The 72,089-nt window shown below is 41.0% G+C and overlaps 1 protein-coding gene and 1 long non-coding RNA gene across 3 annotated transcripts; both read left to right on the top strand.

Annotated features, from left to right (window-relative positions):
* The first annotated feature begins 938 nt into the window (after window positions 1-938).
* LOC133951924 (uncharacterized) lies at window positions 939-3,794 on the top strand. Its single transcript, XR_009920502.1, has 3 exons — window positions 939-1,080; window positions 1,747-1,800; window positions 2,249-3,794. It is a non-coding gene; the product is annotated as an uncharacterized LOC133951924 (long non-coding RNA).
* Window positions 3,795-22,061: 18,267 nt separating this feature from the next.
* nlrx1 (NLR family member X1) lies at window positions 22,062-69,637 on the top strand. 2 transcript variants are annotated; one of them, XM_062386652.1, is made up of 13 exons: window positions 23,852-27,171; window positions 27,485-27,769; window positions 40,296-40,345; window positions 42,513-42,625; window positions 48,083-48,473; window positions 51,063-51,294; window positions 53,640-54,795; window positions 55,285-55,468; window positions 57,070-57,165; window positions 60,289-60,375; window positions 62,410-62,661; window positions 63,635-63,842; window positions 67,578-69,637. In XM_062386652.1, the coding sequence occupies exons 1-13, from the start codon at window positions 27,052-27,054 to the stop codon at window positions 67,725-67,727; spliced, it is 3,324 nt and encodes a 1,107-aa protein (XP_062242636.1). In that variant the 5' UTR covers window positions 23,852-27,051; the 3' UTR covers window positions 67,728-69,637. The 2 variants fall into 2 exon arrangements, with proteins under 2 accessions (XP_062242637.1, XP_062242636.1); XM_062386653.1 differs by lacking the exons at window positions 23,852-27,171; window positions 27,485-27,769 and adding an exon at window positions 22,062-22,185.
* The last annotated feature ends 2,452 nt before the right edge of the window (window positions 69,638-72,089 follow it).

Raw genomic sequence — 72,089 nt, 5'->3', positions numbered from 1 at the left:
AAAAATTTACACGAGTGTCATCACAACAAGATGAAGATCTAAAGTTATCAAAGAATTCACTTTCAGACACACCGTCTGACCGTGGCGTGGCATCAAAGTGTGAAAAAAAAAAACACGAGCTTCTATATCTCAGACATATTTGGTCCCATGGACTCCAAACTACACATGTAAGACAAGAGTCCCGACCTGAAGACAACAACACGGCAGTCGTGACTTAAAATCACAGCGCCCCTACTCGGAGAGCTTTCATCAGATCAACTTAAAAATTAGATGAGACTCTACAAAACAAGATGAAGATCTAAAGTTATCAAAATGTAAACTTTTTATCGTACCGTGTGACCGTGGTATGGTCTCAAAGTTCGACTAAACGCCAACAAAAGCGAGCTTCTGTAACTTGGACATATTTTGTCCAATCGACTCCAAACTACACATATAAGACAAGAGTCGCGACCGGAAGACATCTACCTAGAAATCATGACTTAAAACGACAGCACCCCCTGGGGGCATTAGGAAATGTCTTGTTTTGGTAGGTGTTACTCTTTGATGTATTTCTCCCCAGCCACTTTGCTAAACCATGTCAAACTTTGTCACATGGGTCTCAAGATATTGATAATGTAGGCATAACATTACTGTGATTTTTCATCAAGCAGATTCTTAATGACGTGGCATGAAAGTTCATCATCTCAACGTGACAAACGAAATCCATTTTAACGGAGTTACCATGAACGCATCATGAGACCATGAAAAAAGTTACAAAACGACAAGCTTTTCCTCAGCCACTTTGCGAAACCATGTCAAACTGTGTGAAATGGGTCTCAAGATATTGATAATGTAGGCATAAGATTGCTGTGACTTTTCATAATGATGATTAATGGCTTGGCAGCAGAGTTCATCATCTCGACATGAAATACGAAACGCAATTTAACACAGCTGCAAGTGAACGCATCATGAGAATCTTTCAGTTAATACAAGCTGAGTCTGTGGTGAAAGTTTACTCACACATGGATCAGTAGCACAGTTTGATGTTCTGCTTGTTCATCTGATGGACACGTTAACGGCGACTGCGCTCCCGTTTCTGTGGTAAGTGAAGTTAACTATTTTATTCCGATGTGTTAGAAGTGATTAGCAAATTGTTAGCAAAGCTGAGCTAGCCCCGAGGCTAAACAATATCTTCGCATGGGTGCAGTAACTGTCCTTCGATTCGATTGGGGTTATTACCGACAAACACCGACATTAAACAACATGAGCGGGTCCACCAAGCAGATATAAGCATTATTTTATGAGGATGACTCTGAGACAGGAGATTGTGTGTCGGCCTGTAAGTTAGCTTCGCTAGCGGCCTAGCTAAGCTAACTGAAACCTGAGTGTTTAAAGTCACATCTGCATTGCAAGAGCAGCTGTTCAAAGGAGCATTACGTGTCCTAAAGCTCTTTCTTCAGAGTAGTGTTGTAACGTGTTACAGTGAAAAGTAACCGTGTCTGCCACCTTCACTCTTTAAATCGTTAATCTCAGACAGACTTCACTGAATTTTTTTGTTAAATATGAGTAAATCACAGCCTTGTAACTTTAATAGAACAGACCGTGTCATACAGAATTGTAGGCTAATATGCACTACCTATTTCCTAGCTGAAATGATTTAACTTTGAAGTAATATTTTATTTTTACCATGTAAAAGTCTGTTAAGCAGTTGACCTGGCACACGTATGACTTTACATATCTGTGTATTTGTGTTCAATGTTCCTCTAGCATGTCCAGCCTGAGACACAACTTGAATCCAACCAGACTGAACACTGACTCCAGGTACAGACCTGTTTTCATTACTTACAAACAATCAAAGTATTGCACATAATACATAATGTATTAAATTATAATGCAATACTTTTAATGTGAAATAACTCCATACTGTACATTTATTGTCATGCTAGTGCACGTTTTAATCCAAAAGCATATTCAAATACATAGTTGAAGGGGGGCGCCCTTAGCTCAGTTGGTAGGGCGTCCCCCCCCATGGGCCTAGGCCAGCAGCGGACCCGGGTTCGATTCCAGCCCGCGGTCGTTTCTGCATGTCACTCCCCTCTCTGCCCCATTTCAACTCTGTTTCTCTCTGCACTATCAATAAAGCATAAAAAAAAAAAATGCCAAATACATAGTTGAATATCCATATAAAAAAATTAGAATACACACTTGTTCAAAAGTAACACTTCCTGTACAATAATTATATATTTTATGGTTCCTATCATTTTATTAGGGACAGACGAGCCTGAAGGACACAGCTGTGATGACCTTGTTCTGTCTCTTATGGCAAAGCAGAAATATTAAACACTGGGTTGACCAGCATGAAGCTGCAGATCTCCACCATGTTGCTGCTGAGGACATCAAGTGCTGCAGTTCTTCATCTATGAAGAGAAAAAACGCACTGTTAAAGAAGGTTTTGTGTTGTGTATGAAGCACAACAGATTTCAGATAGAACCGTTGTACTGTGGTCTTGGTTTGTATCCTCATGGTTAAATGTACATATTTTAAGTCCCTTCTGATAAAAGTACTGAAAGAAATACAACATTGTACAAATAGATAAAATGTCTTTCTACCTCATCTGTAATATTCAAGGTGATAATCTCCCACAGAGCTATTGATAACAGTCCACATCAAGTCTCTCCACTTCCCTCAGTGTGAAAACATAATTATATAATTAATTTGAGAACTGTTTACAACACTGATGTGTGGAGATTATAATCATATCTAAACTGTCTAATTCACTGTAAAACTCCATGACAGGCTAAATAAACGAGGTGGGAATAGTAATGGTGGATATACCAGCCTGTAACAGAATAATGGTGAAACATAGTTACTATCACATGCAACTTACACGTTTAGCATCTTGATATTAACGTATTAAAATAAAAAATAACGTCACAACCAAACACACAACTCTGTAGCTAACTTGATTCAATCTGTGTATTAGATGTGTTAAATAAACTGTAACTTTTATAACAATTTTATATTAAAAAAGCCTTGAGCCATGTAAGCATATGATGATATGCATATGATAGGTCTCGCGAGACCCCAGCGTCCAGAGGTTGGTCGGGCTGCCTTTGTCGACCGGGGTCAAGCAGGCTGTACCGGTCATGATCCCTCCGCAGGTTCACCATCAGGAACCCTGTTACGAGTTTGACTTCCTCTAGAGTCCAGTTTGATAGTCTTCTTGGCGCTTCGACTCTGGCGAAGCCGATCGAGGACCTCACTAAACCATCCAATGAGGAATAGCGATGTGTGTACAAAGAGGAGGGACTTAATCAACACCAGCACATTCCCCATCCATTTATTCCCTTGATAATGATCCAGGTTCTCCTGCAGGAGCTCGGTTCAGTTTTTATTATTCGGTCTGAAATTTGGCAGCAAAACAAGATTGTGTCCAGTGAGTTTTTCTTATTTGTACTAGCAAAGTGCAGCTGTTAACAAAAGACAAACTATCTTAATTTGTGTGCCTAGAACTTGTTTCCGGTTACTGAGTTATCAGAAGGGGCATTGTGTATCACTCCTTCTACTGGTGAAAGGTCCAGGTTTTGTGATATTTACACAATGTTTTAGTTGTTATACTGTGGTTTATTAATGTTCTTAGGCAGACACAAGAGGCACTTGTTTATTCTGTTGTGTTGATTCTTTGTTGTCTCTAGAAGTTCAGATGCACTGGTCCATAACTATTTGAACCTCAGTATCTAGGGTTCAAAATTTGTAAAATTATAGATTATATGCATATTGTTATAATTTTTCAGTCAGTTGAAATAAATCTTGAGGAGAAACATTTTTGGTAGTTTTCTGTCTGTATAGGCTATAAAAAGCACTTTAGATTTTTAATTTTGGTACTTGTACTTTTACTTTTGATACTTAAGTAAATTTCAACACCAGATACTTTTAAAACTTAAGTACATTTAATATGAGCTAAATTAAGACTTTTACTCAAGTCATTTTCTGACGGGTGACTTTTACTTTTACCGAAGTCACTTTCAAGTAAGATATTTGTACTTTTACTCAAGTATGGCTTTCAAGAACTTTATGCATCACTGGTTTCAAGGTTACCTACCTCTAGTTCATAGAGCCACCTGCTGACTACAGGAATTGAAGCGATAATCCTTGCCACAGTGCACAAACACAGGCAACGTGGAGACGAGCGCTTGGTCATCGAACGTTCTCTCTTCCCCGACCGCAACAGACTTGGAATTGCCTGTGCTCGGGCCCGTTAGTGCTACAACGTAGCCCTAGTTTTTATTATTTTTGCTTAATTATAGAGCGATGATGAAAATAGTTTATGGCAGAGACGGTCTTTGGAATCTTTGTCACTCGAAACCACGGTGCAGGGCCCAGTGAGGACCCAGAGGATGTCGAAATTATTCTTGAGGATATAAAGGTTTTGGATGAGTTTAGGAATGTGCCATTTGCTGTGGCAATTTGCCTGCGCTCATGTATGCTCTAACCCTGAGCTACCCCAGAGAGCTAAAATAGACAAATTTAAGCTCTGCAGAAGATCATTCTGAAACTAGATGGAAGCAACCTTTCGGCAAAAGTGCAAGCTCTCAAAACATTGCTTTCATGTTAATAACCATACAAGGTACATGACTGAGCTCATCCTCACCTAAGGAAAAACAACTTGTGATTCCTCTAAATAGGTGACTAACAATCAGTTAAAATATTATATGTTATATGGTTTCCAATGATTCTCTAAAGTAAAAAAAAAATCTTCATCAATGTTTCAGATTGCCCACTGTTGGCTTATATGGCAAAATGTCCCTAGCGGAATTTTATTTTTGGGGATTTACACTTTGTTGGCACTTTAACACTTGCAATGTTTTTTTCAATTTCTCAAAAAAGTTAAGTATATTTTTTATATTAACAAGCACCTGAAAGTGTTAACATTGTCTTTCTGGTTGCACTTTGAATAAAAAGGGAAGCAATGTTTTGATTTTAAGAGAAAATGTTTTACGTTGTTTTTGTTTACAAGCCCCTGAAAGTATTACATTTTTTGTTTTTGAAGAAATACAATTTGATTGCCTTATCCACAGATTGGTCCATCCTTTTAAAACATTTAATTTTGTTTTGTTAATGTTCACATTGTTTTCACAGCTATTGTTCGAATGTATTTAATTAGATCATGGAGAGTATTTCCATTTGATGTAATGGCTTTCTTTTAGCATTAAGCAATTCTGTTGGACCAACTACATTTTTGGGGTATAGATTAACTCCCTTTAATAGCTCACCGAATGGTGAGAGGCCCTATTGAAATTGTAATGTAGTGAATGGGCTTTTTGAGGGCTTCAACGTGCATAAAAATATTTTAAAGTTTGCAGTAATTTAGAGAGAGAGAATTAAGTGGTGAAAATGTACGTATTCACCTGGAACGCAGTCCCAAGGTTTCCACATGACCGAACTTCACAGAAATCGTAACACAGGTGTATGTGACAATTCATACAAAAAGCCTCAGAGAGCAAGGATTAGGGTTAGGGTTTTTACTTTGATGTACTGGTAGAGCTTTCATCAGATCAGATCTTAAATTTAGTTGAGTGTCATCACAAAAAGATGGAGATCTAAACTTATTCAAAGATCGATTTTTCGTCACACCGTGTGACCGTGGCTAGGCTTCAAAGATTGATTACACGCCATCAAAACATGAGCTTCTGTATCTTGGACATATTTGGTCCAATCGAGTCCAAACTAGACATGTGAGACAATAGTTGCAACCTGAAGACATCTATACAGAAATTGTGACTTAAAATCACAGCGCCCCCTAGTCACAGCAGGAAATGTCTTGTTTTTGGTAGGTCTTACAATTGGATGTATTTCTCCTCATCCACTTTGCAAAACCATGTCAAACTGTGTCAAATGGGTCTCAAGACATTGATAATGTAAGTGTAAGATTACTGTGACTTTTCATAATGCGGATTATTAATGGCGTGGCATCAAAGTTCATTAACTCACCCTGACACCCGAAATCGCTGTAACTTCCGTGTTCCTGGGTTCAGCTCCCTCAAACTACCTGTGTGTATCAACAGCCCACCCCTGAAGACATTCAGATGGTTATAAGGAATGGGCGTGGCAAAATAATTGACTAGCGCCCCCTAAAGGGCAGCCCAGGCACTACAATTGGCCTACACTACAAAGATTGACAGGGATAGGTGTCTTCTACATTACAAAGAAATGAGTCTCTTGGATACATATGCTAGACCAAACAGGAAGCCCACCATTTCGGATTTGATGGCCATTTTGGCCATTTTGCTAAATTTTACTCTGATGAACTTGTTGTAGGGCTTTCATCAGCTCAACTTCAACTTCTGGAAATGTCAACTAAACAAGATGAAGATATAAATTGACTGTGTATATTCGATTTCATCACATGGTGTGACCTTGGCCTGGCATCAAAGTTTGATTACGCACCATCAAAACACCAGCTTCTTTATCTCAGGAATATTTGGTCCAATCAAATCAAAACTAGACATGTAAGACAAGACTCGCGACCTGATCACATCTACAAAGAAATCATGACTTAAAATCACAGCGGCACCTGCTGGCTACAGGAAGTTAAGCGTTTATCCGAGCCGCAGAGCGCAAAATGCAACGGTGACGTGCGCTTGGTCATCAATTGCTCTCTCTTCACCGATCGCAACAGACTTGAAATTGCCTGTGCTCGGGCCGGTTAGTGCTACAACGTAGCCCTAGTTAGGGCCCTAGCACCGAAATCGGTGGGAAAGCCTCAAGAAGCATTATGAAAAACGCATTTTGGCCATATTCCCCATTTTTACTTTGACATACTTGTCATAGGGCTTTCATCAGATCAACTTAAAATTTAAATGATTGTCCGCACAACAAGATGGAGATCTAAACTTTCTGGAATTTTTACTTTTCGTCATACCGTGTGACCGTTGTGTGGCGTCAATGTTTGATGAGTCAAATCAAGAGGATTGAGCTGCACGTTCGTTCGTTCACACATTTTTAATGTGTAGGAAACTAAATTATTCTAACAGATGTTTTACAATGAATGTTGAGAGATAACTTAAGTTCATGAATGAGAGTAAAAGGAGAATTTTTAACATCTACATTACATGGTGTGACCGTAGTGTGGCTTCACATTTTGATGATTCGCAAAAAAAGAGGGATTTATTATAACTCCAGTGTGCATTGTCCTATCACAACCAAACTGCTGTCTATGATCACAGCCCAAGCATGAACAGCTGTATGTGTCAATATTTCCTCAACGTCATAGCGCCACGTACTGATTCGCCATGATCAGGGCCGGTCTTTCCTACAGGCGACACAGGCGGTTGCCTAGGGCGCCACTCAGAGGGGGGCGCCAAAAACTGCGCCCCCTTCTATATGTGGTATGGCCAAAAATATTGTATTTAATTACTTTAACAGTAATTTAAGTAGTTCCATTAGAGAAATAAGTGAATGACAGCAGCACTCAGGTGGAACGTTTGGCACCGGAGCAGTTGCACCCGTCCTGTCTCTTTGGCCAGGTGCAGTCTGGATGAGGAAGTGAATGCTCCATGTCTTTACTGCTGCTGCATTCATCCTGTCTTCTACAGGTCAGTAGTGGGTGAGAGTCACCTACGTTAGCTCCTAAAGCTTCGCTTGATCACCACAAGTGTCATTGAGACATGTTGATGTTGTTTTGATTATCTACTTAGAGTGGTAAAACTTAGAAACTCCGCTGGGCAGTGAGGGGAGACGCTCGCGCACTAGGTGGGCGGGGCTACATTCGCCTGTATAGGTGTTTATTTTACCCGCAAGTCGTCTTGCAGGTGGGTCGCGATAGTATATTGTTTACTTTACAGGGTGTAGTTCAGCTCCGACACACACAGTATCTGTAATTCATGTATTGTTATTGTGCCTTATAAAGACCAGTTATAAGCTAAACTTCAATAGGTCTATATTGTAAATGTTTATATTTCTTTATGAGTGATAATGTATATTAAGATGTTCGGAGGAAAGAGACACCATCATAATTGAATGTATGTTTTATGCACTTTAAAATGCAGTTACACTCAAAGAAATGCTTCTACTTGAAATTTTTTTAATTTGAATAAGATGCAGTCTGGATGTGGAACTGAAGGCTCTGTGTCCTTATTGCTGCTGCGTTCATGCTGTATTCTACAGATATACTTTGTTGCTGTGGTATCAGTTTTGGGACCCATAACATATATCTCAAACCAATACTTTGACATAAAAAAAATTAATCTAACATTAGGGTAAAATGAGGCAAAAATTGAGGTACAAATCTCCCTGGTGTTGTCAGAACATGCTAGCACATTGAGGCTTATGGTTAGAGTGTGCGTGTCCAAGCAACTTCGACGAAGAAATAAATCATTTTATAATACGTTTTTCGTGGGGGGGGGGGGGGGGGGGCGCCAGGAGTGAAGCTTGCCTAGAGTGCCAAATGTGCTAGGGCCGGCCCTGGCCATGATACAGGAAGTACTTTGTAAATCGACTCTGCCATATCCAACCGGCCCCAAACTACTACCCTATTATCACAATCCTGACCTGAACAACTATTAATATTAGTTAATGGTTCATTGCGCCACCTGCTGATCTGTGTGAAAATTAAGTTATTGTAACGTTGTCCAATTGACCACAAATTGCTCATGCTACATCAGAGCCCCTACTTGAATAGTTATATTAGTCTGTATCTAATAATAGTGATGGTGCCACCTACTGGCAAAAGGAAGTAACCTTTGTTTTACAAATATCATTCGATTTACATAACATTTTCACAGTGTGATGTGCTATTTGATAGCGTGGACCATAATGAGTAAATCTATTACAGCTTTTATAGAGAAACTCGAATAAATTAACCTCAATCAGGCAAAATATGAACCAACAAAAATAAAGGCAAAACTCTTGACGAGCTTTTTCTTATGCCTCTTTAGCTGCTTTTAATCAAAATTTTAACACAGAGGAGCTGGTCTCCCTTTTTAATCACACCTGCTAGATGGTCCTGGTCTTCGTAGCCCCCTACAGTGACAAAACAAAATCCAAGATTGCACCCCAGCCCTGGCTAAATGAACCAACCTTGAAAAGAGACTGTAGCAGAAAGGAAAAAAATAAAAAAAATAATGGTTTACGCGTATCATATGACATCTGGAAAGCTGCACTGAGAATATTATGTTATAGTTTTATGTTAAATCCCAGAGCAGAGACACACCGCTGACCACCACACAGTTCTTATTGTGTAAGGGTTTTGTTTTCCAATAAAAGGCTGGGTTTTGATGGATGGGTGAAGGATTCGCTCAGGATTCGCTCAGCGATTTCGCCAGCACACACCACACCAAATTGCACAATCATGCCACCCCTCAACTGTAGTGACTGAAGTCCGTCAGGTCCCTGTCCCTATCTGATTGGATCCACATCAAATATAGGTAACCTTGTTCTTGTTCTGGACTTGGACCAAACATAGATAGATCTAATATACCAATAATAATCACTGCTTGCTGCCAAAGGGACTTTGAAATAAAACAATCTGCCGTCTGTCACAAAAATCGCAACCTGCTCACTCCCCTCAGCTCATAGCCAAGGAGGGTAGGCAGGTGAACCCCTCAAGTTGAATCCTGAGGGCAAAAGGAGTGACACGGTAAGTGAAATAAACTAATTACACTAAGAATAAACTCTGAATATACTACACAGAGCAGCTGACAATTGTTGAGATATCTATGTTTCTCTGTATCTTGTGATTATATTTTACCTATATCCTGTGAACAAATATTAGCTGTATAATCCATATAATCAATAATGCTACAACAGTTTCTTTTAATTAGAATGATGTATAATCTTTTTGACTCAGACGCAGGGTCAGGCCCAGAGCACGACCACAGAAAGAGCAGGTGTCAACCTGAATGTCAATCTGACCCAAAATATAATTCGGAGAAAAGTGTGTGATGGAAGTTCATCTTGAGATTTGAAATAATGAAAGCACGGATGCTCAGAAAAGAGAGAGGACGTGCCAGAACTAATACAATGAGGTGCTTCATGAAACATGGAGAGAAAAAGATATGAAATCCTCCTGAAATGTCTAATCTGCTGGGTCTCTCCACTCTAGCAAGCTCCCTGTTTGCCAAGGCCACAGTGGTGGGACACCTGGTCAGTTGAAAGTGATGTGCTTTCAAAAAACTGCATTTTGAGGAAACAGTATTCATCTGGCCAATAACTGAATTCCCTCAAAGAAAAAGAACTGCCTCTGTGCCCACCCTGTGTCTGATTATATATACTGTGGATTTAGGATTGAACGAGGCTTCTTCTCGACATGATCCAGTGAACCTGGTGACGTGTCCGGCAGAACCCCAGAGACTCTCTGTAAGTATTGTTCTTACACAATAAACTTGTTACTGTAAAACTTTTGAACATTGAATTTGTCTAATCATTGCCTTTCCCATCTGAACCTCGTATCAACGAACATAACGCTGTCCGGTCCGGACGGGACCGGGCTCGACACAATGAGAAACTATCACTTTAGTGTTGAAAACGATCTGAAGATGACTGGGAGTAAGACCAGGGTAGATACTGTATACTGCCGGTGACGAAGAATGAGCTGCAGATGAGGTGGATAGCTGTTCCTTACGGTGGCCCTGAGAGCTCAACAAACAGCAACTTAATAAAACACATGCAAGTTGACAAAACACATGCAAGTTGACAAAACACAAGCAAAGTAAGAAAACATCATCAGTTTCACAACACAACACAACACATTACAGAAACGCGCTGCAAATAGACAAACGCGCTGCAAATAGACACACGCGCTGCAAATAGACACACGCGCTGCAAATAGACACATGCGCTGCAAATAGACAAACGCGCTGTAAAATAGACACGCGCTGCAAATAGACACGCGCTGCAAATAGAGGCGACAAAACAACGGAAGTGTTTCCAGAGGACAGCTAAAAGGGATGGTCTCGCAATATTTGCATCTTTGTGTGAGGAAATGGGAGCGGAGCATAAAGTCTTCTTGCTCCACACGGAGGTACGGTGGATGTCGGCTGGCAAAGTGCTGGCCCGTGTGTATGAGCTGCCAGAGGAACTTAAAGAATTTCTGACAAATGAGAGGTTCAATTGCTCAAAGCTGCTTGCAACTGATGAGTGGTGTGCAAAGCTGGCCTACCTGGCTGATATTTTTCATCATCTGAATGAACTGAACAAACGGATGCAAGGCCGAAATGAAAACCTGCTGACAAGCACTGATAAAATAAATGGATTCCGTTTAAAGGTGCAGCTCATGTACAGTGTGGCAACCTTGAGATATTCCCACTCAAGGAGAAACTGCATGATGTCAACACTGCTGCAATGTGCGAGGTGATAGGCACACATTTGAAAACTTTTGAGAAGAAGTTTTCATTTTATTTCTCTTGAGCCTTAAAGAATGCCTTGACTGGGTTAGGGACCCATACAGCTCAGCGACAGTTGCTGGAAAGAACATGACTTTACAGGAGCAAGAGGAACTCATTGAACTGAAACAAGATTGTGGTTTAAAGCTAAACTTTTCTGATCTCCCTTTGGACAGTTTTTGGTTATCTGCTGCCAAGGAGTTCCCCATTCTGGCAAACAAAGCTATTTTGACATACCACAACATATCTTTGTGAGCTGAGCTTTTCAAGCTTGACTGCGATAACAACTAAAATCTATCGGTTTCACACTGAGTTAGTATAAATACATTTAGAAACGATATTACTAACTATATTTATTATATGTTCTCAATGCCGTTTAGGAGCGCTGTTGTGCAAAGCTCAATACATCTGTACTTTGTGGAACAATATATTTTATTTTATATGCAAAGTAGCTTGAATGTGTGTGTGAATAAACTTGACTCACAAGCATTATAGTCTTGTTTTGGAGTCATTTGATTCGTGTTTGTTTCTGTCTGTGTGCTTGCTCTGTGAAACGCTTCTCTCTTGCAGTCTGCCTCTGCTCTGGGGCAACGGCCCAGGCTTAAGACCGTTGCCATGGAAACACCAATGAGCATGAAACCACACAGGCTGAAGTTAACATTGGGAGAGTGGGCGGAGTTGGGGCACATCTGAAAGTGCCCCGACTCCGCCCACCAAATCTGCCTAGCAACTCGACTCGAATAATGTGAAACGCGACTCCAGCTCCCACCCTGTTGTCTGCTCGGCTTCATCGGAGCTAACAGGCTTACAGGCTATCTCCCGTCAGTCTGTGGAGAGGTTTCACTCAAAGATTGGATGAATAATACAGTTTGATCTTTGGTTTGTTCTCCTGACTGAGAAGCTAGAGACGTCTGCACCTCCGTTTCTTTGGTAAGTCAAGTTTAGTATTGTATTTCGGTCATTAGTAGTGATGAGCAGGTACCTGTACATGGCTTGTCAGTTTAGCTCTGCTAGCCTGCAGGCGATGCTAACGGGACCGTACAGAGTTATTGACCTGACATGAACCGACATGATGCGGTCCATCCAGCGGGGGAAAGCGTTAGAGTTGATGGAGTTGAGCATGAGTGTGTTTGGAGAATAAGCTCCACCACGTAAGATATCTAATGACTTGACTACGTTACACAGATTATTATTCTGCAGAAACAGATTTACTGTGATCAACTGAGGCGTGAGTATTTAGAGTCACATCTGCATTTTAAGAGCAGCTGTTTAAAGTAGCATTACGTCTCCTAAAGCTCTTTATTCAGAGTATTGATGTTGACGTTGATGTGAAGCTATGTGTCTGTCTAATCATTTTACTTTGTTGCAATCATTTTACTTTAATGCTGTATTATAGGCAATATCTTTGTGTCGTGCTGAGCCCCAAAGGATATGAAATGTATTTGAAATAGGATTTCTGCACCCTGCTGGCACTCAAAATGCAGCCCATAGTATATCTTACTGGTCTATATAGGCCTACTGCTTATATAGACGGTAAGCGTGCTGCGTCATTTCCTGTTTTCTTGCTGCTGGCGGTGGTCGTTCTCTGTATTAGCTCCTCCGCTAAACACAGCGGTTTTTCTGTAGCACTACGGCTGAAATCACCGGTCTGTAGTTAAACACCCTCACATAACAACCCATACTCTATCTTGCTTAGTGATTCTGTGTTCTGTCTAAGCTCACCCTCGTAGCTCTATAGCAGCGATGTCTTCTCTCTCTCCCTGTTGCTCTACTGCTCTCTCTTGCTCCGAGTGTCTAATGTTTACTTACTCCTCTGCCTCCCTTAACAGTAGAGGTACATGTAATAAATGTAGTGTGTTGATAGCGATGGAGGCGAGGCTTAGCGACTTAGAAGCTCTGCTCCGCAGCCTAGAAACTCCGTTAGCTGTAGTTAGCCGGCTCCCGCTAGCCGCGGAGTCATGTTGTTTAGCACGTAGCTTAGCCTTAACGAGCAGTCCCCTGACTAGTCCCGTGCAGCAGGGAGCCCGGGGCAGCTGGTTGACGACCCAGAGGGGGCATAGTGCTAGACTTAAAAAGCCCACGATTAAAGAGCCACCAGCTCACGTTTCAAATAGATTCGCTCCACTCAGCGAGGCACCCGCTGATAAACAAACTCTGATTATTGGCGACTCGGTTGTGAGACACGTCAGGTTAGCGAGACCAGCGACCATAGTTAATTGTATCAAAGGGGCCAGAGCCGGCGACATCGCATCTTAACTAAAGCTGCTGGCTAAAACTAAACATAGATACAATAAAATCGTAATTCACGTCAGCAGCATCCAGCTCTATCAGACCATAATTTAATAACCTTCGATTTTTCAATAACTGAATATATGCCAATAATAAAAAACTCATTTTCTAGATGTCTACCTGATAGTGCTGTAGCTAAATTTAAGGAAATAATTCCAATATCATTTAAACCCGTATTATCCGTAGATATAAAGAACAAATTCTTTAAAAACCCGAGCTCCATTGAGATCGACCACCTCGTCGATAGCTCTGCAGACTCATTACGATTATCATTAGAGTCAATAGCCCCTCTAAAAAAGAAAAATGTCAAACATAGTAAATTAGCTCCGTGGTATAATTCCCAGACAAATGAGTTAAAACAATTATCAAGAAAACAAGAAAGGAAGTGGCGCTCCAGTAACCATGTTGAAAGCCTCATAGACTGGAAGAATAGTGTTAAAGAATATAAAAAGGCTCTTCAAACTAATAGAAGAGAATAAAAACAACCCCAGGTTTCTCTTCAGCACAGTAGCCAGGCTGACAGAGATCACACCTCCACCGAACCCAGTATTCCTCCATCCGTAAATAGCAATATCTTTATGACCAGGGCTCTGTGCTCGGCCCAATTTTATTCTCATTATATATGTTTCCACTAGGAAACATTATCAGGACACACTCTGTAAATTTCCACTGCTATGAAGATGACACCCAGTTATACTTATTAATAAAACCCAGAACAAAGTAATCAATTAACTAAACTTCGAGCATATCTCAAGGACATAAAAACCTGGATGACCCGCAATTTTCTCTAATTAAACTCAGACAAAACAGAGGTTATAATACTTGGCCCCAAGCACCTTAGAGATACATTATCTGATGATATAGCTGCGCTAGACGACATTGCCCTTGCTTCCAACAAAATAGTCAGGAACTTGATCCTGATTTATCCTTTAATAGTCACTTAAAACAAATTTCTAGAGCTACCTTTTTCCACTTGCGTCATATCTCAAAAATCAGACATGTCCTTTCGCAAAAAAGATGCAGAAAAACTAGTCCACGCCTTTGTTACATCGAGACTGGACTATTGTAATTCATTATTATCAGGCTCCAGCAGTAAGTCGTTAAAGACTCTACAGATTGTCCAAAATGCCGCAGCACGTGTCCTGATGAGAACAAAGAAAAGAGGGCACATTTCTCTTGTGTTAGCATCGCTACACTGGCTTCCAGTTAAATCCAGAATAGAATTTCAAATTCTCCTCCTCACCTTCAAGGCCCTTAATAATATGGCGCCATTTTACCTTAAAGAGCTGTTAGTACCTTATAAACCCACTAGAGCACTCCGCTCCCAGAATTCAAGCCTACTTGTTGTCCCTAAAGTGGAAAAAAAATTCCACTTTCAGTTCGGGAGGCAGACACCATCTGTTCATTTAAGAGTAAACTCAAAACCTTCCTCTTTTAATAAAGCTTATAGTTAGAGCTAATTAGTGCGGCAGAACGTTACTTGTTCTATTTTATGACACACGGAGCTTCTTTTTCCAGCTTCTCCTTCCTCTTCTCCATCCCTATCCCCCTTCCCCGGGATCCCTTTGCTTTATCACCCGCAGATCCAGGGCCTCTGTGGCCGCACCATGGATTGCGGTTTGTTGATCGCGCACAGGGGGTCGCAGTGGTGGATCCAGTGTGGCGGATTCTGTGTCGTGTGGGCTGATCGCGGTGGTGGTGGTGGACCCTGTGTGGCGGATTCTGTGTCGTGTGGGCTGATCGTGGTGGTGGTGGCGGACCTTGTGTCGCGTTGGCATCGGGTACGGGCATTGGACCAGGACCACGGCGGTGGCTCGTGGTGGGTGGCGGTGGACGGTGACTGAGGACTGGAGTGGCGTTCTGGTCTGGATGGTGGATCGTGGTCCTGCTGGTTGCTGACCATGGACTGTGATTGCAGCGGGACTGCTTGGCATGTCATGTTGGGGTAGTCCTTCGGGATGCTTACCCTCATCAAATGCTGCTAGAGACTTTAATCTCTAATCTTGAAGACTTTAATCTTGATGATGTTTTCCTGCACGTGGCATCTATTGCTCTTCTGTCCGTCCTGGGAGCGGGATCCCTCACATGTGGTTCTCTCTGAGGTTTCTATGTATTTTTACCCTGTAAAAAGGGTTTTTAGTAGTTTTTCCTTACTCTTGCTGAGGGTTAAGGACAGAGGATGTCACACCCTGCTAAAGCCCTATGAGATGAATTGTAATTTGTGAATATGGGCTATACAAATAAAATTTGATTGATTGATTTATTGATAATAATCGGCTACCTCTATTTTTGTGACGGTGACATGACGTCATACAAAATTGCCCCACCAGTAAATTTCAGGCTAAAATCGCCACTGTATGTACTGGCTTAGGCCATAGAGTGTCATTTTGGTTGGTGGTGTGACCCAGGATTTTGTAAATGTAAAAAATGTGCCGCGGCTCAAAAAGTTTGAAAATCACTGGTGTAAACACTCTTTCGTTCGTGGTCAGCCTCCATTTTTAAACTTACTCACTTACCACACACACACACACACAGACAAACACAAATGCATACTCACATACACATCTGCACATCAACATGAGTGTTTTTCTTTAACACCAAGATGGCGGGGGTGTGCAAAGCGAGGCTCAGCGTCTCCCCAGATTTAGCAAAATAGTTATTATCTGCCTACTCGTTTCAAGTCTGTTCACTCAGAACAGTCTTGCGAATACTGTCTACAGCCGACAGGATCTTTTAGACATCAGATCCTGTTCTTCTACCCACTTATTCGATGGTCCAAGGCTCATTCCCGAGATCGTCAGAGCTACCGAGGCTACCAACCCGGCTGCGCGGACCGGAAGTGCTCACAGGCGGTGTCGAGATCGTAAACAAAGATGGGGAAAGAGAGGTGGGCTAAGGGCTAAGCTAAAGCTAACGCCTCACCGGCTATCTCTACCAAGCCTTTTCCTCGCCAATGTTCGGTCTCTGGCGAACAAAATGGATGAGCTGCGGCTGCAGATCACCACACACAAATGGATTATAGACTGCAACATCATGATTTTCACAGAAACATGGCTCAACAGCAGCGTCCCCGATAGCACCGTCGAGCTAACGCGGCGCTACCTCCTCCGGGCGGACAGAACAGCTGATGACTCCGTAAGACCAGAGGTGGGGGACTGTGCATCTATGTGAACAAAGCTTGGTGCATGGACACTGTCATCATTGAGAGTCACTGCTCTCCTAACCTGGAATATCTCATGGTTAAGTGCAAACCATTCTATCTGCCCAGAGAGTTTACATCTACTGTTGTAACTGCAGCCTATATCCCCCCGGATGCTAATGCTAAGCTGGCAATGAAAGAACTGCATGCTGTCATTAGCAAACTACAGACTTCACATCCGGAGGCAGCCTTCATTGTTGCGGGTGACTTCAACCACTCCAGCCTGAAGACTGTACTCCCCAAATTCCACCAACATGTCTCCTGTGCAACGAGAGGAGTCAAGACTTTGGACCATGTTTACACCAGCATGGCTGGTGCTTACAAAGCCGTCCCCCTCCCACATCTAGGACAGTCTGACCACCTCTCCTTGTTTCTACTCCCCAAATACACACCACTCATCAAACGTGTGAAGCCCACAGTGAGGACAGTTAATGTGTGGCCAGAGGGAGCAGACACTGAACTCCAGCTCCGGTTCAAACACACAGACTGGAGGGTGTTTGCTGTTCAGGCCACACTGGACTCCCACACTGACATCAACTCTTATGCCTCTTCTGTTCTTGACTTCATCAACACCAACATCAACAGTGTCACCACCCTCAAACGTATCACTACATTCCCTAACCAGAAGCCATGGATGAACAAAGAGGTCCGTCAACTGCTGAAGGCACGAGACATCGCTTTCAGATCAGGTGATGCTCAGGCCTACAGTTCATCAAGGGCTGACCTGTAGAGGGGCATCAAGAAGGCCCAGCACTGCCACATGCTAAGGATTGAGGAGCACTTCAAAAACAACTCCGACCCCAGACGTATGTGGCAAGGCATCCAGGCTTTAACTGACTACAAACCCACCAACAGCTCCCCCCAAAACAGTGATGCCTCCTTCCCTGACGAGCTCAACAGCTTTTATGCTCGCTTTGACAGGGAAAACCAGGAGGCGGCTATCAAGGCTGTGCTCACTTCAGACCACCAGCCCCTCACACTCTCCTCCATCGACGTGTGTGCTGCACTTAGCAGGATCAACGCACGTAAGGCTGCTGGCCCTGATGGCATCCCCGGACGGGTGCTCAGGGCCTAGGCAGCTAGCTGAGGTCTTGACTGACATATTCAATCTTTCACTGGCCCAAGCAGCTGTCCTCATGTGCTTTAAAACCACCTCCATTGTGCCGATGCCCAAACACTCAACTACAGCGAGCCTCAACGACTTCCGCCCTGTTGCACTCACCCCAACCATTATGAAGTGCTTCGAGAGGATGGTCCTGGCTCACCTCAAAACCTGTTTACCTCCCACACTGGACCCCTACCAATTCGCCTACCGCCAGAACAGGAGAACGGAGGATGCCATTTCCATGGCACTTCACTCCGCACTTTCTCACCTGGACAATAACAACTCCTATGTAAGGATGCTGTTCATAGACTTCAGTTCAGCTTTCAACACCATCATCCCCTCCAAACATATCACAAAACTCAGCGATTTAGGCATCAACCCTTCCCTCTGCAACTGGATACTGGACTTCCTATCCAACAGACCCCAGTCTGTTAGGTTGGAGAACCACACCTCCACAACCCTGATCCTGAACAGCGGCGTGCCTCAAGGCTTTGTGCTAAGTCCTCTCCTCTACACACTATTCACGTATGACTGCATTCCTGTACATGTAACTAATACTTTTGTCAAGTTTGCAGACGATACTACGGTGATTGGCCTCATCAGCAACAACGATGAGTCGGCCTACAGAGAAGAGGTCCAGCACCTGGCGGCGTGGTGCAGCGACAACAATCTGGCTCTCAACACCAAGAAGACCAAAGTGCTCATTGTGGACTTCAGGAAGAGAGGCAGCACACACACCCCCATCCATATCAATGGGACGGAGGTCGAGCGTGTCACCAGCTTCAAGTTCCTGGGTGTCCACATCTCTGAGGACCTCTCTTGGACCCTCAACACCTCAACCCTGGTCAAGAAAGCTCTTCTTCCTGAGGAGACTCATCTGTCTCATCTGTCTCCTCAGATTCTGGTGAAGTTCTACCGCTGCACCATCGAGAGCATCCTCACCAACTGCATCTCAGTATGGTATGGCAGCTGCTCTGTTGCGGACCGGAAGTCACTGCAGAAGGTGGTTTAAACTGCCCAACGCATCACCAGTTCCTCACTCCCCACCACTGCAGCTGTCCAGGGCAAGAGATGTCTGCGGAGAGCGCGAAGCATTGTCAAGGACAGCTCTCACCCCAGCCACAGACTGTTTGCCCTCCTCCCTTCTGGGAGGCGCTACAGGGTCCTCCGTTCCCGGACTAGCAGGTTCAGGAACAGCTTCATCCCTGCAGCTGTCATCCTGCTGAACTCTTCACCGCAGTGATAGCAGCAGCCCCCATGGCCACACACCCTCCTCCAACCACTGAACATTTGAACACTTGCACTACACTGTCACTTTTCTTTACTACTGTATTATCCTGCCTATAGTATATTCATATCTATATATTTTTATATATTTATCTTGCTTAAAGTTATTATATCATACAATACCTGTTAATACTGTACTCCTTCAAATATATTACTTCTTGCTCATAGTTCTTATATCATACAAAAGATGTTAATACTGTACCATTTCCTTTATTTACTGCTCATAGTTCTTATATCATACAATACCTGTCAATACTGTATTATTCCATACACATTTGCTACTGTACATATCTTATTTATTTACATTTCATATACGCACAATACTCTGCACTTTAACTCCTTTTTTTGCACTTCTGGTTAGACGCTAAACTGCATTTCATTGTATAAGTACTTGTACTGTGCAATGACAATAAAGTTGAAACTAAAAATTAATGTTGCTTACATGTGGATTCTGCCAACCTCTACGATGTCAGGAACTCCTTCAACATTGCTAGCTATTGATGGTATAGATTGATTTTGGTTAAATATATTTGTGGTTAGTACTTTCAGTAGACTTTATCCCTAAATTGTCTATCTTTTCCCCTTCCTTTGATTGGTGGTGCCCCGATGATTCTTTAATTTCAAATAAATATATTATTTATTATTAATAATTTTCCAATTAATAAATAATTTTCCAGTGAAAACTGGAAAGCTGCACACCATTGGGGAAAATTCCATCTGGCCTGCCGCCAAAGAGATGGCTAGAGTGGTGATTTGTCAGAAAGCAGCTAAACAACTGAACAGGATTACCCGGTTGGATCAAACAGCAAAGCGCAGCATTGATGAAGTGGCTGAAGATGTGTTGAAGCAGCTTGTGAGCAGAATACGAGCAAGCAACTTTTATGCTCTCCAGCTCGACGAGTCTGCCAACATTGCAAGTTTGTCAAACAAAATATGGCTTTGCTGGTAACTGCGGTCCACTGCTGTATCCACTGAGAGGCACTGGCCACAAAAAATATGTTTGTGGATTTAAAGAGCGTCTTGGATGAACTTATTAAGTCCATCAAAAGTCGCCCTCTGCAGTTACGTCTGTTTGCCGTATTATGCGCAGAGATGGGGAGCGACCACAGGCAGCTTCTCCTGCACACCAAAGTGCGGTGGCTGTTGCGAGTTAAGGTGCTCACTCGGCTTTTTGAACTGAGTGACGAGGTCTGGACATTTCTTGTGGCCTCCCGGTTTGAGCTGTCAGATCGATTCTGAGACTTTGATTGGCTGTGTAATTAGGCGTACTTGGCCAACATGTTTAGATACTTAAATGGCCTCAATTTATCCATCCAAGAAAAAGCCTTTCCCATGTTTCATGTCCACAGAGCGATAGAGGCCACAATAAGGATGCTTGAGGTATGGGACAAGGAGTAAAAAGCACGAGTCCTTATACAACCTGTGTGAGTTTCTCAACAAAGAGAAGTGGCAGATCCCGACTTCCGTGGCAGGTGACATGAAGGAGCACCTGGGGATCCTGAAGACGCAGCTCCGGAGATATTTCTCTGGACTCAGTGAGCAGAATAGCTGGATGCAGAACCCATTAGCCTCTCATGACGAGGATGTTATCGCAGGCTGCAGGGAGCAGGACCGACTTGTGGATTTATCTTGTGATACTGCTTTGAAGCTGATCTTTTCACGGAGGCACCTGACACATTTCTGGATGCATGTGTACTCTGAATATACTTATCTGTCTACGAAGAAGTTGATATTTCTCATGCCTGTTGCCACAACTTTTCTGTCTGAGATTTTTTCTTCGCTTTATTTGTGCCGTTATTGGATTTGAAATTCATATGCCAATGTTCATATGCAATTATTCTTTATAATGAAATAAATAGTATGTATGGAAAAAGTTGATTCTAGTCCTGTGTATGGATCATATAGTGATTAAAAGTACATTTTTCATTTTTTAAATTGAGACGTCAGTTTGAGAATGGCTGGTCTATAGTATAGAAATAAGGCTTTAGTAGAAGAAAAGCTGAATATGTTGAAAGAGCTTTGCCACATTTATTAATAAATAACTATACGATGAACAGTCATAGAATATATAGATCATAGAGTTGGAAATGGTGTGTATATGCCACATGCACAAAAACCTTTTGAATAGAGAACCAAATTACTAGTTCTCTTCAATGTAGGGCTGAACAATTAATCGAAATATTAGCAAAAGTACAACTTGGCCAGGTGGCAGTATAAAAATTGCATGATTTTATTAGTTTTTCCAGTAAAAACATTTATTTGAATGCAAATATTATCTGTACCGCTAATATTGAATCATATTGCAGTTGCATTATCTGTCAAGTTAATATTTTTTTTTTTTCATATTGTAGAATTTAATGGAAACCATCTTTCAGCATATCCCTCAAATCTTTCATTGATTTAGTGACATTTTCCGTTGGTCAAGTTATAGTGGTTAGGGAAGGATAATATTTTTGACTTTTTCACTACAGCCATAGAGACTTCCTAATGAAGGGGTAATGTGCCAAGGAACGAATAATTTTCATTTCCGCGCACATGTTAACAGATGTGGAAGCCCACACCAGCTGGGGTTAAAACACTTCCTGTCGCCTACCCATTTCAGATTAAAAGAAATAATCCGATGTGAGCGCACAGCAGGAGTGTATGGTGGGGGGTGATGACGCCTCTAACACAGGACAGACACAAAAATTAAACAACAAGATAACAAACATCGTCAGATGAAAGGCGATGTCACACACATAGGAGACACTGTCAGGACAGGTCTGAAAACGATTTTATTCTGAAAGCTCCGCCCGTGAGCTTCCTTCCTCTGAACCAGCGAAAAAAATAGAAGAGAGGGCTGTGTATTGCACACTGCGCTCACAGTGGGTTCACAAACAACTTTAGGAGCTGTAGTGCAGGTAGCACACAGTGCGTTTACCTGACTGAGCCGTGGTCATAGCACGGTAAGACCTTTTCACATTGTTTACACTGACACTGTTACATGCTGCATGGACAAACGAGTCATGGTTTGTTAGAACCTTGGCCAGAACTGCATCAAACCAGCCGTCGTTTGATTCTCTGCAGTCAAGCCAGCAGCCTCTGAATTTCGAGTGCCCCCGTATTCAGACCTTTATGGTATACGCGGCTTAGAGCAGTTGACAAGAGCGACTTTAAAGGTCATTTGTCACACCCTTTAAAGACAAGTGTTCCAGTATCCGATACCTCCCTTATGTTCCCCGATCCCCGAAATTTCAATGAACTATAAGTCGGATTTAGAGAGAGAATAAGAAAAGGACTACTTCCGGTTGATGCAAAATGTAGCTTATGAAAAAAGATTGGATTGTTTTCGCAGAGAAAAATTCATAAAATGTCATGAATAGAATTCCCACTAAAACTTTGAGGAGTCTGTTATTATCTACTCGGTGGGTAACCTTCTTCCATAAGTAGTTTATTAACTTACTTGTATACAAAAAGCATGAAAATCGCTGTCATCAAAGAAGCTTGATCTTAAACTACTTATACAAACACAACGAAGTGCTTAAACTGTGAATATTCAACTGCCCAAAACAAAAATCAATCTTCATTTTCTAACTTTGATTGGAAATAAAAATATTTGCATATATATTAAATAATTTATAATAAAAATCTTCCATAAGTACTATTTCTTCCATAAAAATTTATATACTCCTTGGTGACAACGGCCTTACATTAAGGTGGTGTGTCTGAGTTTAAACTCAGACACACAGTCAATAAACAGACATTGACACAGAGATGAGAGAGGATCGTTTGCTATTGTGAAAGAGGCAGGAAATGACAGACCATCCAATAAAGGTTTAGCAGCACCCATTCAGGATCAGAGCAGAAGTAGCGGTTGGTTTGTAACGTGTCTGAGTCCCGAATCGTGGTGTCCTCCTCACACTTCTGCTGACCTGCCCTCATTCTACACGTAAACAATGAACACTAAGGCTGCATCAATGTATCGCCATCAACATGTGCGATATATGTCTACGCAAAAGACAGCTTGAACTAAAATAAGTGGTGTGCCATGCATTCTGTCAATTAATCATTGTCAAGAACAGAGAATTGTGAGGCGGCTATGTCAAATCCAAGCACTCGTGCTCCTACTTATAAAATTTAGTCGCAGTGTCTCAAAAAATATTCGGAAAGGGGACTAAATGGTCACAGCCTGGAGACTTAGGGTCTATACTAATTATGGAAGAAGCTATTTTTATTCTCAATCAAAGTTAGACAAATAAGAGGGTTTGTAAAGGCTGATATCCTCTACTCAGGTACGTCCCTGAACACTTGTCTTTAGAGGGTGAGAAAATTACCAATAACGTCACTCTTGTCAGCTGCTCTGAGCCGCCTCAACATTTACCATTAAGGTCTGAATACGGGCGCAGTCCAAATTTAGTGGGGCATCTGGCTTAAAAGGATAGTTAACCCAAAAATGAAAATTCACCAATTATCTACTCACCACTATGACGATGGAGCGGTGGGTGAAGTGTTTGAGTCCGGTAAACACTTTTAGAGTTTTAGGGGAAAAGTGTTGCAGCCAATTAAAATAAAATCAAAGTAAATGCATAAGAGTAATTGAGTAATAAGAGCCAAATTTTCCCACAACACTCAAATTTCATTTATCAATGGCAGGAAAACCTCTGTCTGCCCCTTGGACATTTTGTAGACTCCACCTTTTGAAGGGGGTTCTCGTCACCATTGGTCCTCACATTCAAAACATTGTAAATGGCTCTTTGAACTCAGGGTCTTTCCAATCAATCAAATTTTATTTGTGTAGCCCATATTCAGATATCACAATTAATCTCATAGGGCTTAACAATGTGTCACATCTTCTGCCCTAATCCCTCAGCAAGAGAAAGAAAATACAACCCCCAAAAAACAAGGAGAAACTGGGAAATGATTCCACAGGAGAAGAGCTTGATAGATGAAAGCGCTGGCTCAAAATCCATGTTCAGAGACTTTAGGGACAACAAGTTAGCCTGAATTCTTTCACTTAAGTGTTGTGATATGGTACTATGAGTCACTTAAGTTATGATGGTGCCTAGAGGTTAGGTTCTTTACTAACCTCACGATTTGATTACGATTCAGCAGTATTTAATTCACAATTTCAATGTATCACATCCAAATTTTTCTATATTGTTGGACATAGCTGCTTTTTCAGGAACTGAACTCCGTTTTTATCTAGCAAGTGCTTTTAAAGTATTATAGGCTGTTGCTGGTATTACAAGTGTACCGTAAATTACACAATAAGGTTTTAAATTCAAAAATCTGGTGAATGACAGTGGTCAGTGCTCTCCACACTGATTTGACATGCGGATCGCTCCATCACTTTAATCCTGATGTCCTGGCTGTGTGTCACGTATAAAGGCAGGGGTGGGCACATTTTTTGACTCGTGGGCCACAATGAGTTCTAAAATTTGACATGGGGGCCGGGCCAGGAACAGATGGATGGAGTGTTTGTGTGAAGTAATATTAATGACATGTAAAATTCATTACATGAAAGGATTTGGCCTTTACAGGTAGCAAAGCATTTATTTGCAGGGCAATTTAACAAATTTCACGAACATGAACAATTCAAAAACATGTCGTAACGTGACTTATCAAACATCATGAAAACATCTGAGGCCTGCGCCCAAACCAATTACCTCACTTGAATTTCTTTGTTATCTACATTAACAGGTTAGAGCAGGGGGCTGTGTGTCAGAGATTTGGTTCCAACCTCTTTGCAGCAACACATCATCACTTTCAGTTTCAGTGGGAATAGTGTTGTTGATCTCCCATTTTTGCCAGTGCATCCAAGTCTGGAGTATATAGCAATTCTCAGTATAGATCCTAGGTGCTGATCCGTTAACTTTGATCTTTGACGGGTTTTGTTGTCGTTCATGACGCTGAATGTCTGCTCATACACATAAGTCGAGCCAAACAAAGTCAGCATCTTCAGTGCAGTCCTCCAGAGGTTTTGAAACTTGGCTCTGTTAAGTGAAGCATAAAAGTCATTCAGTTTAACAGAGTTGAACTTCTCCTTTAGGACGGAGTCAGACTAAAGATCTATCAGTTTCAAATGCAGCTCCTGTGGGGCTGTTTCAGGGTCTGGTGACAGGGGACAGGACACCAGCTGAAGTGACTGTTCAATGTTTTCGAAATCAGAGACCCTAGGCATGAATATTAAATTATGCAGCTGACCAATGGGTTTCCACAGTGAGTCCTGATGGAGTCTCGGCATCAAGCGATGAGAAGGAGGAAGCGAAATTTCCTGACACTGACAGAGGTATTTGTTAGTGAGGTGGAGAACGATATATGGGACAGTAGTGATGTCACTAATAATGAAAATACACTGATACTCTGCCGCTGCTGTGGATAACACACTGTGTGAAATCAGTCATCGCTGAACCCTTTGTTCTTCTTCATCATTTCATTCAAATGCACACATCACGCAGAACCCCGCACCAATGTCACAGCAGTATACTTTACCTCCACTCCGGGATATTATTCGGAAAGTTTTCTAATTTCTTGTAAGTGATCTCCTGTGCGCTCTGTGCGCCTGATGGCACAGTCACGTTCACTGCAGCGATTTGATGATACACGCACATTGTTATAAGATATATTTAAAAACCAGTGGCGGCTGGCCAATAGGGGGCGCTAGGGCGCCGCCCCACCTGATTGAAAGTGATTTTTAAAAATTATTTTTTTTTTTTTTTTTTTCAAAATAATAATTTAAGTACTGCTTATTCTACAAATAAATATGTTTTGAATCATCAAGAACCAGTCATACATATAATATAAACTATTAGTTAGGGGATAATTTGTGTCCATGGTCATTTCTCCTCCCTCTTGGGGCGCTGGGAAAGTGGCCCGAGCACTGCAGCAGCTCAGCCAATGGTAGGCTGTTGCTGAGGCAAAAAAACACATCGCAACGGGTAAATTAGCCAATGAGCGTCATCAAATTTGATAAGCTTGGGGCGCTAAAAATAGCGCCCCAAGCTTTAAGTATGAAGTAAGAACCAGTGTTCGAATTACGTGGGAGCCAGAGGGAGCCGAGCGCCCAGAGAGTGAGGACTAGCTCCCATGAAAGCAACAAAGTCCAAATCTGAGGGGGTCTCTCATATCTCCCATAGAGAATCTGAAGCTGTCTGCCATACCTAAAGTGTAAAGATGCTAATTAAATAACTGTTGATAAAGCAAGGGGATATGGTTGGGCAATCATATGTCTACAAAGTTTCAGTAATAAGTTAAAAAAGAAAAATAGGTAGAGTTTAGTCAATCTAACATGCTAGTTAGGTGAAATGGTCAGCAGTTGGTGGTAATGAACTTCACTCAAGAATAGTGACTCCCTATTGGTTGAGAGGCGGGATCTAAACAAACACACGGGAGAGCACAGAGAGAAAAACTGATGAGAAAGGAGACCGACTTTGTTGAACTAACAGTGAAGTAAAAGAGGGAAATTAATAAGGATGCTACAGCAGTATTAAGAAGGTGACGCCACTTTCAGTTTTGTACCTAAGAGTTTTTTGTTTTCATTCAGCTCGCGAAAGGGCACAGTATTCTATGTTCCGTTTTGGAGTTATCTAGCTGGCTCAGTATTGTGCACGTGTACAGTGCTAGCTGATTTAGCGGAGGTGTACCGCCGTCATCTAGCAAGATGACGTGCTGCTCAGGTAGCACCCGAGCAACCCGGACGCTAGCGGTTCCTTTGAGGCAGCCTACGTGGGAGCTACGCCACTGAATAAGGCCGCTAGCTACCGGGAACGCTAGCGGTTCCATTCAGCTACGTGGGACGACCAGTTGGCCAGGAACGATTGCCGGTTACACGAATGTGTACTATGAATCATCTGTTTTGTATCAGGGACTCCGTTCCTCTATCTGTGCAGCAGCCATCCACAAAGAAACGGAGGGCCCTAGGCCAAGAGGAGCAGCACCGGTTAGCTACAGAGGTAAGATGTAACATTGTTCTATATACAGGACATGAGGTGTTTTACTTTTGGTATCTTTGTTTGTCTTTAATTCCTGTATAAAACAGTTAGCCTATGCATTTAAATATTTTTGAACTATTCACCATACAGCTACTGAAAAAAGCAAACATGCTAAAATGTTTAGATGTAGTTATTTCATATTTATGATATTTAACAATAAGCTTTCCTTGTCCTTGTGAGATACTAATGATATTTACATGGTGATATATAAACATTTAATTCTACTGTTTATTATGTGTAGTGACCTTTTTTAAAATGATGTATCATTTCATAGGTATGTGATACCATTCTGAATCATGCCAAGGAGAGGTTCTCTTTCACCAAGCACCTCATCAGTGCCACTCTGCTGCAAGGAGACTTGTTCCCCCAACACAGCGTAAAGTTCCCAGATTCAGCGCTGGAAACCACTGTGGAAGCCTACCCCACACTGGACAAGGCCAAACTGAAGACAGAATTGTCCCTGGTCTATGAAAATGAAGAGTTCATGGCTTGCAGTGGCGCACTGGCTCTCTTCCAGGTTTTCATGGAAAACAACCTTCAGGACACATTCAGCGAGACTGTAAGTCTTTTAAAGATTGTCATCACCACACCGATGACCACAGCAGAATCAGAGAGGTGCTTCTCTCTTTAAAGAGGGAAGCACTTTAAAGAGGATAAAAGCAAAGTTCATGTACAAATAAGAGCACTCACTCCCTCTCACACATACTCTCAAACTCACTCACACACACTCTCAAATTCACTCACTCACACACTTTCAAACTCACACACTCACTCACAAACTCACTCACACTCTCAAACTCCCTCACTCACACACAAACACATACACTCACACTCTCAAACTCACTCACTCACAAACAAACTCACACATAAACTCACTCACTCATACAACTCAATATATACACACAGTCTCCAGGTTTCAAGGGAGTGAGACATAAATGCTGATTAGACTCCAATTGGTACATTTTATGTTCATATGAGACAGTTTTTCTTTGTATATAGTTATTTTCATCATCATCAACCACTTGTAAATGTCTCTCAAGAACTTGAATTTTGAATTAAGAGTATTCACTAATATACATCTCATATCATTGTCATTATCTGTCAAACTGTTGTTTTTAAAGGGCAATTAAATAATTATTGTTTATCCCTAAAACAATGGTATCTTTTGGTTTGGGTTCTTTTATTGGGATAGTTACCGAAAGCTTCTGGCACCTACAGCCCCACCTAGAATAATTTTCACCAGCCGCCACTGTTAAAAACTATTAATGACTCTGCTCTGTAACTCCGCTTTTAAATCGAATCTGAACGTAATTTGCTGTAAGTTGTTTTAAATATTTCTTTATTAAAAAGCTTGTGGAACAGATATGTCGCACAAGCAAAACTAAGCTGTTGGTTTTAATGTTAATGATGAAGTGGTTAAATAATCTGCTTCAGTTCGCCGCCTCACGTCTGCGTCGCCACTTTCCCGTCTCCAAAACGTCCGTACGCTGGAGAGGTACTCAAAACAGGTCAATTTGAGGAGGGCTGTTTTAGACAGGGTAAAAGGGTGCTGTTTTAATTGATCCTTGTAGAATTTTGACCAAAATATGTTACAGACAGTTCATTAAGACCCCAAGGAACAATATCAACTTGTGGTAAAATGGGCATTATATGTCCACTTTAAAAATTTTAGGTCGCCTTCTTTCACTTACGTATGTTGTGCAATAGTGCTTAAAAAGTGTTACCATAGAATGATGTGCCTTTAGGCACTCAATAAATTTGAAACATTCATATTTAAAATCATAACTTTAATTGTTTTTTTCTCGAGGGGCACCACCCTTCAAAGAAGGGAAAAGAGCCAATTTATTGATTAAGATCAGTCTCATTTAGATCTAGTTCAATTAGAAATCTCAATATTTTACCATTAAAGATTATATAATGAACAATGAAGGTTATGGAGTTCTTAACCGTGTAACGGTTGGCAAAATTCACTTATGCAACATTAATGACAGACAATTTGTGAAAGAAGAACATTTATTATGAACATAAAGTATAAAACACAAATTACTAAACAATCAACCTAACCAATGACTAACTAACTAAATATGAGTGTGTGTGAATGTTTGAAATTTCACACCTTTCTAGAAATGGTAGTTGGAGACTATGCGTGTGTCTGTCTAGATGTTAATCAGATAATGCAAGAGTCAGAGAGGCCTACAAAGGGGGCCTGTGAAGGGCCTAACTAACAATAACTTTCAAATAACTTGTTGCCACAATATCACACTACATACCAGTTATAAACACACACCGATCAAATAAACAGTCTTGCTTAGCGTAGTATAATTATTAAGCCAAGATTATGTTACCAGTCCGAGGGAAAGGGGAAAAGAAGTTGCAGTCCAGTTGCAGTTCTGTGACGTCTCCTGGCTTTGTCAGAAGGGTTCTGCCTTAGCGGTTCCGTAGAGCTGTGAAGCTCTGTTGCTTGTTGAAGTTTGCCTGCAGAACATTGTGTCGCTACGAGGAGTTTGTAGAACTTGAAGGGCGAGGAGATTTCCTTGAGAAGATGAGCTGGGAGCTGCCCCTTTGACCTCCGGTAGTTGGTGGGAAGAGAAGAGTAGGCTGGGGCAGCCAGGCCCTCTCCTCAGCAATGCAGGAGAAACAGCTGGAAAGCCCTGCTGTTCTCGGTGGGTGGATGGAAAGAGATAGAATTGGGGGAGAACTCCCCTTATATTGGGCTGATGACCCACAGGTATTGTGGCCATAGTGACCAATAGGAGGTGAGCATTTTGTGGCTTTTCACAGCTATGAGTGACATTTTCCAGATCACAGGAAATGCAGCAAATGCAGCAGCCTGTTACATCCTGGGAGACGGAGTTACCTTGACTTTCTTAAGACAAAGGGAACATGTGGCACTCTGGGAGACTGAGTTCACTCCAGAACATGCAGCCTGCTTATTTCAAGTTTTGACCACACATGTAAGCCGACAGGAGGCCTGTGTTTGCACAAAAACCATATTCCAACATGTAATATCTCAAAAATCCGACATGTCCTTTCTCAAAAACATGCAGAAATACTAGTCCACACATTTGTTACATCCAGACTTGATTATTGTAATTTCTTATCAGGCTTCAGCACTAAGTCGTTAAAGACTCGGCAGCTTGTCAAAAATGCTGCAATACATGTCCTGACAAGAACCACGAAAAGAGATCACATTTCACCTGTATTAGCTTCACTCCACTGGTTCCCTGTTAAATTCTGAATATGATGTAATATTCTCCCTACATGGCCCTTAATAATAGGACACCATCATACCTTAAAGAGCTCATAGTTCCATATCACCCCACTAGAGAACTGCGCTCCCAGAATTCATGCTTACTTGTCATTCCGAAAGTCTATAAAAGTAGAGTCGGAGCCAGAGCTTTCAGCTTAAAGATATAGTCGACCAAAAATTACAATTCACTCATTTTCTACTCACCAATATGTTGATGGAGGGGTGGGTGAAGTGTTTGAGTTCACAAAACACTGCTGGAGTTGCAGCAGTGTTGCAGCCAAATGTCAATACATCTGGAGATATTGGGCAATTATCTTCAGACGTGAAAAAATTATAAAAAATGTCTCCGTTCTGCTCCTGAAGTGTCATCCAAGCCCAGCATTTATATTTGAAACAAAACGTGTTATTCATACTGTGTTTTAAAGCCTTAATATCCAATGATATCTTCCGATGAGGTGCATTCAGGGGCCCTCAGAAATGCTAATGTCCGCTAGTTTAGCCACTTCTGGTGATAATCCTAATAACATCTTGGTTTGTGTGATATTTTAAATTAAGATTTAGGTGAAAGCAGGAATTGAATTAAAATAAGCCTACTGATGTTTTCACTTGTGTGTTATCATCCAAATTGTACACACAATTGTCTCTTAAAATGGCTTGGCTTCATCCATGCCCTCTGTTGCTCTCTACTTCCGTCCTGTCCTTACCTCGATACCAGCCTGGGAGATTTTTGGGTCACCATGAACGCTTAAGTCAGTGGTGCTCTTGAGGAAATTGAAACTGTCTCCTAGAAATATAGTAATTCACATCAACTTCTAGCTAGTAGTTGCTGACAAATTGTTATCTCAACCAAATAGTTGGATGATCAGAGATCTGATGGAATAAGCCATCCACAAACTGAATCATGTTCTCAATGATCAAAACTGTAAAATAAAAACTGCCACGATCTCTTCCCAATTTCCTTCGTGATCCTTCATGTTGGTTTAGATACATAAAGGGGGCATATTATGCCCAATTTACCACAAGTTGATATTGTTCCTTGGGTCTTAATGAGTGTCTGTAACATATTTTGGTCAAAATACCACAGGGGGGACGGCTTCCGGTTCCGCCACTGAGAGGATGACGGCTTAATTTTCGAGCTCCCCGACGGTTTTGTTAAATAACCCCAAAAATAGGTCGTTTTTTCAGTTCCAGCGAAATTTCTCTTTAATAATGAAAAAAGGGGTTACTACAAGAAGTAGGACGACCACAAATATGATGTAAGATAATCCTGAAGTGAGACAAGACAGCCGAAGCAGCTCCCCGGGCCTGTCGAGGAGAGCTCCGAGGCTAGCCTGCGGAGCATCCTCAACGAAGTGCGGGACTTCAGAAGAGATATTAAGGTGCAACTCACTGACATCAAACATGAATTAAAGAGAGCAAACGACAGACTGGACGAGGCAGAGGGGAGAATTGAAGAAACTGAGACCGTGCTTCAAGCAACAGCAATGCTAATCAAGCGGCTAATGAAACGTCAAGCTAACCTGGAGGAGAGGCTGATAGATCAGGAGGGGTGGGCACGCAGGGATAACTTAAGGATCTACGGTAAACCTGAAGACAGAGAGGGCACTGACATGGCCGGTTTTCTGGATAACCTACTGAAAGATGCGCTCGACCTGCCCCGTGACAGAGACCTTAAGATTGAACGGGCGCCTCAAGCTCTGGCTCCAAAGCCAAGCGGCCCACAGCCAAAACCCAGATCGATAGTGGTCAAGTTCGGGAGCTACCGGATGAAGGAGGAGGTGCTCCGTAGAGCTTGGCAGAAAAAACAAGTGCTTTTCAACAATGATCGCTTCTACGTTGACCATGATTTCCCACCCGAGGTGCTGAAGAAACGCAGTGAATACGCCGAAGCCAAGAAAGTCCTGAAAGAAAAATGAATAAAGTTCCAGACACCGTACCCCGCGAGGATGCGGGTATTCTACGAGAACGGCAACCGGCTATTTCAGAGTGCTGCAGAAGCGACGAGGGACATGGCCTCACGAGGGTTTCCAGTCACGGTGGTGAGGTCCTCTGCTGCTCCGGACCAGGAGGAGACCCGGCTCCTGTCTGAATGGCAGGTGGTGGGGAGACGGCGTGATCGCAGCGGAGAGAGGGAACCCGGCGCAGCGGAGGGCTTCACTCAATCCCAAAACACCCAACGCTCTCAATACAAAGAAAAACTACAAGAATTCAGAAGGCGATCCCCCTCGACAAGAGACTGACGACTCTTCATAGAAATTCAGATAAGTTGTAATTGACACGAGGGTTATTCATTTTGGTTATTTGCCCGGAAGACTGCCTTGGCGTTTAAAGCAGGCGATTACTCCTACAGTTTTTTTATCTGTCAAATTAAAGGATTCAGGATTCATGGTTTGATCTAGTTCAACCTTGTTCAGATCCGCGCCACCATGAAGCCACTCTTTAGGGCCCCACCACCGACACGAAGTGGGCCTCTCCCTTATGGGGACTTTGACTTTAAAAAGTCCTTTAAGGTTCATTTGAATTGAGCCTCTACACTGGAAACGACTGTTATAAACCGTTTCGGTTATGTTACGTTCCAAATCGTTTCCCCCTTTCTGTTTAGATTTTTTTTGTTTTTTGGGAGAGATATTTTTAGTGTACGACTTTTATAACATCAGAAATATCAGTAGAGGTCTTTCTGTGATAATCAAAGCTGTAAACTATGAATGAGAACGTGCTAAAAGTTCTTGTTTAATGTGAAAGGGATTATGAGCCCAGCAAAAAGAAGTCAAATATTATCAAAAATGAAGAGGGAAAAAGCACATGTTGTGTTCTTACAAGAGACACACCTCAGCCCATCAGAACACAAAAAATAAATCATCAAAAAGGATCATTTGAACATCTGTCAAAGGTAACAGACAAAGAAGGGAGAAGTATATAATAGTCTCTGGAAAAATAGATGGCGTTTCAGTGTCATTATGTAACATTTATGCCCCCCCTGGAAGTGATTTTATTTTCTATAGAAATATATTTGATTTAATGATAGGGGCACCGGGAATCGTCATAGGTGGTGGAGATTGGAACATCCGTCTTAACCCAAGACTAGATTCATCAAAAAACTTAACGACTACTCCACTACATAGAAGAGTTAATGCTCTAATGACAGAGTTGGGCATACTAGATCCATGGAGAGACTTTTACCCATCTGGCCGTGATTACACTTTCTACTCATGTCCCCATGATACATACTCAAGAATAGACTATTTTTTTGTGTTGAAGAGAGATCGCTATAGAATGCATAGCTGTGATATTGGAAGTATAGATGTATCTGATCATGCACCCCTGTCTGGCACTGTACTTATAAGCCACAAAGTTGGAAAAACTTTGTGGAGGTTAAATACAAGTATTCTAAACAACCCACAATTAAAGAGCCAAATGAGAAAGGAAATAAAAACGTATCTTGAAGAAAATGATAACAGGGAGGTTGACTCAGCTATAGTATGGGATGCCTTCTGATCTTAGTAGAGAATTAAAAGATCTTGAGACACAGCATAAGAGTGACCAAAAAACGAATGTGCTGATAAAAATAAAGAAAGTAAGAAATGAAATAAATATATTACATTCACAGGAAATTGAAAAAAAAATCATATTCACAAAACAGAAATATTATGAGTCAGGACCAAAATCAGCAAAACTTCTGGCAAAAAAACTGCAAAAACAACAAGCGGATAGAACCATATACAAAATAAGGGACCCGGTTTCTATATCTATACACTATAAACAAGATGAAATACATAGAGCGTTTAAAAATTATACACAACCATACTTGCTAAAAGACTGGAAAACATCCTCCCTCAACTTATACACAATGACCAAACTGGATTTATCACACAAAGACAAACCCATGATAACATCAGGCGATCGTTGCACATATTAAGTCATATCCAACAGAACAATCTTGAAGCTTACCTAATCAGTTTGGATGCTGAGAAAGCCTTTGACTCAGTTAGCTGGCCTTTCTTATATAAAGTCCTTGAGAGATTTGGCATGCATAACAATTTCATCAAGGGCATTCGTACGCTATATGCTAAACCATCAGCCTGTATAAAAATAAACGAGTATCTGTCAGATATTATTATATTGGAGCGTGGGACAAGACAGGGGTGCCCAATTTCCCCATTACTGTTCGCACTCTATATAGAACCTCTCGCACAGTGGATAAGACAGACGGAAAGTATTAAAGGCATCGGCATAAATGGAGGACCAAAAGGTAGCATTATATGCCGATGATATCCTTATTTAAGTACCCCCTCAAACTCTTTTTCAGAATTAATGAACTTACTAGAAAGCTTTGGTAGATATGCAGGATATAAAGTAAATCTGTAAAAAACACAAATATTGACTTTTAATTCTACGCCCCCAAAAAATATTAGAGACAGATTAAATTTTAACGGGGATCAGAGTTCATTGAAATACTTAAGAATACATTTACCGAAGAATATCTCAACACTGGCAGTGATAAATTACAGTGTTACGCCCCCTGGTGGCTCGGAGTGGGGCATAGCATAAATGCGACAGGTCTGGAGAAGTGAGGGTGCAATCACACAGAAACCATTACACGATAAAAGGCAAAAAAGTATTTATTTAAACAAAGCAACACAGGGATCAACAAGGACTCTCAGTGGCACCAAAGAAAAGAACACAAAAAAACCCACCCCCCCTTTACAGGTGCTTAGCACCCAAAAGTACAGCGGGTGGTGCTCACTCTAACCTGGGGTATTAACAAGAAGTAAACCTACATGTGTGTTATATGTAGACCCCGGAGTATCTTACCTAGTGATGTGTCCTCCCGTGTCGAGGCTTCGAAGCGCGTGTCGAGTAATCGAGGATGATTTTTATGAAGCGCGTATCAAGGCTTGTGTTGATGACGTATGTGATGACGTTCGAAGCCTCGCGAGCCGGCCGAGCACGTCACTGATTCAGGAAAGGGTTCACGGGTTTGGTGTGTGATTCAAAATAAAAGGGGCCGCGAAACGCAATGGATTCCCCCCCACACTACTTGTCTTGGGACTTTATTGTGCATTTGCTTGCAATATATGCTGAGTATTGGAGGGAGAAAAGGAATTTATTTCCTAACTTGTACAAACTTGCGGTATATTTTATTTGTACCCCAGCATCATCTGTGCGCTGTGAAATGATCGTTTCTAAAGCAGGCGAAATTATTTCAAAAAAATGAAACCTGAAACCCAGCACTGTTGAGAAGCTGTTGTTTTTAAATAAAAATAAAGTAACTGTTATCCATTTTGTACGTGTTTGTGTATTGGCATCACAAACATCATTAATTTGTTTATTCAATTCAAAGCTTCACACACCAAAGCCATGGTTTCATTATAATTACATTACATTTAATGTCCACTTGATGGCGCAGTAGAGCAAATGAAGCACCATGAAGCGTCGGCCCATGAGCGAACCAATTGGATGGAAAGCTTCAAAGCTTCATGAAGCTTCATCTCGCCATCACTAATCTTACCTGTTCTCGTTGTCCCTCTGCGCACAACAAACAAACATTAACAAAGACAAAGACAAAACAAAAGTAGGCGGCTTACAACTCAAATAATAAAGGTAAAACTGTATCACCTGAACCAGCAAACACCTAAGCTAAGCCAAACAAAACAAACAGAGCTCTGCCACAGCTCCCACCCAAAATGCCTCTCCTCTCGCTAACAAAAAACACAGCACTTTTTAAAGGGGAAGGGTTGATTGTTGATCTGGACCAGGTGTGGCAATTGTATTGTTGGCCCCAGCTGAGATGAGCGGCCATGATGCTTCTTCCTCAGGCCACTTCAGACGCGTCCTGCCCGAGAGCTCCCCCTTCCGGTCCCTGCAGGCATCACCAGTCACCCAGGAGGAGAAGACAAAAAAAACACAAAACAGAACACAATACATGTACACATAGAGGACATAAAGAACATGGTTCGTAACACACCCCTCCTAGCAAAAATTAAAGATGACATACACAGATGGAACTCTATTTCTTTCCTCAGTCTTAGCAATATAATTGATTCTGTAAAAATGAACATTCTCCCACGATATCTCTTCCTATTTCAAGCACTTCCAGCAGAAATTCCCTCAATACAATTTTCCGAAATGAATAAAATAATTTCAAGGTTTATCTGGCAAGGCAAAATACCTAGGGTTAAATTTAAAACTCTTCAACTCCCAAAGGAGCAAGGAGGAATGGGTCTATCTAATTTTAAGGATTATTACTACGTCGCTCAAATTAAACCCCTGATTAACATATGTACCCCAAATTTTTGTTCCGGATGGAAAGACATTGAACTCTCCGTCATGAGAGATCCCCCAATTCATGCAGTATTGGCGCATACAAATTTGGGAAAACTCATAGACAATGTGGAAAATCCATGGATCAAATTCCAATTAAAAATCTGGAATACAATTAAAGGAGAATACAAGCTAGATCATAAACTGCAAATACTCCAGTGGTGCGCTCATGATCCTGGGTTCAAACCAAATGAAATTGACAATAGATTTAAATTTTGGATTCGAAAGGATATAACAACATTTTATTCCCTTACAGAAAAGGGACAATTAAAGGACTTTGAAAGCCTGAGGAAAAAATACTGTCTTGAAAAATCTGACTTTTATAGATACCTCCAGAGACGCAGTTATTTTGAACATAATATTAGAAACAGAGCAGACCTTGCAGACCCAATATTGAGAATATTTCTCGGTGCCTACCAAAATGATTCAAATAAAGGAGTTATATCTAGATTGTACAAAGGCCTCATGACAAAAAAAAACCACACTGCTGAATATGTTAAAGAAAAATGGGAGAGAGAAGGTGGCCTCCCAATATCAAATGAGGACTGGTTGGAGGTATGCAAATTCCAGTGGGAAAGCACCAACTCTAACGTGTGGCGGGAATTTGGGTGGAAATGTGTTATTCGTTTCTTTATTACACCAAAGCAGAAAGCATGCTTTGCTGGAGGGGAGAGCACATGTTGGAGACAATGTGGGTCTCAGGAAGCACATCACTGGCATATATTCTGGGACTGTCCAGCGATTAAACATTTCTGGGCAGAGATTCACAAAGCATTAAAAAGCACTCTTAATACTGACCTGCCCCTACAATTTAAAACATTATTTTTTGGAAATGTTGATTGTCAAACAAGGCGCCCAGATAAATATATGATTGGCATACTAATAACCGCCTGTAAAAAAGAGCTCACAAGGCGCTGGCTACTTCCTGAGCCCCCCACGATAGAAATGGAATGGATAGATATAGTAAATGACATTTATGCTATGGAAGGGATTACTTTCTCCCTTCGTCTTCGGAAAACTGTGTTCATCCAATTATGGAGCAAATGGGTGAGATATGTAAAACCCCTAAGACCAGACTTTGTGGAAGTATTGAATGAATGACCCTGTAATGTTGTCTTGATTTAGTGAGGCTCACCGACCCCTATCCCATTCTCTATCAAGTCACCCTCTAACGTGTTGTTTTTTATTCGGCGTCTTTTTATTCATTTATATGTTTTTCTCTATTGATCTGTGATTATTGTCTACATGTGCGCACTGTACCTCTCCCAAAATGTACAAAGTTACCCAATTCTGAAAAAGGTTGACATCAGAAGAAAGAAAATTGCCCTTGGGCTGATGTAAATTTTTGTATACAACTGTCAAATAAATAAAGAATATAAAAAAAAAAATTAAAAAAAAATACAACAGGGATCATTTAAAACAGCACCCTTTTTATCCTGTCTAAAACAGCCCTCCTCAGATTGACCTGTTTTGAGTGCCTGTTCCTTTAAAAGCTAATGAGCCAGCTAATGAGAAGCTTAATTTGCTTCATGCTGCTAGCTAGCTATTCCAGGTGTATCAGAGGTTTGTAAAAACGGAGTGAAGTGCTTTGGCAAATATCAATGCCAAAGCACTTTGGCAATGAAGTGCTTTGGGGTGGGGGTGGGGGGGGGGGGCAAGGCCATGTAAGAGAGACTCCCACTTGGCTTGTGACGAGGGAAGCACATGGACTAGGGATGGGCATTCGATTTAATTGTCTTAATCGATCGTCAGGAGAATTAACGATAGATTTTTGATTAATCATTAATATTTTTATATTAAAATTCACTATTTATAGGCTATATTAAAATGCAGACAAAATAAAAAAAACAAAGCATGTTTCCTCATTGGGATCTTTAATACAAGAGTAACAAATTTTGTGGCAGTTAAACGGGATCAGTTCAATGGTTACACTTGAAAATATGCACTGCTGTACTATTAAGTCTCGCTGAGAGAGCAGCTAGCCGCTGAGAGCTAGCTCGATTTGACGGTTCTCAACCTCTCAGTCCGGTTTTTGTCACGCCCTCACTTCCGGAACCCCTCACCCAGACCCGGGTCTGTCCGGGTTCCCTTTCCCGTGGACTGACGGTCCGTGTGTGGACATGAAGCAGATCGAGCAGCAGAGACTAGCTTCGGGCTGCTTCTTCCAGCTGCTGTGCTGCGTTCAGCAGTTTGGACTCGCGGTTGAGCCGCAGGTCTGGTTGGTAGGGTTTTCAAAAATACTTTAAAATTTGTTATTTAATAAATATTCAATAAAATATTGATGTAAGTTCATGAATTGGATTTTATATTCAGTAGGCTATTGAATTTCATTATCTAAAAAAACCCTCAGTCTCCTCCATACAGGGATGGTTTGACCCAAACTGCCACCTGTCATCCCTGCCTCCTAGAAAACTCAAACAATGGAGTTGGGGTTGGAAGCGTAGCAGCAATGCTGTTGAAAACACGAACGAACAAGTGTCAAAAAAGGCGAAACCAGAGCCGGCAAAATTCCGTCAGTATTCACAAGAATATGTTTTAATGGGATTTACTTCCACTAGTTGCCACCCACCCAAGGCTTTGTGTAGCATATCCCCCGAAAGATGGTTAAGACTTTAACTGATGTTTTCAGGTTTATTTGAGCCTTGAGAGCTTTTGCCTCTTTGGAGGGTTGCTAAAACATAAAACTTTCCGTTGTGAACTAACAGATTTATAACAGGAAGTCCCCTTCTCTACCGAAACACTTTCAAAATAAAAGCATGTAACCCAAAAATGGAAATGAAATTGTCTGGCCTCAAAACGAGAGAATATTTCACAATAAAATAATAGAAAGACCCTTAAACAATATTAACAATAACATAGATTGGGTTATTTAAACTTTGTGTTTTTCTGAGGGGAGAGATTAGCCAGCAGTGGCATGAAGCCAGCACAACTTCAGCGGTATCTCCAGATAAAACATGAAAGTAATGTTGGTAAGCCACCTGAGTTTTTTAAGATGAAGTGTTTATGTATAATTAAGTGAATGAGTTCAGTTTGAGAACATAAATTTATAATGATCCCAAAAGAGGTCACTTTAAGTTGATAATAATTTTTATGTGCACAAATCTTTATTTATAATTGAGATAATTTATTTTTCAATAAGTAGTATAGTTATTTTATTATCTTTTTATTTCCAAATAGTTTAAGAGAGACCCCTACAAATGAGCAATAATATGGACATAGATGGAGTTTTAAATTTGAAAGTGTCTTGCTACAAAGTTTAATAAATCAGACACTAATGGCGCAGCACTGTGTATTACAACTTTCTTTCGACCAAAATTGCTTTGTGCTGGTTACGGGGGTACATCACTGAAAAAAGGTTGAGAACCACTGCCCTATACAACCGTGAAACTAAAACAAAACCGAGACCGAATGCTGAAACCAAATCTTAACTACTAGTGGTTAAATCACCCACAGGATACCATAAGATCCCATTTGTACTAGTTGCCTGACTTAGTTTGCTAACTTCTCTTCACAGATTGCTCCCGGACTGACAGAGCAGAACCGAAGGATGAGCTCACCACGCAGGTTGGTGATAAAGTGGTCCCTTACAACTATGATGTATTGATGTATCTGATGTGAAACAATAATCCATTGTTGGGCCTTTGTAACAAAACTGTCACAAAAAAAATGACACCGTTGACCGCCATCAGGGTTAAAGTTACAGGAACAATCCAAAATCATGATCTGACACCATTGATCAATAAATGAATATTTGTGTGTGAAAAGTGACAGAGACGAGCAGACATACACACACAGGCTAAGCGAACTGGAGGTTTATCCGCCGATGCTGTGTAGTCTCGCTGGAGTGAATGCTGTTCATGTTAACGTTTGTTTGGTTCAGCGTTCACAAAGAGTATGAACAAACCTGTCTATCCGTCTCTGAACTTGAGTGAAATCGCTGGGACTCTTCACTTTCTTTCGCTCTCTCTATATTCTCTGAGTCTCTCCCCTCCTCTCCTGATACAAAAATATGCATGCGCGAAAGGAGAGTTTTCTGGATGGGCGGGGAGTGAGCTGGTTTCTGTGAGATAAGAGAGAAGCAAAACTCCATGAGAATTAATGCAGTTTAAAACATTCACAGGACAATTTGTCCTTGATGGTCGCGATATACTCATTTAATACATATCACTTGGAATAGGCTGCGATATTAATAGAGTATATTCGATAAGTTGCCCATCCCTAGTTTAAAGTAACCAGAGGGAGAAGTTGGCACAGTGTGAACTTCCCGCAATACAGCATACAGATAAGTCCCAGTGAGTCACACACGCAGAGGGAGGGGAGCCAAAGGGCGAAAAAGGGGACAGTGTAATCTATTTATAAACTACTTCACAGGTGTTAATAAATACTATAGGTGGTGCAGTCAGCTTAAACACATTTTTTTCTTTGTCTTTCAAGGAGGAACTGTTGAACTCTTTAAATAAAAAAAACTGTCAATGATTTTGAAAGACTATGTGATTGGCTCTTCATCAGATTCCTGTATTAGTCTGTATGAAGATATAGTGATAGCGGCACCTAGTGGTCAGTGTGAAAATTTACTTTTAGCAATTGGTCCGAAAATCAGGCCACATGATCAGTCGTGTCCTGATGAAGACAAGACTATAACTGCATACACACTAATAGTGATAGCGCCACATGGTGGTCAGTGTGAAAATGAAATTTTAGCAATCGACCCAAAAATTCTGTCACATGATCAGAGTCAAGTCCTGATGAAGTCAAGACTATTACTGCAAACGCACTAATAGTGATAGCGCCACATGGTGGTCAGGCTGAAAATGAAGTTTGAGCAATCAGTCGAAAATGTTACACACTTCATCAGGCTCCTGACCTGAACAAATATATTAGTGTGTATTCATGATAGTGAAAGCGCCACCCAGTGGTCGCTGTGAAAATTAAGTTTGAGCCATCGGTCCAAAAATGGACACACTTCTTCAGATTCCAGACCTGAACAGATATATTAGTGTGTATTCATTATAGTGAAAGCGCCACCTAGTTATCGCTGCAAAAATGAAGTTTGAGTTATCGGTCCCAAATTGCACACACTTCTTCAGATTTCAGACCTGAACAGATGTGATAGTTTGTATTCATGATAGTGATAGCGCTACCTAGTGGTCAGGCCGAAAATGAAGTTTGAGCAATCGGTCCGAAATTGGACACACTTCATCAGATTCCTGACCTGAACAGATATATTAGTGTTTATTTATTGTTAGTGATAGCGCCACCTAGTGGTCAGTTTGGAAATGAAGTCGGAGCATCGACCCCAAAATTCTGTCACATGATCAAGGCCCTGACCTGAAGAGATCTATGAGTGTGTATGCCATGTTAGTGATAGCGCCACCTACTGATAAAGTCTGCCTCACTCTCTTCAACCAGCCAGTCTCTCTCTCTCTCTCTCTTTTAAACCAGCCAGTCTCTCTCTCTCTCTCTCTCTTTTAAACCAGCCAGTCTCTCTCTCTCTCTCTCTCTCTCTTTTAAACCAGCCTCTCTCTCTCTCTCTCTCTCTCTCTCTCTCTCTCTCTCTCTCTCTCTCTCTCTCTAGCCTGCATACAGTTAAATCGCGGCTGTTTCCCAATGACCATCTGAGACAAATCATTGTTATGAAATTGGACTGGAGGATTAAAGCCTTTCCAGCTTGTTTTAGTAAATTACTAAAGAATGCTGACTTAACCAGTTTGTGTGATTTGCTGTCTTCCAGACAACTGATTCAGATGCTGGCAGTATGGAGCTGGAGGAGGAGGCTGGATGTTTCCCTTTACCAAGTCCCTGGCTTTAACTTCAGGACCTTCTGCTCAACCGCTTCAGGATCAGGTGCACAGCTTAATTTGGAGTTAGAGCTGTTTGACAATCACAATCAACTTTCGGCTTTCTTGAATACAATTCCAACGATCGAGACAAATGCATCTAATACTATATCATATTCCCTTCTGTGGGAGAAACTCTTAAAACATTTTTGTGAGGGGAAATAATTGTATTTGTCTTATTCAAACAAAATGGAGAAGCAGTGACAACCGTACAAGTACGAGGACAAACACACTCAGCTGTTAGTACATTAGTTAAAGCAACAACCTGCCTCAAGACTGATCCCTGAAATGAAAGATAATCAGGGAAACCTGGTACCCTCCCCCCACCCTTTCACAAGCAACCATTACACTTCTGTTAAAAAAATACAGAGATCTTACTTATTGCGGACCCTACCAACCAATTTTCCTGCTTAACGTGGAAGACCAAAATCGTTTTCCAACATTTGTAGGCTTCTCAATATAATTCATACTTTACACTCTGGGATTGAATGTCATCCCTTTTGAATAATTTCTTCACTGTTTATTCCGTTAAATGTCGGGTGTCAAGGGTAAATTACGTATTCTCCACTCAAGCCTATGTGGAGAATACGTAGCCCCCCTCTCTCTCTCTTTTTATCTGCAAAGCGTTGCCTAGTGGTGCCAGCCACTAGGCGGCTCCCATAATAATATAAACCAGTGAATAGTAATATGTAATGCTTTGCATGGCACGTTGCGCCATGCAAAGCATTGTGCCGCCTAGTGGCTGGCACCACTTGGTCCATGCTTGGCAAAGTGTTGCCTAGAGGTGCCAGCCACTAGGCGGCACCCATAATAATAATCATTTCAATTTTAATAGGGCCTCCCACTGATTTCGGTTCTTGCCCTAATTATGATAAGAATAATGCCTACAATTTCGATAGGGCCTCCCACCATTGGTGCTCGGGCCCTGATAATAAGAAAAAACCTTACAATTTCAATAGGGCCTCTAAAATGCTGCCACACGTGTCCTGACAAGAACCAAGAAAAGAGACCACATTTCTCCGTTATTAGCTTCCAGTTAAATCAAGAATAGAATTCAAAACTCTCCTCCTCACCTTCGGGGCCCTTAATAATATGACACCACTATACCTCATAGAGCTGATATTACCTTTTCAGCGTACTAGAGCGCTACGCTTCCATAATTCAGGCTTACTTATCATGCCTAAAGTCTCCAAAAGTAAAGTAGGAGCACGAGCTTTCAGCTGTCAAGTTCCAAAAAATGTTGAATAATCTCTCACTTTCAGTTCGGGGAGCAGATACCATCTGTACGTTTAAGAGTTGAATTAAAACCTCCCTTTACGATAAAGCTCATAATTAGAGCCGGTCCAGAGTTGTTTAAGACCTGCTCTTAGTTCTGCTGCTATAGGTCTATAATGTTGGGGGACACATAGAGCTTCTCTTCCAAGCTTCTCTTTACTCTTCTCCCTCCTTATCCCATCAAAGAAATGAATGTCTTATTAATACATACATTACTGACATGACTTCTTCCCTGGAGACCCTTTGTGGCTGCCGCCACATTGTGGATTATAATGGTGGATCGCGTATCAGAGATTGTAATGATGGATCCTGTATGGCAGATTCTGTATGGTGCTGGCTGATCGTTATAATAATGGGGGATCCTGTATCTAGCTGGCTGATTGTGATAATAATGGTGGACCCTGTATCGTGTTGTCATCTGATAGTGGTGGCAGATAACGATCGAGGTAGCAGCTGATGGTGGATCTTTATGGCGGCAGTGGATAATGACTGTGGACTATATTGGCATCCGATATTGATGGGGGATCATGATCATGGTGGCTGCTGACCATGGACTATGATTACAATAAGACTGCTTGAAAGACAATATTTCTCCTCAGATACACGGAAATTAATGACTATAATCAATCTATTCATTGACCTTCCATTATGCTACAGTGTTTATTATAATCAATGCTGCATATACCCTTATTTTTCTGATGTTCTCCTTTTTCAAGTGGCATCTATTGCACTTCTCTCTGTCCTGGGAGAGGGATCCCTCACATGTGGCTCTGTGAGGGTTCTTCGTTCTTTTTACCTTGTGAAAAGTTGTTTTTTGTTTTTATTTTTCCTTTATCTTGTTGAGGGTGTCGTAGAATTTTCTCTATAGTCAAGCACAAGTCATTGCAATTGTTCTTTCTGGTAGTTTAATTCAGCATCTGCAGATGGGCATCAGTGTACAAGACCATGGCAAAGATTTCATACAATGAGCAATGACATACAGAACACACATCCCTCTTATACAGTTACAAGCTCCTCCTGGAGAGGAACACATGTTATCATATCTCTTTGATCCTTAGAAATAGGTAATCAGTATCCTGTCTTCTACTTGGTCTCACGCCCCTCGAGTCAAACATCTGTTTTCAAGGATCGCTTATCAGTGTTTTACAACCCACTTACATCCCCCTCCCTGTGAAGTGTTTGTTAAGTGACCCTGTAAGTTAGGAAGTAATATAACCATCAATTGCTTAAGCAAAACACCCTGATTCCTAAGGGACTGCATTTGCTCATCTTTCTATACATCAAAGTAGTTCTTTCCATCAATCAATGCCCAAATGGTAAAATTCCCGTCACAATTCCCCACTTTGAGACTTCAAGGCTCAACATCCTCTATACAATTTTAAATCATCTCATCATCCTGGAAGGGAAGCGTCCAGGATTGATTAGTTTCAGGAAGTTGAACATATTGCCCAATCATAGACTTAATGAGGGAAGTTACCATAGTCTTAACACAAGGAACAATAAAACATGCAAACAACACTAATACACAAAATGAAATCAGAATAGGCGTCAAAAATTTCAACAGTACATTTTTCCAACCTGTTAACCATGACCCCCAATTCCATCCTGCAGGAATTTGAGAGTCTTTGCTCTTTTGTTCAAACAATAAATCATTTAAGTGGGAAACTATATGCGTCATATTATCAGAAATGTCAGGTATGTATGTGCAGCAATCTGTCCCAATTATGTGGCAAACACCCCCTTGACTTGCGAGCATCAAATCCAAAGCCACTCTATTCTGCAGAGCCACATTCCTGATACCCTGAATACTGGGAGAAAGAGATAAGAAACCTGCCCCCACTAGGGCTGTTAGATTTTCCAGTTCCATAGCAATCCCATCTATCTTGTGTGCGTTGTTCACAGTTCCCCCTTTTGACACATGGTCCTTACCGTGTATCAACTTAGCATAATAAGGAAACAGATATTTAGGTAAACAAGGCTTTCCATCTGGCCCACATCAATCTCTGCTCCCGTGCGGGGAAAACTCTCGTCACTTTGGAAAACTGAATCCCCATCTGCGTCATCAACAGTCTCTGCAGTTCAGTACTCGTTGGTTTAAACTGTTTGCAAAAAGCTTCTAATTGCACTGCATACTGTGTTCCCCCACTTAGGACTTGTGGGAGAAAGGAAATGTTAGATTCCTTCATTTCCGTGAATGTCCATGGTCTGTAAATCAGCTGAGTGTTACCATCTCCTGAGGCCACCTCCACCATCGGTGCTTGTAAGGATGTTTTTAAACCGTAATCTGTGCCTCTTCGGGTGCGCTTCGGAGTGTGAGCTGCCGACCACGGAGTGCTATAGGCTGGAGGGCTGTCTTTTCCCTCCGCAGCAGGGAGGTCGAGGTCTGGGTAGAGTTGAGAGACGGCTGGAACTGCCGCTTGTGCCGTCTGCAGTGGTGGCGGCTGAGCGCTCGGCTGGTCCCCATGCAGCACCGCTGACGGCTGTGGTCTTCCCTTTGGCGGAGCTGAGTCGAGATCAGGATCTAAGTGGAGAAACTGACACTTGGAGACAACATCAGTCCCTGCCTTCTGCTTTCTATCTCTGATATTATCTCTTTTATTTATCTATTTTTTTTTTTATTTGAGTTTTGATTTGAAATTATTGTATCTATTTCGTTTGCTTTGTTTTTTTTGCAGTGGTTCTAAACCCTGACTTTGTTAAACCCAGTTAACTTGTTGTTTTTTTGCAGTGGTTCTAAACCCTGACTTTGTTAAACCCAGTTAACTTTTATTGGTTCCAAACCCTGACTTTGTTAAACCCAGTTAACTTTTATTGGTTCCAAACCCTGAAGCTTCTTGGATTCTACACCGGTTTCCAAAACCTTGCTATGTAAGCACGTCTGCTCCTCACTTTGACAAATGAGTGAACCTCTTAACCCTTATAAACCTAGTTTATTTTTCGAAATCAGAATTTTACTCACCAGAAAGAAACTGTTTGCTTGTCGTGCTCGGTCCGCATAGATCACTTCAGTGAGAGGGCATCCCTTCTCTTCAGCATCCAGTCCTCACGTCTCCAAACTGTTTAGGGAGGTTGAGGTAAGAGTCTTTTAGACTCTTTTGTGCACTATTTACCTTCAGCTTTGAGATCCAGAACGTCCTCTCACACAAGTTATCCTGCCGACAACGCCAAATTGTCATAGAATTTTCCCTATAGTCAAGCACAAGTCATTGCAATTGTTCTTTCTGGTAGTTTAATTCAGCATCTGCAGATGGGCATCAGTGTACAAGACCATGGCAAAGATTTCATACAATGAGCAATGACATACAGAACACACATCCCTCTTATACAGTTACAAGCTCCTCCTGGAGAGGAACACATGTTATCAATTAACCTCTTTGATCCTTAGAAATAGGTAATCAGTATCCTGTCTTCTACTTGGTCTCACGCCCCTCGAGTCAAACATCTGTTTTCAAGGATCGCTTATCAGTGTTTTACAACCCACTTACATCCCCCTCCCTGTGAAGTGTTTGTTAAGTTGCCCTGTAAGTTAGGAAGTAATATAACCATCAATTGCTTAAGCAAAACACCCTGATTCCTAAGGGACTGCATTTGCTCATCTTTCTATACATCAAAGTAGTTCCTTCCATCAATCAATGCCCAAATGGTAAAATTCCCGTCACAAGGGTTAAGGATGATGTCACATTTTGTTAAAGCCCTATGAGACAAATTGTGATTTGTCAATATGGCCATACCAATACATTTGATTGGTTGATGGATTTGATTGCTATGTTCTGGCCATGCTTTTTACAAAGCAGATTACTGCTCCATTCTAGTGCTGCCCACATACAAACAAGTAAGTCACGTCCTGTAGACAGTCACTAACTGCAAAGGCTTAGGTGAGTTCCGAGATTACCTTTAACGGAAATTCTGCTTTTTGTCTTGGGACTGCTGTTGGCTGGTTTACAATATACATCTCAAATGAGCTCAGATACCTCATAAGACCATGGCCAGAATTATGACATTGCCTAAAACCATAAACCTTGAGGTGCGACGAAGGATCATCCTAGGCCCTTGATAGATGCAGGAAGTTAAGCGTATAATAATATTGCTATTGTGAATTGTTTTTGGCCACAATAATCACTATTTGAAAATCTTTTATTGTGACAAATATAGTTTAACTAACCCTCCCTTTTTTTCTCTTTTACTGTAGACCCTATCCAGATCCACAAGAGGAAACTCTTCCTGTGGTTCAGCCACCTTCCTCAGGAGGAAACAATTTTTGGAGGCTACTTCAGTCCAGAAACCATGCATGTGGATCCACTAATCCTGGAAAGAAAAGACGAGGAGAGAACAGGACTACTAAGCACCCCTCCACAAACCCTGAAAATCACTAGTCACTCTGTGACAGTGGAACAGCTATTTGAGCCCACTGATGCCTGGAGTGATGGTAATGGGGTAAATGTGCTACTGTACGGGGCTGTGGGAACAGGTAAAAGTACAGTGATCAGAAAGCTGGTTCTGGATTGGTGCAGAGGGATTACCCTGACCCACTTCAAGCTGCTGGTGCCTTTCTCTTGTGAGGACCTCAGCCAACTGTCAAAGTAAGATATTATAATGTAATTTAGTGGGTTGTTAGTCTTGAGGAATGTATGTATGCATATAACTGGGGTAGAATTATTTAGACATATTCTTCACGATACAGCCACATGTCGTTGAGGGACAACAAATCAATATTGTGATTTGAGTCTAATTAATGAACTAAAACAGCCTTTGATGACAGTGATTTAGGTTTACTTGTCCACATTTAATTATCTTGCTTTGTTGTATTGTTTCAGAGGTTGTGTTATCTACCTATTGTTTTTCCTAGAATTCTTCGGATGAAAGAAATGCCTTAGAAATCTCCAAATCGTCGACAAATTTCAATGATTTTTCAGAAAACAATAGGTGCTTATAGCCAATCTGCCTCAAACTATGTAAGTAGGACAAATGTCTCGCCCTGAACTGATCCATATAATAATATTTGAGAATAGTGATAGCGCCCCCTATATGTAACAGGAAACGTATGCTGTACATGTTGGTGTCCTGCAGCTTGCCCGTTTACCACTACGTTGGTAGTGTTACGACTAGATTTTTCATTTGAATCCACCTCAAAGCTGGTAAGGCAGACCTTGACACGTTGGTGAATTGTTATTTTGAAACTTCGGCCTCTACGTTGAATGATGTTAACATGCACTTCAACAGAAAGCCAATAAACAGGAAGTGGTTTTAACATCGCTGGCCATATTTTAATGTTCACAGTAACACTCTCAAAAAGGCTCAATAGCGTACCCTAGAATTTTTCAACAAGGGCCTTCCTCTCCTTTCCTTTTGTCTAGAGTTGTGAAAATCTGAAACATCCGTATCATTCCCAAGCCCTAAAAAATCCTCTAGTTACCCTTGGCCCCACCCAACAGAAAGTCTGCCATTTTTTATTGAACATGCAAATTTGGCTTGATTTTGGGCATTTTAACATGCAAGCTTTCATCAGATCAACTTCAAAATCAGTGATTGTTATCTTATCTACCATGAGATTAAAAGTTTGAGTTTTCATCACATGAAGATGGGGTGGCGTCAAAGGTTGAGGATTCGCCAAAAAAGAGGGACTTATTATAATTCATCTGTGCATTGTCCAATCAGCCTCAACCTCATTCACACAATCACAGTCCCGACCTGATCAGGTCCATATGTCAACAATGTCACCTGCTGGCGACAGAAAGTGACATGCTTTATAGTTTGATGTACTGCTCCTGGCTGCTCATACAGCTCAATTCTTTATAAGGACATTGTCAGAAATAGGACATTTCCTCAAACTGTGTAAACAATGATGTGCGGCGAATGTTGATCCTTTTTGAAAGAAGACAGAGTTATCATAACTCCACTGCGCATTGTCCAAACAGCCCCAAAATTATGTAAATTGATCAGAGTCCAGGTCTGAAGAGCTCAATATGTCGATATTAACTGAGAGTCATAGCGCCACCAACTCACAGTGAAACAGGACGTTTTTTTAACTCCACTTTGCATTGTCCAATCAGCACCAAAATCTCACAAGATCATAAGCTTGGCCTGAACAGATTTATTATATTGTATGTACTTATAGTGTTGGCGCCACCTACTGATCAGCTTGAAAATTTGTTGTAACTTGACTGTACATTATCTAATTGGCCCAAAATTGCCCCGACCTCAACAGACCTATGAGTCTGTATGTTGGATAGACATAGCACCACCTGCTGGCAAAAGGAAACAAGCCTTGTTTTAAACCTTTGTCAGGAGTTGTGTCGTTTTCAGAGATCTAACAAAACGGGTTTCCCTCGGAGCTGAGGATTTCTCACCTTGTGCTCGGCAGTAAATTTTTTACATGAACCACTTCTGTTAAAGTAGGCAGAGGAGTCAAGGTATTTAAAGTATTTAGAACTCAAAATATAAACTGAATTATAACTGCGATAAAGGTAAATAGTAATTATATAGTATTCACTGCTGTATTATCAGACCTTTCATACATCACTTCTTTAAGGCTTTACCTGCGATAACATTTTCACATTGTAAAAACCTGCAGGTTTTTACATGTTTTGTTCCGGTGGTTGATGTGGTTGTTGTCAAATCACGGAGTTTACAATAGGGGTGACATGATATATGGGTATAAACAATAATCATTACATTATGAAAATGAAATATGAATATGTTAATAATACACATATGATAATATCTCTCTCTCCCTCGTTGACTGGGAATTTACTTTGAATTAGGACCTACATTTTTATAACAATAACAAATGAAGTAAAGCAAACAGACGAAGAAACTGATATGCTCGATCTGTCTCTTATCCCAATGCTCCATTTCTGTTTCAACAGGGCGCCTATACAGTACAGTTATAGTTTTTTTTTGGTGTGTGTGTGTTGTTATCTCAAATGTTGTATTTGGGAGATAATGAAGTGAAACTAGAGAATGGTCAATTTAAAAGAATATTAGTAGCAAATAATGCTACTAAAATGAATAATACATATATTCAATGGGAAAATTTGTGTTTTCTCTGATCATGTCTGATCCCCAAGATCACAATTTTTCTGAACAAAACGAGTAGGTATTAGTATTTTGTTATATTTATAGTATGATTAATTTGACTGATAATTAAACACAACCCTCCTCCCATACAGGGTTGCTTCCTTAAGGGATCTGGTGAGCAGGAAGTACCTCCACCTGAGAAAACACCCCTTGCTTAGTGGGGAGGGAAATCAGGCCAAGGATGTTCTCTTTCTCTTCAATGGGATTGAGAAGATGGACCTAGACTTCCGGATTGGATCCACAGAGCTCTGCAGTGATCCTAATGAGGTGCTGTCTCCAGATGTAGTGGTGGTGAACCTGCTGCGGAAGTACCTCCTGCCTGAGGTCAGGGAAAGTAATTTGTACACTGTCATTTGTTGTTTGGTAATCGTAATGGCGAAATTGTTAATAAGGGGGGTTACTTAAATGGCAATTTAGATTTGTAATCCAATAAAACAATGAAAAAATGCTCAAGATGAAAATTTATAATGGAAGGGTAGCAAACAGCCAGAGGTTACTTGTGGTATTCAGCGTTTAAGGATACACTGATTACATAACTTGCCAACCAGCACTGCTTCAAGTGCACTTCACTTAATCTAACCCTATGTTATGTCTAAGTGAAGGTTCGGACCCCAAAGCAGACAAGGAGTGGTTTGTAGATGGATAAGGAACAGAGTTTATTTTGCTGGCGAGGAAAAGGAAGGCAGGAGTAGCAGGGTGCTGGCTGGCCTGTAGATCCTGGCAACGTGGAGGATGAGGAGCCGAGCAACGAGGCACACGAGAGTCCTGGGTGAAGAAAGTCACAAGGTTAGCTTACATTCAAATGATAAGGAAGTCGAGAGTTTCCTGCTCATCTCATGCTACCGTATTGGACGGAATAATATGGCGTTGAAGTGCTGAGACGCCCAGGCTTAAAAGGAGGAGGAGGATGATGATGAGGAGGATTGGATGCAGGTGAGCCTCGTCCTGCTGCAGCCACCAGCCAGCCATACCCCCTGCCACACACACACACACACAGGGGAACACAGAAGGGAAGGGGAAGAACATAGCCACAAACTACCAAACACAATCACAAACGCCACACCCTAAACATGAAAAAAAAAGATAACTTTACCTGTATAGATATTCAAGACACGTCGATAGAACTTATCATGTCCATTGTCTGTCAGACAACACAGACAGCCGGCTGGAATATAGTTACAGTACCGTAACTAATATGATATTGACGCACACAGCACAGAGTGTAGGAGGAGCAGCAGAACACATGCTGAGTCTGATACCTCCTTACTCCTCCTCTGATTTACGCTCATTTGACACTTCTCCATCACCGATCACAAGTTATTAGGACAGGTACAGGACTGACGTTTACTTTTTGTTTGTTTGATTTTCTAGAGTTTATGAAATCTGCTACAGAACACGAGACATAATGTGATGCGCACATTCACAAAAACTATTCACAACACATTCACAACAAAATACAAGAAACAGAACAATAACAAAGACATTTTGATCATTAAACATTTGAAACATTTTCCAGACTTTCAACAGTAAAGTCTCTTCAATTCTGAGGGTTAACATCTTTTTCCTAATTGGTTTAGAGGGCCTTCTGCTGCTATCACAGTCATAGAATGTCTTCTCTTCGTCTCGACCGTTTTACTATGATTTACATTTTATCGTCTATTTCAAATATTCAACCTTTACTTGAGCTATAATTACATTACACTGGTACCTGAAATGTAATTTGTTTCAGACAGCCTTTAGAGATAACTTTCGATAAGCAATGCCGATGTATGATTACTTTCCCTTGGCCGCTTGATCGTATTTGGCTTCCTCCAATGTATCATAGATTTATGTCTTTTCTTCATAGAAGACTCTCAGGCGAGCCGGATACAGGGTCGGAAATCTGATGTTGTTTTCCTTCGGGACCCTCCTCGCCTCCGCGTAGTATCTACGCCTGGCAAGGATTCCCGAGCAGAGTAATGATCAAGGTTTATTTTACAGTTTTTCCACGTGCAGCCTTTCTTTTGCCATGCCAGTATAGCACTTCCTCCTTCATTCTGTAAGTGGGGAGTTAAACTGATATCGATTTGGGAGTTCGCAGGAGGTGATGGTGCTAATGCCAGGTGGTCTTTTTCTATCTGTAGAACCTTCGTGTCAGGTTTATCCAGATTGTATTTAAGAATTTTTTTCGATGAATGGTATTACCGACCTATGGCTGCCTTTGACACCCTCGGGTATGCCGTATATCCTCACATTTTCAGCTTTGACTGGATATGCCAATAACAATATTCCTATCAAATATTTTTTTTCTTTATTTAAGTGGGACTCATCTCTTACACAGTTTTAACAGCACCGAGTGGATGGATGACATATGGGGCAGGAAGTCCAGCCCTATGTTATTATTTAGGCATTAATTCTGCTAACTTGCTATCCATGTGCATATTGGCTCAAATACTCACAGGTAGCATTCATCATGTTTTTGCAGTTCATTGACACACTTTTCTGAAGTTGGAAGCGTTTCTTAAATCTGACACCTTAGTCCTGTTCCGATGAACTCACTATACTACCAAATATTAAAAAGATACAAATATTGAAATGTTCTTGCACAAGGCCCAATGTTTGTTTCTAAATTGTCTTAAATTTATTTATTGTCATTGATGGTGAGGAATTTGTCTGTTTACTGATCTTAGGCCAGCATATTGGCGACCACAAGACTGTCTGCCCTTGACCGTATCCCGCAGAAGTATGTGAGTCGTTATGCACAGATTTGTGGCTTCAGTGACCCAGACCGTCAGCGAGCATACTTCACCAGCCGCCTACTGCAGCAGAGTGGCAAGACTGCACGTGATCATGAGGCCAACGCTCTTATAGAGCTGCTGTACCTCAACCTCCAGAGAGAGAGCCAGTTGGCTGCAGCCTGCTTTTTGCCCTCTTATTGCTGGCTTACATGTGCTACCATGCACTTCCTCCATTTTACAGATGCCAAGGCACCAATCCGCACACTGACTGGCATATACACCAGTTTCCTCAGACTCAACTTTGGGGGTGAGGTGCTGGGCACAAATGTGAATATTCAGGAACACCAGAACTCTTTGATGCTGTATGTGGTCCGTACCATTGGTAAACTCGCATTTGACGGTGTGACGTACAAACGAACATCATTCTCAGAGAATGAACTAGAGCAGTGGATAGGAGGGAAGACCAAAACGGATGAGGAGCTACATCAGTTGGCCATGTTCCGGACTGATGTGCTTGACTTCTTCTTGGCTCCTTGTGTAAAAAGATCTAAGCATTTACATGAAGCTCCAAGTGAAGATGATCAAAGTTGGTATGTATTCGCTCTCCCAGCCATGCAGGAATACCTGGCCGCTCTCTATGTTGTTTTAGGAGAAAACAAATCAGCTCTGGAGAGGCTGACCAGGCAGGTGTCTCTGACAATTGGACAGGCAAGCGAGGACGTCAGTGCCATCTTCAACATCGTCTCTAAATTCATTCCTATTAGAATATTTGCTGTGTTCAACCTCCTCAAGCTTTTTCCAAAGTTTTATGAGAAAATCAGCAACCACAATAAAGGCAACATAGCCAGAACCATGGCAGCTGAGATGTTCCGCACCGAGGACAGCTGCAATGAGGATGTCCTGGATCAGATGGAGCAAAGTCTTTTAGGAGTCCAAGGCCCTCAGCCACAGCAGCAAAGTGAAAGCCAGCCTTTTGAACTCTACCCCATCTTCATGGGTGGACTTTTGCATTATGGTAACCGTGTCCTTCTCCAGCAACTTGGCTGCAGTATCCAGAGCTCCACTGTGGTCCAGATCACAAATGCCCTTAGGAAGCACCTTGTGAAGGGTAACATATACGTTCTTTTCACTCTTTCTTTTATGCTATGCTTACTTTTCATTTTTAAGAATAGAATAGTACTTTAATTGTAAGTATTGTACTCTTAAGGCAAGTGCATTTCAAACATAAAATGTCTCAAAATATCCTTTAGATTAGCTTGAACTTCATAGATTTCCAATCAATTCAGACCCACCATGTTAAATTCATGTAGTTACATTGAACAGACTGATACCGAACACATTCAGATACAGTTCCATGTGCTCCCACTGGTACATAGCTTAAATGGTTGCTCAGTCTGAACTTTTCTTCTCTTACTGCAAAAATGGCAGCCATCGTAGATTAAGGTCATCAATAAGTATTCAATAAGAGGGCTAGTTGCGACACCAAGACTGTATAAGAAAGGTGTTCTTCGTTGAGAGCAGATCTATAATAGTGAATTTCTCTTTTACGACTGCATTTATTAACATGCTGCTCTATACTTTCTTTATTTATTGCCAGAGCTCAGCAAACCACAGCCACCAGAGGAGTTGATGGATCTGCTCGTTCTTCTGTATGAGTTTCAAAACCCCAGACTAACAGCAGAGATTCTGGCCTCAATCAGAACCATCCACCTCGCCAACATTCGTATGACGTCACTCAAATGCTTCATACTGAGCTCTGTTATCTCATGCACCCCTACAAGGTAATTTATGTGAAAAATTGGGATCAGGCTGCAGCCACCACAGCAAAGTGGTGATGTCAATATTCACTGTTCTGGAATTAGAAATATGCAATTCGAATTTGTAGTTGTAAATCAACCTTAGGAAAACTCTCAAATAGAGACATATCATATGGCAGGTGGTTCCATTACCTTCATCCTTGGCTCAGGTTTGGAAAGATAAAGTAGATGGATGAGTCGTATTAACTGGTAATACATGGTTAAACTAGAATGGCACTCAGAAGAGTCTGTACTTCCACCAAGGCCAAATAGTCCCATAATAATAGTAACTAATTTACATTCAGAATATATTTTTTCTATTTATTATGTCTGGGAAATGCACACACAAATATGTCAGTCCCCTAAACATGCCAGATTTTTATCGTCCATATTGAATAATTTATCCAAGAAACTGAAGGCGTCGGAGGTGGAAGTGCAAAAGACACACTTTTGTGTAGCGTGTCATCCGGAGTGAAGATCAAAATCAAACCTAGGCTGCATAACTGAGGCTGTGAATGATGTGTTCTGCAAAAATCTCAGCACTAGAACTGTGGACATGTTACGCACGGTTTAATCACAGATTTGCGTGACTTACTGTTAGTAAATGAGGCCCATTGTCTGCAGTAGCATCCAAGTCAACAATACATGCATCTGACCTCGCAACCGCACCAGATGAGCTGGAATTCTTAATAGGCTCTGCCATTTCGGTCTTTTTTGATGCAAAACATTTTAAGACCGTAAATAAAAGATTAGTGGGTTAAAGAGTGACGAAACCTCAGCTGCAGTTGAGCATTTGACCGCAAGTGCAGTCCTCTCTCTCTCATGCAAGAACTTCTCTTTCACAATTTAGTCTGTTTACCTGTTACTCTAGATGAGAGAGCAACCTTAGTGTCCGTGCACTTGCACCCCCACATCTGTCGGATTGAATTAATTATGCGGGAAATACGGCAATAAAAAAAAGAAAAAGAAATCCTGGATCTCCACATTTTGTCAGATCCTTTCCTAAATTCAATGGATAATTTTGGGCTATGCCACATGGCCCGCCACAAAATTAGAACTATTGGTTCAATAGTTTCTGTTTAATCATACAAAATAAAAAATAAACACTGATTATCCTTATTGGAGGTTGTCTATGGTTTTAGTTTTCTTAAAAGAATGTCCCCCTTGCCATTTTGAACAGCCCCCTCATGCGTCATCACTTCATCCTTGCACTAGACCTGATGATATGGCAGGCTCTTCTGCAATCCTGGATGGAATGGAACCACTGTGATCCATTGATTTTAAAGTTTGAAAATGTATGTAGGTCATTTGAGGTATATGTATTGGTTGGTACTAAATACCACCCCACCTGTAACTTGAGAGCCGCACAGAGTTTGGGAACTATAGATTGTATCTGTACATCAATCAGCACTTCCCTGGATTAAGCATCTCTGTGTAACTTTTCCACTGATATCATTTATATACAGATTGTACAGTTTATACAGATGTATAACTTGTTTATTGCAAGCTTGAGTTGGCTAGTGTCTGTGTATTTTAAAAACAAGGAATGAATATTGCAGCAGATGAGTCATGCTGTTCTCTTGCAGTTATCACCTTGAAGAGCTGGACCTGTCCTCCTGTCTACTCACTCAAGACATGCTTCAGATGCTGTGGCCTGCCTTCAGACACACCCATAATCTCAAGTGAGACAAACACTTTACTTTACTCATAGAATGACGAAGGAGCATCTCATATGCTGAACATTGCCCATGTACTACCTCTAATTATAAGAAGTGAAATGTTTCCATATCCCATCACATTTTGTAGTGATACTCTAAGATCAGAATCTAAAATTGCAAACTGTTGATATTCACACTTGAAGGGGACCTGCTTCTGAGTGAATAGTTGTCAGCAGATGCAGTAAATCAGGTTTTAACTGGTCTTGATATGACCCATCTTGTCCATTTCCAATCTGACTAAGTCATAGAGACTGTTAACACTACTGTCAAGTTTTAAATGGTGTGATCCATGCTTTGCCTTATTATTTTGAAAGCCATGGAGTATATCATGGGTATAAGAATGACTATTTTTGTAAAAATGGTTAATTTTGGTGGCTTACATTAAGGTACATAGTGTAGGATTTCCTACACCCTTTTTTGTTGTTGTTTTGCTAAATGTTGCAATGACCTGCTCCCGATGTAAATATAATGCATTATGCTATAAAGGGGCATTCTAGTTTAAAGAGTCTATCAGCCATCAAGCTCGCTTTTTTCCCCCCTCTCTCTCTCTCTCTCTAACGTTGTTGCTGCAACCAGATTCAATTACCTTTTCCGATATTTTCAGATAGTTTAGTTTTAAGCACTCCTCCAGCAGACTGGGGTGTAGCAGCAAGCACTGGCCTTCTTTTCAGTTCCTTAACATTGTGGCAAACAGCTCCCATGCCCATGTCGTTGGACTCAAGTTCCCGTCTACGAAAACAATACTTTTTGATCACTTTTCTAGTGAGAAATGTGCTCTCTACATTTCATTTAATTTAGCTGATGCTTTTATCCCAAGCGACTTACAATAAGGGATAACAAACATGAGGGTACAAACCCAGAACAGCAAGAATCTTAGTATAATTTGCTTCAAGAAAGCCAAACTACAAAGTGCTATCTGTAAGTGCCAAATAAGTGATACTAAATATAAATATAGAGGGAGAGGTGGTGGTCTAGTGGCAGAAACTTGGACTATGGGCAGAGAAGGTCTCTGGTTCGTCTCTGGTTCGACTCCACGGAGAGACAACAAAAGACGAACCTGGATTGATCTGTCCAAAAATCCAAGAGTCTCCCTACCCTGTCTAGTGCCCCTGAGCAAGGCACCTTACTCCCCCAACATCTGCTCCCCGAGCGCTGTACATGGTCGCTCACTGCTCTGTGTGCCCTGCACCAGATGGGTAAAAAGCAGAGATTAAATTTCCCTACCTGCATGAGAGTGCTTTTGCATGTCTGTGCATGTGTTTGGGATGGGATTTGACCATGTCTTGATTGTAGACTGGGCCCGATCCGTCTTAGCGTGAGACGACCAGAGCCTGGACCAGAACCTGCGCCGCCTTCTAAGTTAGAAGGGGACATATTCTCCTGATGTTGTGCAGCATGTGTCTACAGGAACGTGTTGTAGTGAGAGGACAAGGTTCAGACAGAGATTCTTTCCAAGTTACCCGGTAAGTGCGGTCGTTGAAGTAGGATGAGAACAGAGGAAAGAGAGGCTGCTCTAGCAGTGTGAAGTTGCTCAGAGACAGCAAGGAGGGCAGTCTCAGTTGAGTGGCCTGCCTGAAGCCAGAATGGTGAGGATCAAGAAGGCTGTTATGGTGAAGATAGGAGGGGGTTGATTAAAGATAACTCGTTCAAGAGTTTGGAAAGAAAGGGAAGAAGAGAGATGGGTTTGTAGTTGTTTACTTCAGTCAGGTTGAGGGTGTGATTCTTCCGGAGATGGTTTAATCTTGCCTCTTTCAGGGAAGTGTTGATAAGATGGGTGTGAAAAGGAAGGTCGGGAGCAATAGACTGGAGAATTTGAAATAGGATGGGGTCAAGGGCGCAGGTGGTTGTGCGGCCGGAGGTTACCAAGGTAAGAACTTGATTGGGAGACGGGGATGAAAGAGGAAAGCAAAGGGGAGAGGAGCGAATGTTATCTATCTTTTTGTGAAATGTCTCGGTAGAAAAGTGGAAAGAGGAGGGGGACTGGGGGGGACAAGGAGGTTGAAAAAAATTCAGAACAGCTTTTTGGGGTTTGAAAATGAGGATTGAATTCTAGTTTGGTAAAAAGAGCTTTTTGCAGCAGTAAAACAGGCAGAGAAAGAGTAGAGAAGAGATTGATAAGTGAGCAGGTCATCAGGGTGTTTAGATGTTCGGCATTTCCTTTCTGTCTGTCAGCGTGCACTGAGTGAGAGAGCCACGGAGCTGGGAATGACTTGTGGAGCTGTTGTGATGTAAGAGAACAGAGAGAATCAAGAGAGGAGGACAGAAGTAGACAAGAAAGGAGCATATCTGGGGCAGAGTTAGGATGCATGAGTGAGAAAGAGTCAGATGAAGAGAGGGCTGATAAGACACATGAGGCCAGAGAGGAGGGAGAGAGGGAGTGAATGTTGGGACGGACAGGTACTGTTGATATGGGAGAGAGTAAGAGATAAAGAAGTGGTCAGAGACATGAAGTGGATTTACAGAGCGGTAAGATGTAGAGCAGTTTCTGGTGAAAATATAGTCAAGGTGGTTATCAGCTTTGTGAGAAGGATGGGAAGGACTGACTGAGAGAGCAGAGGAAGACAAAGTAACAGGTCAGACGACTTCTCTGTCTGGATGTTAAAGTCACCCAGGTAAAAAAGTGAAGGGCCTTTTCTTTTTCAACATGTCTCCATTCTACTCGTGTGGTGTCATCAAAGTGTCCGCAAGCCCCGACATTCATATTTTTTTAGTCAAAATTAGGTAATTAACACAATTTTTTATCTAAACGTCCTCTGATTGCCTCCTCTGGGTTACGTTCACATATGAATTCTGCACTGTGACTGAATTCACAACAAATCTGGCTACATGACACCTTCCTGCATAGTTGTCAGGAGGTGTGGATGTGTTTGTGTGTCAGTTTCTCTAAATCATTGCTTTGTACCAGCTTAAGCCGCTCACCATCTTCCTTCACTCTGTAACTAGCTCAACAACTGATGTAACTCTCTTTCTATCTCACTCACACATTCTCTCTGTTGCACAGGTTTTTAAACTCATATTGGTTAGATGATTGTCATTGTCTTCTAGCAAGTGAATGCTGTGTGTTGTGACTGCCATCTCTGTCCTCAGTCTGCAGTTTAACAGCCTGGGTCCTGAATCCTGCATCGTCTTGGGAGATCTGCTACGAGATCCAAAGAGCTCTATTAGATCTCTACAGTAAGAGTACACATTAATTAATGTCTTTATCTTTTTTAGAATATAGTTGTGCAAAGGAATCTCTTTACTGTGCTTCTATTGTATTTTTTAATTGGAAAATTCCTATTTCATTTAATTATGCAAAGTAACAAAACTTTTTTGGATCCCATGCAATATGGCCTTAATATTCCAGGCTGGAAAAGAGTGTCACACCAGATTTGTTCTGTTGTCTGTTGACTGAAACTGAAACACTGCAACAAAGTTTCAATAAACAAAGTTACACAAGTCATCACTTTTAAAAAGCAAAGAGTATGGCGAGGACACACGCACAGGCAGATTTGCACATTATGAAAGAACATGGAGGGAAATGCCGCCCTTTTTTTTAGTTAATACGGCTTTTTTTTTAGCCGTATTAAATAAATATTGCATCAAATAATCAATCAAACGTGCAGTGTCCAGGTATTGGAAGTAAAGCAACCCTCTCAAACGCTTTCAAGCAAGCTTCTGCAATTCTGAATATCAGTGTGGTTGGTGGGGTTAATGACAAACGTATTATTGCAATCATAATGAGGTAAACATGTTTCTTTAAAGGTTTCTAAATATATAGCCAATATGGATGGAATCAAATGAAATTTCTGATGGAAATGTGGTTCAATGATAAAACTTAATATTAAAAAATGTTGATACGGCACACTAATTCACATGAAAATTTGATTGGTCTGGGCTAATTTGAGCTCGACATTGTATAGCAGCCAGAAGCAGTGCATCAAAGTACAAAACATGTCACTTCCTGTTCCTCTGATCATGAGTCAATATTAGATAGTATATAATCAGCCCATGACTGTGGTCTTGTACAAGAGGTTTCTGGCTGATTGGACAAGAGGAATTATAAACAGAGGAGTTATAATACACCCTCTTTTTTGGTGAGTCATCCAAATCCGACGCAACGCCACAATCTGACGATGTGTAAATCATAAAAAATTGCCACTTAATTTAAAATCTGACACTTCCTAGTTTTTTGTTGGTAATGTTACCTATTGTTACCTACTGTTGTTACACACTTGTAGTTTAGGGAGATTGAACAAACCATACTGAATTTACAACAATTTTGTTTATCATGCCGACTCATTGACAATTGACACCATAGCTAACATGGTGTTTGACAAAAACTCAGTTTCCATAAGACTTCATCATCAAAGGCCCTTCTCACAATGTCTGCCATGGTTGCGGGGAGGAGTAAATCAAAGTGTCAGAAGTGCAAAAACATTTCCTGTTGCCACCAGGGGGCGCTGTCTCATGATTTCTGTTTAGATGACATCAGGCCGGGAATCAATTGGACCATATATGATCGAGATACAACCACCTTGTGTTTTGATTGCAATTCATCAAAGTTTGACGCCACCCCACAATCTTTAAAACTCAAAATTTTAAGTCATTTTGATCTCCATCTTGTTAAGATGACACTCAGGGAATTTGAAGTTGATCTGATTAAAGCTCTGGGAGGAGCATGTTAAAATACACAACGTGGAAAATCGCCAAATGGCCACTAAATCCAAAATTGGCTGACTTCCTGTTGCTTTAATCAAATTGGTGGCAGGGGCTTTTTTCATCTCTGTCTATATAAAAGTATGTACCGAATTTTGCGAAGAATGGTTAAACCGTACACAAATTTATGCGTTCTAGGGGGCGCTGTTGAGTCATTTTGCCACAAACAGTTCCCTATACTCCAGAATACGTGCATTTTCATGAGGCCTGACAACATCAATATTTGGTGAGTTTTCAAGTATGTTCAAGCCGTCAAAAATGCCTGAATAATCAAACAAAAGGCAATAGGGCCTTCACATTGTTAGTGCTCATGCCCTAATAAAAGTCGGAGCAAAACAATATGCACCTTGCACTGTCTTGCTCGGGACTTAATAATGATCAAAGCAAAAACAATTGGTCCTTGCACTTTCGTGCTCGGGACCTAATAATAAAGTTGTTACATCACTTGCATGTACACTGTGTTCTGGGAAGAACACCTGAAATGACTCATTAGTCTTATGTTTTATTAAGACTTTGTGGCAACCCTCTGGTGGAATCTGGAGCCTGCATCCTGCTGGAGGCCCTGCCAGAAAACCATTCCCTGACAAACCTGTCCCTGATGCATACTGGGCTGGGGGACAAGGCGGCCCTGGAGCTGGCTGAGAGACTCCGAGAGCATAAGGTCCTCCAGGAGCTAAATGTTGCCTATAACAACATTGGAGACAATGCTGCGCTGGCTCTGGCGGATGCCTGCAGGGAACACCCCAGCATTCACACTTTACAGTGAGCAGCTCTGAACTCCATCAGTTGTACATATTCATGTTATTTCATTCAGACAGATTCATGGTCTCTTGCTCTTAATGTCAATGTCACCACATTTTGAAAGTCGTTGAACAAGAGGAAGTAAGTTCACATTATAAATCCTAATAGGTATATTGAAATGCCCTTTTCATACACATAATACATAACATCGTTCTCTTCATCTATCTGATAAGGCAATGCTTTGCCCCTGCAGAGGACAATTTTGGGACATAACAAATATTTAAAACAAAAAAAATACTATTTTCATTGAAATACCAATATCTAAATCAATTGTCCCAACTTAACTTAAGGCAGTTATATAGTGCAAAAAACAAAATACTTAGACCAAAACCTATGTACTCCTGGCTCATATTTGGTCACTTACAGCAGGGTATATGTTAGAATGATCTGTCAACACACACTGAATATGTATACATCCCTTTAATTTTGCCAGGTCTTTCTGGACAGAGTGTGCATGTTATCCCTGTGTTCATGTTTTTTTTTCTGAGTATATAACTGCCTTTCCTACCAAAATGGCTGTATAAGTTAGATAAGCAGAATGGAAATTAGCATAAATGCGTCAAATTTTCTCTTTTGTACTTTGTAATCTTAAATTTGGATATATTTTCGATAAATATTATGTTAATTCATGTATTTTGTAAATTGTAAGATGGTTTGTGTGTATATGCAGCTACATAAAATTTACTATAATGTATACATATTAAACATTTTCTGAACATAGTTAGGAGCAGGGCCTCCATTAGCGTTGAACATAACCCATAGCATTTTAAAATCATTTAGCTATGCCAATCCATCACATATTCACATTTGATATAAATAAATAAGGTTTAAAGGATCCAGTTTATGTAAAACACACACAGACAGACTACAAAGTTCACGGTTGCATATTAGCCGTCACACAAGTAATACATGTCTAGTATTTGTCTTTGTGTAGTGTGTATCTGAACTCCCTCAGTGATGCGGGGAAGCAGTCCTTGTATGTCAGAGGTGTTCCAAGTCACAGCGGAAGTGGCCGGAAAGTCAAGGTCCTTACTTCCGTCACTGAAGGCTCAGATATTTCCGAGGACTGGCACCCCATCCTCAGTGTGATACGAAAGAACACCTCATCCTGGGACCGCCAACGTGTCAAGCAGCAGCTCCAGGTACTCATTCACAGTCACAAACAGAACCCATCAAACCCCTTAAAGTTGCAGTGTGTTGAATTTAGTGACATAAAGTACAGAAGTTGCAGGTTGCAGCTGAACACCCCTCATCTCAGCCTCCCCTTCCATACATGAAAGAGAACCTATGGTAACTTTCAATTTCATAAAAGCTCAAACGGTGTTTAGTTTGTCCAGTCTGGGCTACTACTAGAAACATGGCGGCCTTCATAGAAAGGACCCCCTAATAATGTTTATGTAAAAGTCCCATTTTAGGGTAAATAAAACGATAGTTTCTATAGTTTAGATGAAACACACTCGTACAAAAATGTCTCTGGGATTATTTTATATTAAATGAATCCCTTTCAACTAGATCCTACATACTGGTCCTTTAATAGGGTTGTAACACTTGTCCACAGTTCCGTCTCCTGGAATCGTAACACTTCTCCCTGCCCAACCCCACATGCTGCCACAGCAATAAGCGAAGCCTGTTGAGCTCTCATTACGTTACTAATGTAAGATAATCTATCAATCTTTTTACAAATATCACTATAATACATCAAATTTATAGCACAAAAGTATTATTGAAATCTAAAGTTTGCAAATATTGCACATTACACCTGTAGCAACCAGTGTTGAATCATGTCACCGTCCAAATATCAAATATTTAATATTTCATTCGTATCTAGGGACACAACTGCAATCATTCAATAATTCAATTGAAACCCCAGACCACTGTCCTGTGTAATCTGAACTGAGGAAAAGCTCAAACAATTCTCAAATCTTTGTTTTTTTCAGGGGTTTATTAAATCAACAACATTTGATCATTTGAGAATCGTTACAATCCTACCACCTTCACCTAACTCCAGCAATTCATTATTGAGAAGTGTGACATTTCTTCTTCAGTTTTTGACAGACCCACCTTTTTTAGCCTTCAGGAAAAGTGGTGCTGATCATCTCACATGATAAACAATCAAAAATGTGAAGTGAGAAGACAGAACAGACACATGTTAATTCTTTCAATGGGCACATCAACAACACTGTGTGTGTTATTAGACTTTGGTGATTGTTTAAAGCACCAATATTTGAAACACCACCACCATCCTAATTACAGTGGATATAAGAAGTCTATAAAGCCCTGTTAAAATGCAAGGTTTTTGTGATGTAAACAAATGAGACAAAGATAAATCCTGTCTGAACTTTTTCCACCTTTAATGTGACCTTCAACGTGAACAATTCAATTGAAAAAAACAAAGTGAAGACGGCCTCATCAAGTGGAGAAAATAGGGCACAATAGTGACATTACAGAGAACTGGACGTCCCTCCAAAATTTATGAAAAGACAAGAAGAAAACTGGTCAGGGAGGCTTCCGAGAGGCCTACAACAACATTGAAGAATTTGCAGGAATTTCTGGCAAGGACTGGCTGTGTACTACATGCAAGGACTGGCTGTGTACTACATGTCTTCCAACAATCTTCCGTATTCTTCATATGTTTTGGCTATGGAGCAGGGTGGCAAGACAGTAGCCTTTTGTTACCAAGAAAAACATCCAAGCCCGGCTAAATTTTGCAAAAACATACATGAAGTTTCCAAAAAGCATGTGGGGAAATGTGTTATTGTCTGGTGAAACCAAGGTTGAACTTTTTGGCCGTAATTCCAAAAGGTATGTTTGGCACAAAAACAAAACTGCACATCACCCAAAGAGCACCATACCCACAGTGAAGCATGGTGGTGGCAGCATCATGTTTTGGGGCTGTTTAACTTCAGCTGGAACAGGGCCTTAGTCAAGGTGGAGGGAATTATAAACAGTTAAAAAATACCAGTCAGTTTTGGCACAAAACCTTCAAGCTTCCGTTAGGTGAAATTCCTCTTCATCTTCAGCTTTCTATCAGCATGATAACGACCCAAAGCATACGTCATAATCAACAAAAGCGTCACCAGAAGAAGATTCATGTTTTGGAATGACCCAGCCAGACCCCAGACCTGATTCCAATTGAACACCTGTGGGATGATCTGAAGAGGGCTGTAAATAGGAGATGCCCTCGCAATCTGACAGATTTGGAGCCGTTTTGCAAATAAGAGTGGGCAAATATTGCCAAGTCAAGATGTGCCATGCTATTAGACTCCTACCCCAAAAGACTGAGTGCTGTAATAAATTAAAAAGGTGCTTCAACAAAGTATAAGGTTAAGGGTGTGCGCACTTATGTAACCAGGTTATGAAAGTTTTTTATTTTTCTATTTTCCTCAAAAAAGATTTCCGTTGGTTTTTCAACTGAATTGTTCATGTTATAGGTCAAATTAAAGGTGGAAAAAGTTTGGACAGTATTTATCTTTGTCTCATTTGATTACATCACAAAAACCTTGAAATTGAACAGGGGTGTGTAAACTTTATATCCACTGTATATAAAATCCTGATAGGACAAGCTTGAGCTCGCTTCTCTCAATAAGCAAGAGTCGGATGGAGGATATGATTCGATACCAAACCATTTGTCATTCTGTGTGTCACAGTACAGGTCAACTCGGTTGGCATATTTTTGGCAGCTGTATTTAGATGAAGCAATTCATTAAAAATCGATGTTGACCTTTGCACACTGTTTAAGAACAAGTGATGTTTATCCATTATGCAAGTTGTGCAGTTAAGAGAGTTTGGTGATACTGACATGGAACACCTGTTCCTACACAAGATCCATTCTTTAATGGTTTTATTCTGTGTTAACTAACAGGTAACAGTGTCAAATACTGTAGCACTGGTGTACCAAAAATAATTACATCATCAAATTGACACCTTTAAAGAGTGCTGTGACAGTCATCATCTCATTTTTAACATCAGAAAGGCCCCACTGAGATGATATTCAACCCCAGACAGGTGACAGACCATAACCAGGTCATAATCACTGACACTTTTATTGAGCAGGTGAGCACTTTTAAATATCTGGGCATAAAGTTGCACTCCAATTTGTAATGGAGTGGCCATGTAGACTTCCTGTGTTGAGCTAGCTCAAAGGCTGCAATCATTACGGAGACTTTGAATGTTTGTGTGAGCACTGATGTAATGTCGATATATTACACTGCTGTGCTAGAAAGCATAATTAGATCTAGAATGGCAGCAGGGTTCGGCACTCTCACTGCCCAGCTAAAATTGAGAACATGGTAAAAATGACTATGAAGGTGATGGGCATAAAGAACAATCCTTTCCCTCAGACCATCTACAAAGGTTCTGTGGTCAGACAAGCACTGAGGAACTTTATTGCCCGTCACACATTATGTTCTCGAAATTTGACCGGTTACCTTCAGGCAAAAGTTACAAAGCCCATAAGTGTAAGACCAAACGCCTCAAGCTCTCATTCATCCCAGCGTCCATCACACTACTCATTAACGAAACTTGTTTACTCAGACATGTATCTCAATAACCTTTGCGCTTTGTCTGGCACATTTTACACTCAGGTTTCAATGCCAGTTTTGATTTTTATCTTTTATGCATAATATCCATTAAGTGTTCTATTTATTGTTTTTTTAGGGCAGGTGCAATTTTCAACTCACTTTTATTCTGCATTATTATTATGAGTCTTACACGATATGTCTTTGTGTACTGTTTTTCGGTATTTGTTGTACAACGTACTGTTCCTCAGCTGCGGTAGCACTTAACTCCAAGAAAAATGTCCCCATGGGGTCAATACAATATACTTGAATTGAATCAATGATCAATATGAGAGTGTCTCCTGGTATCTCTCTGTGCAGGTCTTCCTCCGGGATCTTGAGTGGGGGCGTCAGCAGCAGCAGAGCTTCTGGAAGAGGTTACATTTCCGTAGGGTGGAGAAGGGGGTCCGACAGACCCTGCAAATGCTAGAGAAGGACACCATACGCAAATCCACTGGATACAACAAATAATCAGTAAAAAAAACAAATAGAGGTGAAAGGGCAATACAAATCCTCAGCAGCATTGTACATTTAAATATATTTACAAACTGACCGCAAGCCCTGGCATTCATATTTTACTGGACCTGTATCACTTACACCATGTTTTAATCCTAGAAGTAGGGAGTGGTGATGCTAGCAGATGTAGCGATGCGAACATGCCATTGGTTGGGAGCTTGTGTGCAGTGTGGGTGTTTCTAGTAGGTGCGTGCAAATGTGACCCAGCTCCAAAGGAAGACATCGGAGGACATTTAGGCAAAAAAAAAAATATCACAGTTTTGAGTTGAATTGGAATGTCTGGGCTTGGATGACACCACAAGAGCAGTATGGAGGCATATTGTTTGTGTTACTTAAATTGTATTGTATTTGGCTTCAACAGTTTTTATTCCTGATATCCCTTAAGTGTTATTTGGACTCAAACACCCAACACTCCATCGGCATAAAGTAGATAATGAGTGAATTGAAATTTTATGGCGAACTACCCCTTTTAAATTCAATTTTATTTGTATAGCGCCAAATCATAACATCACATTACCTAAAGGCACCTCACATGGTAAGGATGTGTTATTTTTTAATTATTTTGGTTAATCAGGAAACAGCAATAAATATTATAAGGGATCTGATGTATTTTCCCAGGAAGACAAACACAGACATGATCTGCCCTACCCTGCCTATGATTGGCTTACTCTGATATACGTATCCTAACTAACCAATCACCACTCACACCAGTCACACCTAAACGACCAAACCCAACCAGCAAAAGCAACAAGCAATGTGATGCGTTTGTTAAGCTAGGGGGAAAAAAAGGTTTGCAGGACACTATTGAATTTAATTAATTTTTTTAAGTGCCCAATCATAATATACATTATCTCAAGGCACTTTAGAACACACTACTGACTGATGTGCGCCACAGGCGATTTAGAAATGGGTACATGCTATGCTGATTGAAAAATAAGTTGCTATATGACATATACCTATGTATAACCTGCACTCCACCACTGGTTTTTGGTCATCCAGGCTTTGAAGTCCTTAAGACATTCCTGAAGTTGAACTAGGTGATTAGATTCATCAGGCATCATAGATAAGTACATCTGGGTGTCTGGGAATAGCAATTTAAGTGTTGCTTTCTAATAATATGCCAGAAGGAAGTATATACATTTTGAAAAGTATCAATCCTAGGACAGAGCCTTGTGGAACTCAATGACAAACATGTTTTGTGCATTGAGGAGTCATTGTTAACATTAGAACATTTTTAGTATGATGGTGTCAAATGTGGCAATAAGAGCCAACAGAACTACTATAGAGACAGTCAATTATCTTAGGCCATGAATATGTCATTGGTAAATTTTAACAGTGCTGTGATAATTGAAAGTCCTCAAACAAACCGCATTTGTGCAAGTTCTTGCATAACTGTTAGAAACAGATTTGTCAAGGATTTTGAAAAGTTTGATTTGGGTCTATAATCAACTAAATATCTGGATCAAGATTGGGCTTTATAAGCACTTTTTTAATTATAGCTGACTGATATGCTTAAAGGTTTAAAAAACAAGTTAATCTTGTGAACATAATGAATCTCAAGATCGTCTATGACCCACAGAGATGAAATCCCTAGAACCCCAACAGTCAGGTAAAAACACCTTGGATTAGAGGTGAACATGGAAAGCAACAGCAAGTCTTTACCATTAATACATTTATAACTCCTGAAGAGTTGGATGACTGGCAAGCTTTACAGATTCAGTAGGTCATAATTCTTTCAAGGCAACAAGAACCAGACATAATGTAATGTTGAAGTTATGATTGTGCTACAGTAGTCTGTAGGAATATTGACTGTATGAATATGAAATGTGCATTAACAAATAAATATTTTCAATCAATTGATCAAATTGTATGTGTATTTACATATTCAACAAATACTCACAATTTATCTCATTGGGCTTAATAAGGTGCAATATCCTCTGCCCTTACATGTGAGGGATCCCTCTTCCAGGATGGACAAAAGAGCCAGCTCCAACTATGATTTGTGACTACCACCTCTAAAACAGCAGAAATTAAGTAAAATGTAAGAAACTTAACTTGAGAATATAGATAATCAAACACAAATTTCTGGGGGTCTGTCATCTCAGAGGAAACTGAAGGTGTTTTATTGACATCAACACATCTCATTAAAGAATTTAAAATGTTGTTATCCATTCTCTCCCCCACAACCTGAAGAATGGCATCAAACACTCTGCTCCATACATGAGGTCTTCCTTCTGTAGACATAAGTCATTGTGATAGCTGGATGAGGTCCAATTGTTCCACATCACTAAAGCTTCAGTTCCTCAGCCTCTGGTAGATTGATGGATAATAAAACATAAAAACTTATAAAAAGCATGTAAGCAGAAGTATAGAGAATCAAACACAAATAAAGAGAAATAAGAGAAGAATGGATGAATTATTTAGTAACAATCAGTCATTCACACATAAGTTCTGATTAAAGTAGAAATACGGACCATTGAAAGAGGAGCCCAGGAGAAATCACAAAGCTGAGACAAGGTATTTAACATACTGTCTGACAGCCTCACTACACATCTACTTAGAATTACACATACCTTTTACCTGTTTAAGTTTACCTGTTTAAATAACAGTTATGACAACAATACACTGAAAGTTAATGCTACTGTTTGACCACATATAAGAAGTTACCTAAACATTATGTCAAGCTGAACCATCAGGTCAAGCTCATGGACTTTTAGTAACTCACATTAATGCAGCTCACATCCTTTATATGGCAAAAACAAAACAAACATTGTCATCTTAATATTGGTTAAATTTACTGTTTTAACCAGCATAATTTTCAATCAATCAATCAATCAATTTGATTTGTATAGCCCAGGGGTCGGGAGCCTTGGGATACATTTTTGGAACTGTGAACTTTTAAGTTAAAATAATGTTAGAATATACTATGAACGTGAACTAGTTTATTTTCATCTGCATGAAGTAATCTTTTGAATTAGTTAATTTTAAGTGAGAACTGGCATAACACTGAGTAAAACTATAAATATAACTTTTTCAGCTGTGCTAAATATGTATTCTGGCTCCAGACAAATTGTATTTGGTACAACAGGGGGCAAAATGGCTCCTTTTACAGTAAAGGTTGCCGACCCCTGGTGTAGCCAATATTAAAAAATCACATAACTTTAACACAGGGCCGGCCCTGGCAATGTTGGAGCCCTAGGCGAGATTTCAACAGAGGGGGAATCAAAAGTATGGGATGATAATTTCATCATTTACGGTGGGTACGGAAAGTATTCAGACCCCTTTAAATGTTTCACTCTTTGTATCATTGCAGCCATTTGCTCAAATCCAAAAAGTTAATTTTATTTCTCATTAATGTACACTCAGCACCCCATCGTGACAGAAAAAACTGAAATGTAGACATTTTTGCAAATTTATAAAAAAAAGAAAAACTGAAATATCACATGGTCATAAGTATTCAGACTCTTTGCTGTGACACTGATATTTAACTCAGATGCTGTCCATTTCTTCTGATCCTCCTTGAGATGGTTCTACTCCTTCATTGGAGTACAGCTGTGTTTAATTAAACTGATTGGACTTGATTAGGAAAGGCACACACCTGTCTATAAGACCTTACAGCTCACAGTGCATGTCTGAGCAAATGAGAATCATGAGGTCGAAGGAACTGCCCAAGGAGCTCAGAGACAGAATTGTGGCAAGGCACAGATCTGGCCAAGGTTACAAAAGAACTTCTGCAGCACTCAAGGTTCCTAAGAGCACAGTGGCCTCCATAATCCTTAAATGGAAGAACTTTGGGATGACCAGAACTCTTCCTAGACCTGGCCGTCCAGCCAAACCGAGCAATCGTGGGAGAAGAGCCTTGGTGAGAGGGGTAAAGAAGAACCCAAAGATCTGGGGCTGAACTCCAGAGATGCAGTAGGGAGATGGGAGAAAGTTCCACAAAGTCAACTATCACTGCAGCCTTCCACCAGTCGGGGCTTTATGGAAGAGTGGCCCGATGGAAGCCTCTTCTCAGTGCAAGACATATGAAAGCCTGCATAGAGTTTGCCAAAAGAAAATGAAGGACTCCCAGACAATGAGAAACAAGATTTTCTGGTCTGATGAGACCAAGATTGAACTTTTTGGCATTAATTCTAAGCGGTATGTGTGGAGAAAACCAGGCACTGCTCATCACCTGCCCAATACAATCCCAACCGTGAAACATGGTGGTGGCAGCATCATGCTATGGGAGAGTTTTTCAGCTGCATGGACAAGACGACTGGTTGCAATTGAAGGAAAGATGAATGCGGCCAAGTACAGAGATATCCTCGAAGAAAA

This window comes from Platichthys flesus, chromosome 4 (genome assembly GCF_949316205.1).
Source record: "Platichthys flesus chromosome 4, fPlaFle2.1, whole genome shotgun sequence".
Classification (NCBI taxonomy): domain Eukaryota; kingdom Metazoa; phylum Chordata; class Actinopteri; order Pleuronectiformes; family Pleuronectidae; genus Platichthys; species Platichthys flesus.
This window is presented reverse-complemented; position numbering and strand designations above follow the sequence as displayed.

Coding starts and splice junctions, on each gene's coding strand:
- nlrx1 (XM_062386652.1), top strand. CDS start 27,052: ATGTGTACTATGAATCATCTGTTTTGTATCAGGGACTCCGTTCCTCTA. Junction 57,166..60,288: donor AGACACACCCATAATCTCAA/GTGAGACAAACA, acceptor CTCTGTCCTCAG/TCTGCAGTTTAACAGCCTGG. Junction 60,376..62,409: donor AGCTCTATTAGATCTCTACA/GTAAGAGTACAC, acceptor TGTTTTATTAAG/ACTTTGTGGCAACCCTCTGG.